At 44.2% G+C, this 72,089-nt stretch overlaps 2 protein-coding genes and 1 long non-coding RNA gene across 10 annotated transcripts; all 3 read left to right on the top strand.

Annotated features, from left to right (window-relative positions):
- Positions 1 to 42,230: 42,230 nt before the first annotated feature.
- Positions 42,231 to 44,410, top strand: LOC123073952 (putative FBD-associated F-box protein At5g56440). Its single transcript, XM_044496936.1, has 3 exons — positions 42,231 to 43,388; positions 43,531 to 43,674; positions 43,783 to 44,410. Exons 1-3 carry the CDS (start codon positions 42,309 to 42,311, stop codon positions 44,215 to 44,217), a joined length of 1,659 nt encoding a protein of 552 aa, XP_044352871.1. The 5' UTR covers positions 42,231 to 42,308; the 3' UTR covers positions 44,218 to 44,410.
- Positions 44,411 to 48,243: 3,833 nt separating this feature from the next.
- LOC123076101 (uncharacterized) lies at positions 48,244 to 52,456 on the top strand. The gene is made up of 4 exons (XM_044498521.1): positions 48,244 to 48,322; positions 49,084 to 49,501; positions 49,596 to 49,843; positions 49,984 to 52,456. Exons 1-4 carry the CDS (start codon positions 48,244 to 48,246, stop codon positions 50,010 to 50,012), a joined length of 774 nt encoding a protein of 257 aa, XP_044354456.1. The 3' UTR covers positions 50,013 to 52,456.
- A 13,158-nt stretch (positions 52,457 to 65,614) lies between these two features.
- On the top strand, positions 65,615 to 69,841 carry LOC123077130 (uncharacterized). 8 transcript variants are annotated; one of them, XR_006436435.1, is made up of 8 exons: positions 65,615 to 66,034; positions 66,284 to 66,393; positions 66,481 to 66,852; positions 67,015 to 67,109; positions 67,199 to 67,222; positions 67,355 to 67,633; positions 68,097 to 68,296; positions 69,517 to 69,840. It is a non-coding gene; the product is annotated as an uncharacterized lncRNA (long non-coding RNA). The 8 variants fall into 8 exon arrangements; XR_006436432.1 differs by having other exon boundaries at positions 66,481 to 67,109; positions 69,517 to 69,841; XR_006436431.1 differs by having other exon boundaries at positions 66,481 to 67,109; positions 67,199 to 67,633; positions 69,517 to 69,841.
- The last annotated feature ends 2,248 nt before the right edge of the window (positions 69,842 to 72,089 follow it).

A 72,089-nucleotide genomic window follows, 5' to 3' on the forward strand; every position in this document is an offset into this window, starting at 1 on the left:
GCTGTGGAATTGAAGGATGCCGCCGGCCGTTACGAGCTTCTCAAAAAGGAAGATCGAGTGAAGATGACGGACCTGGAGAAGGCCACGGTGGCGGCCAAGGACGCCCGCTCTACAATTAGAGCGATGAAGGAGGAGCTGCGTCACGCCGGGGATATCGCGGCTGGGAAGCCCTTTATGCTGCGGATGAAGTTCGTAGATCCTCAGGACGCTCCGCTGGATCGGCTGTGGAGTTCTGCAGACGCTTATCTGGATTTGGCAGCAAGTGCCGCTGATGCGGCCGAATACTTCAAAGATCAAAAAGATCGCGAAGTGGAGAAGTTGTTCTGGTCACAATTTAATGTTCCAGCGCGTCTGCTTCCTTTGAATGAGGGGATGGCCGAATGGGCCGAGCTCCATAGGTTGTCCGGGCTCGCCATGAGGTCTGTTGTGGATTATCTATGGCCGGAAGGGCCAAGGCCGAGCAGTTATTTTAATTTGGTGCGGCAATTCCTTGGTGTTGTGCCGCGCATCGACGCTATGAAGAGGTCGGCGTGCATCGAGGGTGCGCGGATGGCGCTTGCCCGTGTCAAGACATACTGGGCGGAGATGGAAGCCACCGCAATTGCAACCCCGAGTTCGGCCGTTAGCCGAGTAACTGCCGAGCACTACTTTGACGAAGTCCTTGAAGGCGCTCGTTCAATAGAAGCTCAGTGCTCGAAGAATATTATGTTCTAGTGACATGTATTCCCATTGAAAAACAATGTTTTACTGAATTGTAAAGGCTATTTTTATACTTTTCCTGAAAGTATGATGATGCCTCCTGTGCGGCCGTTTATGTATATATGTATATAACCTGAAAGTTTGCAGTCGTCGGCTTCAGCCCCCACGCGTATAATGCGGGGGTGTTCGCAGAAGACGCGTGTTCACACTTGATCCAACGTCTTGGTCCATTAAGGAGGTGATTAGCGCAGCGAACGAGGCAACCAGACTATATTGCTTTAACACTTCCACTTAGCCATAGGAGTTTGACAGTGGGACTACTATATAGCCCCTGGTGGCTCCGCGCTCATTCGAATACGGGGCGCGTACATGCCTGGCCGGGAAACGGCCCTTCGTTAATGCGGAGGAATCCCAAAGATTCCGTTAGATCATCGAGTGGTTGACCAGTCTCGCGCTTTATCATGACAGTCAGTTTTCGGCTTTCTCTACTGAGGTGCTCATCCGGCCGAACCAGGGCACAATCACAGTAGTTCTCCTGGTGCCGCCTTAGCCAATAGAGCGGAACGTAAGGTAGCAAAACACAGGAGCCGGGCAAACCCAACATTTGACCAAAGACATGACTTGGAGCTGATGCATATAAGGCCAAACTCGCGACGCCGAACAATCCCTAAGGTATTCGGTCTTTGAGATATATACCGGGCTAAATGATGCCCTTGGATAATGAGCCCCTAGTGTCCGGGTACGAGCAATATTCTGACGTGGCCACATGCCAAGAACTTCAGCATCCTTCTCGGTTGTATTGAGAATCCGGAGGATGTGAACAACAAAAGACAGTAAAAGAGGTTTACGCAGGGTCTTAATCTAAAGAGAAACCTTTGAACGGGTCCCTGCTGCACGTCTGCGCCTGTGTCTCCGTTGTGCCGTATCCTGGACGGGTGTAGTACGATTGTCATCTGTAAAAGATAGGAACTTAGTTGACAGTTGTCGTGCAAAAAATTGGCTATTATAAATAAACCATTTAAAAGTTAAAAAGGGTAAAGTTGAGCCGAACTATCGCTGAGAAGCCCCTGGTACCGTCTACAAGGGTATAACCATCAAACCAATCTCTATCCAATGATTAGCCGGACTCGTTTAACCGTGTCCGTGGTCTTAACGACCAGTCATCTTTTCTGGTGGTGAGGCCGTCTAGTGTTCGGCTGTTAAAGCAGCCGTACGTTCTTCTGCTCGTAAGGAGCACTCAACATTTCCATGTACTGTGATGATGCCACACGGACCGGGCATTTTAAGCTTAAGAAAAGCGTAATGCAGTATTGCATTAAAACGAGCGAAAGCCGCTCGTCCGAGTAGTGCTTGATAGCCACTTCGGAATGGAGCAATGTCGAAGGTTAAATTTTCGCTTCGGAAGTTGTCGGGCGAGCCGAACACAACCTCTAGTACTAGAGAGCCCGTGCAGCGAGCCTCTGTGCCTGGTATTACTCCCTTGAAGGTATTATTACTGTGGCTGATTTTTGTTGGGTTTATCCCCATTTTGCGGATGGTGTCCTGATATATCAGATTTAGACTACTGCCGCCGTCCATAAGGACTCGTGTGAGATGGTATCCGTTTATTATTGGGTCCAGCACCAAGGCGGCTGATCCTTCATGCCGGATGCTTATTAGGTGATCCCTGCGGTCAAAAGTGACCGGGCAGGCCGGCCAGGGGTAGAACTCAGGGGTGGCGGGCTCTATGGCTTGTGTATTTCGGAGTGCATATTTGTTTCTCCTCTTTGTCACGTGGATCATGTTTACTGTCCTAACTTCTGGTGGGAATTTTTTCTGTCCCCCAGTGCCTTGCTGGCGAGGCTCATCCTCGTCTTCGCTCGGTGTGTCCTCCCCCTTGTGTTCGGCATTTAGCTTGCCGGCCTGCTTGAAGACCCAGCATTCTCTGTGGGTATGATTTGCAGGTTTATCGGGGGTGCCGTGGATCTGACATAGTTTGTCTAGAATCTTGTTTAGGCTGGTCGGTCCATCTCTGTTGCCTTTAAAGGGCTTTTTCCGCTGACCCGGTCGAGAGCCCTTGAATCGGCGTTTACCGTCGTGTTATCTGGGCTGTCTTCTTTGTTCCGGCGCTTGTTTTTACTGCGTCATGGTTTTCCATTGCCATCCCTGACTTCGGATGTGCTTGGGTCGCTGGTGCTGCTTCGGGCTAACCAGCTGTCCTCGCCCGCGCAAAAGCGGGTCATAAGGCTTGTTAGGGCTGCCATTGTTCTTGGTTTTTCTTGGCCGAGGTGTCTGGCAAGCCATTCGTCTCGGACGTTGTGCTTGAAAGCTACTAAGGCTTCGGCGTCCGGACAGTCGACAATTTGGTTCTTCTTAGTGAGAAACCTGTTCCAAAGCTTTCGTGCTGACTCTCCGGGCTGTTGAATTATATGACTCAAATCGTCTGCGTCCGGAGATCGGGCATAAGTCCCTTGAAAATTAGCCCAAAAAGCATCCTCGAGCTCCTCCCAACTTCCGATGGAGTTTTCGGGGAGGCTTTTTAGCCAGTGCTGAGCTGGTCCTTTGAGCTTGAGGGGCAAGTATTTGATGGCATGGAGATCGTCTCCACGAGCCATATGAATATGGAGGATAAAGTCCTCAATCCAGACCCCCGGGTTTGTTGTCCCGTCGTACGCCTCTATGTTCACTGGTTTGAATCCTTCTGGAAATTCATGGTCTAGTACCTCGTCGGTGAAACATAGGGGGTGTGTGGCACCCCTGTATTTAGCTGCACCATGGCGTTCTGACGGTTGTGATATTTGGTTTTGGTTGATTGCTGGAGCGCGTTTCCTTGATCCATAGATGGATCTGGTTGCGCCGGTCCTTTGATGCGAGTCCCCGCGTGGGTCATGTACTGACTTATGTGCGGCCTCGTTGGCTGCTCTATCGCGGCCACGAGGTCGTCGACCCGACCGGTCGGCAGTTTTTATTTTCTTGGCTGTGGGGGCTCTAAGGCCTCATTGTCGAATTCAGGCGGCAGCTTTCGCTTTGGGTAGCTCTTCGTGTGGCAACTGCCACCATACTTTTCTGCCGTATCGAGCACTTTGTTCCATCTATTGTTGAGTGTGTTTTGTGCGGCCTTGAGCCTTTGCTTCTGCTTCTCCAGACTCCTCGCAGTGGCGATAAGCCTTCTATGGAGGTTCTCTTGCTCCAGCTGCCTTTTCGGGATGATGTGTTCATCGTCATCCGGACTGTTCTGCTCTCCGAAGACGGGTTGATTAGCTTGACGCTCGGCGTCGCCGTGCTCGGTCAGCGGCTCCGTACTTTGCTCGTCGTCCGCTGGCTCACCCTGCTCTATCGCTGGGTCTATTTGGTCGTCGTTTCCTCCGGAGTCGACCGGGGTATTTTTTTCTTGCGCTGTTATCGCTGTTTTTGCCGAGGCGGGATTTGGAGCGGCGCCTACGGCGCCGCTTTCATTGCTTCTCGAGGGAGCTATCTTTCGCTGCATCCTTCCGTCCCTCATCATCATTTTCTTTGGGTGTATCCACCATGTATGTGTCATGTCATGAAGTGGCGGTCCAGCGCCCTGTTAGCGGTGGTTCCTGTTCGTCTCTTGCATCGTTGTCCATACCATCGATGTCTTCCGAATCGAAGTCGAGCACGTCGGTTAAATCATCGACAGTGGCTACTAAGTGGGTGGTGGGTGGGGAGTGAATTTCGTCATCCGCATCCCATTCTAGCCGGACATAGTTCGGCCAAGGTTCTCCTGACAGGGAGAGAGACTTTAACGAGTTTAGTACATCGCCGAAGGGCGAGTGCTGAAAGATATCCGCAGAGGAGAACTCCATAATCGGCACCCAATCGGATTCGATAGGCATGGGCGCAGGCGGTTCGGAGTCCGTGGCCGGAGACGAGTCCAGCGGTTCGGCGTCACAGTTCTCGTGAGGGGTAAGGTCAGTATTCGGCTCTATCGCCACTGAGGGTGCGGCCTCCAAGGCGGGGTCTATCCGCCCGTCCTCGGATGGCGCAGCCTGTTCCGGATTGAAGGCCGGAGTGGTTGCTGGCGTGATTTCCCAAACACTATCCGACGGCAGAGCTACATCATGCTCGTCGTGATCGTGCGACACACCTGGCATGGGCTCGAATCCGTCGAAGATTGAGTCTCCGCGGATATCGGCAGTGTAATTCAAGTTTCCAAACCTGACCTGGTGGCCAGGGGCGTAGCTCTCGATCTGCTCCAGATGGCCAAGCGAGTTGGCCCGCAGTGCGAAGCCGCCGAATACGAAGATCTGTCCGGGGAGGAAAACCTCACCCTGGACCACATCGTTATCGATGATCGGAGGAGCCATCCAGCTTTACGGCGACGGCAAAGTGGAACTCTCAATGAAAGCACCAATGTCGGTGTCAAAACCGGCGGATCTCGGGTAGGGGGTCCCGAACTGTGCGTCTAAGGCGGATGGTAACAGGAGGCAGGGGACACGATGTTTACCCAGGTTCGGGCCCTCTCAATGGAGGTAATACCCTACTTCCTGCTTGATTGATCTTGATGATATGAGTAGTACAAGAATTGATCTACCACGAGATCGTAGAGGCTAAACCCTAGAAGCTAGCCTATGATATGATTGTTGTTGTCCTACGGACTAAACCCTCCGGTTTATATAGACACCGGAGGGGGCTAGGGTTACACAGAGCCGGTTACAAGGGAGGAGATCTACATATCCGTATCGCCAAGCTTGCCTTCCACGCCAAGGAGAGTCCCATCCGAACGCGAGACGAAGGTTCAATCTTGTATCTTCATAGTCTAATAGTCCGGCCCAAGGATATAGTCCGGCTGTCCGGATACCCCCTAATCCAGGACTCCCTCAATCCTCTTTGTGTTATTATTTACCTTTACGATAATTTAGTGATTGGAGATGTCTGATTTATTGGCGTATTTAGAGACATCTAACTCCCCAGTCCACACATGGAGTTGATAGGTAGTTGTGCGATCCGATAGACCTCCAGGTGACAGGTGTTGGATCTTAAGGGGTACATCTCTTACCTAGCAGTAAACGGTTATCTATTGAAGTTATTGCCTTTGGTTCGGTCTTTGTGACCTTAATGTCTTCTGTTAGCTGTCGCGTGTATGTTACGACAAGTAGAACAATTGAGTTGTGTCAATATGACACGGCTTTAGTGTTGGAAATATTCCCTAGAGGCAATAATATTGTATTATTATATTTTCATTTTCATAATTAATAGTTTATATTTCATGCTATAACTGCTATGATCCTGGAATATGTGATTCAGTGGAAAACTCATATGCACTTGTGGAGATAAACGGTAAAGAATAGGTTCTAAGTCTTGCCTCTGAGACTAGCCAAGTATTGTAGATGATCATGTTGTCCAGATCTTAGGATATCGTTAAGTGTAACGATAGTAAAACAATCTTGAGAATATGACGTTAAAAGAACGATCATATATAATCGATCCAAAACTTGTTTGTTATATTTTGAGATAATATCGTCTGAAATCAATTGTTATAACACAAAGTGTTAGCATATGGTTTAGTTTCTCAGACCATGAGAGTATCACAGTCACTTCCTACCATACGTTGGACTTTGGGGTTGCTCAAACATCATCTGTAACACAGTGATCATAACGACAACTTACCGGTCCATCGGAAAGTTTGACAAGGGACTGGATAGCTCGAGTGGGATTTGCTCCTCCGGCGATGAAAAGATATTCTTAGGGCCCTCTCGGTGTGACGACATCCATCATCATGTGGCCATACATAGGTGCCTACATCACGGGGATGCCAGAACACTTCAACGAGAAAGAAGAACAAAACCGGTAACAAGGGCAATGGTATAGTGAGCATGGTGATGACTCAGGAGGATACCGATGCACCCCGGGTTTTGTAAACTATCGCGAAGCAAAGGGAACATCACATGATAACCAAAGGATCACTTGAATGTCATTCGTGTAATCATAGGGGTCGATATGTCTTGATAACCCACAAGTATAGGGGATCGCAACAGTTTTCGAGGGTAGAGTATTTAGCCCAAATTTATTGATTCGACACAAGGGGAGCCAAAGAATATTTGCAAGTATTAGCAGTTGAGTTGTCAATTCAACAACACCTGGAAACTTAATATATGCAACAGAGTGATCAGTAGCACAGTAATATGATGGTTTCATAGCAGTAGTAACAGTGACAGCAGTGATTTTGTAGCAATTGTAACGGCAACACCAACAGTAGTAACTTAGCAGAGATCAATATAGGAAAAACTCGTAGGCATTGGATCGGTGACATATGGTGGATGACATTTATCATGTAACAGTTATAACCTAGGGCGACACAGAACTAGCTCCAATTCATCAATGTAATATAGGCACGTATTCTGTGTATAGTCATACGTGCTTGCGATAAGAACTTGCATGACATCTTTTGTCCTACCCTCCCGTGGTAGCGGGGTCCATATGGAAACTCTTTTGTTCTTGTTTCTATATGTATGCTTAAATAGCAACCATGATTTCAACAATGATCATAACTAACCACACTCATGATAACTCTTAGAAACTCCATTCACTCATATCAATGGCATAATCAACTAGCGAGCAATAATAAGATATCTCCAATGCCAACAATTTGTCAAAACAATCATGATACAATATGACAATAGTGGTATCTCGCTAGCCCTTTCTGAGACCGCAAAACATAAATGCATAGCACCTTCAAGGTTCAAGGAGCGACTAAACATTATAATTCATGGTAGAAGAGATCCAGTCATGCTAACACACAACATCGACTATTTACAATGCATGGGAATGACAATAGTACTCTCAGGTCTGGTGCTTATATGAGAAGGTGATGACTCAACATAAAAATAAATAGATAGGCCATTCATAGAGGGGAGCATTGATTTGCAGAGGTGCCAGAGCTCATAGTTTAAAACAAAGATAAATTTAATTTTGGGAGGCATGCTTTTCCTGTCAATGTCACGACCAAGAGTATTCAATATCTTTCATACTAAACACATTATAGGTGGTTCCCAAACAGAAAATAAATTATACTCCCCTTCATTAAGATAGTGCTTCTTCCGTTGAAGTACTCCCCTTCATTAGGATTTTGTCCTTCCGTGAGAGATTTGCTTTTTCATTATTCTTGCATTTCTGTAGTTTTGATGTTTTAGCATTTTAATAGTTCGGGACTGGGCATCCCTATTACCACCATTCTCTCGTGCAATGACAAGTGAATAAACACTCATTGTGAGAATAACACACTTAGCATGGAAGATATTGACCACCCCCTGTCGCTCCATGAGCGGTACGGGCACACAAAACAGATGTTCATTTGAATTTATAGTTGGCACATGCAAATTTACTTGGAACGGCAGGGTAATACCGTGTATAGGTAGATATAGTGGACTCATCTGGAATAACTGGTTTAAGGGTTTCGGATGTACAAGCAATATTCCCGCTTAGTACAGGTGAAGGCTAGCAAATTTTAGATTGGGAAGCGACCAGCTAGAGAGCGAATCCGGTCATAAACATGCACCATAAATAATCATCATTGTATACTAGCATGAGTTCGATATAGACACCACGAACATAAATATCATCGAGGCTATGTTGGTTTTGAATCAACTACATGCGTGAACATGTGCCATGTTAAGCCACTTGAAACATTCAGAGGAGGATACCATATCATCATACTACATCACAGTCATTTTAATGCATGTTGACACTCAAGATAAATCATTATCCAATCCTAACTACTTAAGCATGGCATGAGCAATTATAATCTCTAAGGGTCATCACAAACATGTTTAATCATGACATGCTGAATCATGGATACTGAGTTAAACATATTTACAAAGACAAAAACAGTTAAGTTCCTACCCACTTTTCGTTGCCATAGTCAATTCATCAAATTATCGTCATTATTGCATTTCACTTGCACAACCGAATGATATGAAAATAATAATAGTGCAAGAGTGTTGTGGACTAAGCTGGAATATGCAAGCATTTTATTCAAAGGAGAAGACAAGGCAAAATGGGCTCTTTGTTAGATAAACAATAATTCATATGAGAGCCACTCAACATTTTCATCGTGATCTTCTCCTTGCAACGACTCAACAAAAGAAAAGAATTTCAGAGAAACACACTAAAATATTTTTGGAGTTTTCGTTTTTCTGAAGAAAACAAAAATAACAAGGAAGAAAAACAAAAAACAAGAAAACTATTTATACGGGAAAGCTCCCAACAAGCAAACGAAGAAACGAGAAATCTTTTTGGGTTTTCTTTAAATACTACAAAGGAATGACAATTTAAGCTAGAAAGAAAAACCAAAAAAAGCGAGAAATATTTTTGGGTTTTCTAAAGTTTTTCAGACACGGAAGAAGAAAGCGAGAAAAATAAAACTAGCATGGATGGTATAACGAAAAAGTGTGAACACCGACAACTGGAATGAAATGTGTGAACATGAATATAATGTCGGTGAGGAACACGTACTCCCCCAAGCTTAGGCTTTTGCCTAGCTTGGTCTATGGCCATGGATGTGATGGATAATGATCGAAATGATAGCTCGTAGAGGCATTCCAAGCCGCCTCCTCGGACTGTCATGTGGCCTCGACAGCTGCATTATACTCGTTCACCTCGCTCTCTGTTGGAAAATATCTTTCTTTCTGCTGAAAATCAAAAAGAACAGGAGCAGGCAGAACAACATACAAGGGGTTCCGTTTGTTAAAAATTATTTTATACTCATAAGGTGGCTCAGCACTTGTCAAAAACTTATGTTCCTTCATTGCTTTGGCATTCAAATATTTGTAAGGTATGAGGGGGTCGTTGAATTTGTGCACTACCCCGAACCGTGCAGCCAAGCGTGAGGCATAAATTCCTCCATATAAATCACCACCACTCGCATTACGCTGAAGCCTACGTGCAACAATAGCCCCAAGATTATAATTTTGAGCACCAGTTATAGCTGTATGAATAAGACTAGGATCAGGGGCACAAAGAGCACTACACTCTTGCTTGCCAACTATGCATTTCCCATTGAAAAGTGCAAAGTGCCGGATAGAGGGAAAATGAATACTACTAATCCTAGCTTGCGTAACTCTCCTATCTTCGCCATTGCAAAGACTAGTGAGGAAAAATGCATACTCAGCTGGTTGTGGTACCTCTACCGAGCCCCAACGTGGAATTTTGCATGCATCACAAAATTCATCTAGAGACATGGTATAGGAGCTCTCATAGAGGCGAAATGAAACTCTAAATGTGTGCGGGTGGTACATAAAATTCCGAGTGAATGTACGAGTAAGGTTGTAGAACTGTTGTGGCTTATCTGCGACAAAGGCGGAGAGGCCGGCATTGTGAATATATTGGTAAAATTCTTCCTTAATGCCTATCTCTGTCATGAACTCATTGCACGGCCACCGACACGATTCCATATCGGCCTATCGCACTGAACTTACCCTTGGTTCCTCGTATGATTGGCGTGTTGAGCTTTCACCCAGGGAGGTTTCAGAGGACCTCTGCCTCGAGGAACTTCTCCTAAAGAAATTCATGTCTGCGTACAATTTTCTGATATTTTTGGTACACCAAATGACATCAACAAAACTTAACAAGATTGATAGCAACTACTCATATGGAGGTCTAGAGGCTATAACAAGCATTCAGACTACTTGAAACTCAAAGAATTCAATATGCAAGCTCATTTGTTGTAGCACCAAGAGCAACTAATTATGCAAAATATAAACCATTAGAACAAAAACTAATTGGAGGAATGGGGGAGTCACATACCAAGGAGCAATTCCCCAAAATAGCTTTGGAAACGGAGCTCCGAACAAAAAGATCAAAAAATCGAGTGTATGAGCAAGAACATGGGGTGAGAGCTGCTGGAGATTTTTTTCTGGAGGAGGAAGAAGAAGTGGGTGCGAAGGGATAAGTGAGAGGGGCCCCGTGGGGCCCACATGTCACCAGGGCGCGCCTGGGGTGTGAGGCGCGCCCTCGTGTCATGTGGACATCTGGGGCACTCCCCGGGGTGATTTCAGTGCCAAATATTTTTAAATATCCCACAAAAATTTGTGTAAATTTTTATTGCATTTTGAGTACTTTTATTTCTAGGCACTTTTTATTGCATGGATAAATTAGAAAGCAGGATAATCATGGCATTATATTTTATTTAACCAAGAAAAACAGAAAATGAAAAGTAGGTACAGAAGGTTGTGCCTACTAAATTCATCGACAACATGCCCATCAAAAGAATCCATCAATAAGGTTGATCAAGTCTTATTAACGAACCTCTTCCGAGTAACATGAAACCGAAGAACTTTCGTAAAACACTAAGTTACCTCAACGGGGATATGCACACATCCCCGACAATGAGAATATCACATTTCTTATTGACAGTGGGAATAGGGAATTGAAAACTTCCGAAAGTAATTGTCAGAGATTTTTCAATAATATTGATACCATTGACTTGAAATTGTTTCTTCGGGAAATGAACCGTATGCTTAGTACCATTGATATGAAAAGTGACCTTGCTTTTGTTGCAATCAATAACAGCCCCTGTAGTATTCAAGAAGGGTCTGCCAAGGATAATTGACATGTTGTCATCCTCGGGCATATCAAGTATAACAAAGTCTGTCAGAATAGTAACATTTGCACCTACAACAGGCACATCCTTACAAACACCGATAGGTATGCCTGTTGACTTGTCAGCCATTTGCAATGATATTTTAGTGGGAGTGAGTTTGTCCAAATCAAGTCTTTTATATAAAGAGAAAGGCATAACACTAACATCAGCTCCTAAATTACACAAAGCAGTTTTAACATAATTTTTCTTAATGGAACAAGGTATAGTTTTCCGGGATCTCTCAATTTCTTTGGTATTCCACCCTTGAAAGAATAGTTTGCAAGCATGGTGGAGATTTCAGTTTCAGGTATCTTTTTTTTGTTTGTGACTATGTCTCTTTCATTTATTTAGCATAAGGAGGCATCTTGATCATATCAGTCAAGCGAGTACGCAAGAAGACTGGCCTCAACATTTCAGCAAAGCGTTCAAAATCTTCATTATCCTTTTTCTTGGATGGTTTAGGGGGATAGGGCATGGTTTTCTGAACCCATGGTTCTGTTTCTTTACCATGTTTTCTAGCAATAAAATCTCTTTTATCATAGCGTTTGTTCTTAGAAGGTGGGTTATCAAGATCAATAGCTGGTTCTATTTCAACATCATTGTCTATTTCTTTATCATTATCTGACTGGGTATCCTCATGAACATCTTCATTATTATCATCATCAAGTGGTTGTTCATTACCAGATTGTGTTTCAACATCAGAGATAGAAACATCATTACTCTCTTCCAAAGGTTTTTCTACTTCAGCCTTCAGGTTCACTAGAAGTATGCAGAGTCCTATCATTTTTCTTTTTATTTTTCTTTCTAGAAGAGCTAGGTGCATCTACATTACTTCTTTGAGAGTCTTGTTCAATTCTTTTTGGGTGACTTTCAGGAAACAATGGCTCCTGAGTCACTCTACCTCCTCTAGTCATTACTCTAACAACATGATCATGCATATTGTTGTTCATTTCATCAAGCAATTCACTTTGAGATTTAGTGACTTGTTCTAATTGCGTTTGAACCATAGAAGCATTCTTACTAACACACTTAACATCATTAGCAATTCTAAACAACAAGCCACTCAAGCGATCAATCATAATAGAGTTTCGTTTCAACTGGTTCATAACATTGGCATTGAAATGTTCTTGCTTGATAATATAGTTGTCAAATTCATTCAAGCATTGTTCAGGAGATTTATTATAAGGAATATCACCTTTATCAAACTTTAAGAGAGAATTTACCTCTACTACCTGTGTCGGTTTATCGAGACCATGTATTTCTTCAATAGGTGATAAATTCTTAACATCTTCAGCTTTAATATTTTTTCCTTCATACTCTTCTTTGCTTCTTGCCTATCCTCGGGACTTAGATGTAAAATACCCCACTTCTTCGGAGTGGGTTTAGGCGGTGGTTCGGGAAGTGTCCATTCATTATCATTTTTCAACATATTATTCAATAATCCCTCAGCTTGTTTAATAGTTATTTCCCTAAAAACACAACCAACACAACTATCTAGGTAGTCCCTAGAAGCATCGGTTAGTCCATTATAGAAGATATCAAGTATTTCATTTGTCTTAAAAGGATGATCAGGCAAAGCATTAAGTAATTGGCGAAGCCTCCCCCAAGATTGTGGGAGACTCTCTTCTTTAATTTGCACAAAGTTAAATATTTCATGTAAAGCAGCTTGTTTCTTATGAGCGGGAAAATATTTTGCAGAGAATAATTAAATCATATCCTGGGGACTACTCACACAACCAGGAGCAAGAGTATTATACCAATCTTTAGCATCACCCTTTAGCGAGAAAGGAAACAACTTAAGAACATAGTAATAGCGAATTTTGTCCTCATGAGCAAATAGCGTGGCTATATCATTTAATTTAGCGAGGTGTGCCACAACGATTTCAGTTTCATAACCGTGAAAAGGATCATATTCAACCAAAATGATTAACTCAGGATCAACAGAAATTCATAATCTTTATCAGTAACAAATATGGGAGAGGTAGCAAACTTAGGATCATATTTCATTCTCTCCCTCGTAGATTTGTCTCTTTCAGCAAGCATAGCAATAAGTTCATGTCTATCATTACAAGAAAGAATAGCTAGAGCGGTATCTTTATCAAAGCACTCTTCATCTATACCTACTAATAAAGCAATGCGCGTTTCTCCGATTTTTTCATCCGTTCACCGTCGAAAAGATTTTTTTCTATCCGAGGTGGTACTAAAATTTTGTGCGTTCGTCTATTAGAAAAAGAAAACGTCAGAATTTGGTAGGTGGCCGCCCTCATTGTGGCCCAGCACAGCCAGCCCATTCTTTTTCTGCCCACGCAGCTGAGGAAAATCCTATTTGCCGCACTGGGCGGCAAATAGTGGAAATTCGCTCACTGTTTTCTTTTTTGTGTTGTGTTTCTATTTTCCTTTTTTGCTCCTTTCTCTTTTTTCTGTTTCTTTTTTCTTTTATCCCTTTCAAGTTTATTATCTTTTCCCCTTTTTGCGTAAATTGAAACTGTTCAAAAATATCATAATTCAAAAAAATCAAATAATTGAAAAAAGTACAGAATAAAAAAACATTTTAAAAAATGTTCAAAACTTTAAATATTTGTTTTCGTTCCAAAATTGGTTCAACTTTTAAGAAATTGTTCCATTTTCTTTGTGCTTTCCAAAGCTATTCGAGATTTTCCAAAAAAATGCATTTAAAAAATGTTCCAAGTACGAAACACGTTCTTATTTCAGTGAAATGTTCACAAATTTAACATAAAGTCTGAGTTTAAAGAAACACATTTTCTAAAATTGTTCTGAATTTTAAAATATTATTCCTATTTTAAAAAAATTTAACAAATTTAAAAAAACTCATGTTTTTCGTACGTGGGCCGCCCTCATTGTGGCCCAGCAAAGCCAGCCCATTTTTTTTCCTGCCCACGCTGCTGGAAAAAAAACCTATTTGTCACATCGGCCGAAAAATAGTTGCAAATTTGCTGGGTTTTTTTTGTGTTGTGTTCCCATTTTTCTTTTTCTGTTTATTTCTCTTTTTTCCGGTTTCTTTTTTCCTTTCAAGTTTTTTTCTTTTCCTCTTTTTGCGTAAATTAAAAATGTTAAAAAAGTTCATAATTGGAGAATATCAAATAATTGAAAAAAGTACATAATTCCAAAAAAATCCCGTTACCCAAAATATTGAAACTTTAAATCTTTGTTTTCGTTCCAAAATCGGTCCAATTTTTTAAAAAATTGTTCCATTTTCTTTATTTTTTCCAAGTTGTTTGAGATTTTTCAAAAAAATTATGTCTAAAAAAAGTTCGATGTACGAAAAATGTTCTTATTACAGTGTAATGTTCGCGAATTCAACATAATGTCCGAGTTAAAGTGACATATTTTCTATAATTGTTCTGAATGTTCAAAACATTATTCCATTTTCAAAAATTGTTTGCAAATTTGAAAAAAAATCAAGTTTTTATAGAGGTTCATGTTTTCAAATAAAACTGTGAATTTTAAATGTTTCAAATTTTGTTGTGTATTTCCAAAATGTACATAATTTCAAAAAAAATCAGGATTTCCAAAATTATTCATGTTGCCACGAATATTTAGCAATTTATATATTTTAAAAATATTCAACAAAATCTGAAATTGTTTCCAATTTGAAATTGTAGTATGTTTTCTAAATATTCGAGCTCACCATTGGTTAGTACGACTCCGTAGAAGTTCAAAGGGACAAAGAATTAACCTGTCAATTTATTTTTAGAATCATAACTCAGTTGTATCTAACGGAATAACTGTAAACTAGCTACAATTTCTAAATGTGGTGTCATCTTAAGATAGAGGAGATGGACCGGAGAGGGGGCCTGAGAAATGCTTATTAGGCTAGAGGCGTATAGTTTTTGTTCTCTCGTTGCAACGCACAAGCATATTTGCTAGTTAGGTTTTCCAACTCTAGTAGGAGGGATAGGCATATCAGGTGAATCACAATTTTCAGTAGTTTCAGCATGTTCAATTTCATTGACTCTATCAAGTTGTTCAGTAAGAAATTCACCAAGTGGCATATCAGGCAAAGTACTAGCATCATCATGAGTATCATGCATAGCAGAAGTAGCATCATCAATAACTTGAGATATCTCAGAATTAATAGCAGATGGTGGTGTTGCAAATTTACTCATAACAGAAGGTGAATCAAGTGCAGAGCTAAATGGCATTTCCTTACCTCCCCTCATTTTAGAGGGAAAGATTTCAGTCTTTTTGTCTTTCAGATTTTTCATAGTGATCAGCAGATATAAATCCCAAGTGACTTAGCAAATAAAGCTATGCTCCCCGGCAACGGCGCCAGAAAAAGGTCTTGATAACCCACAAGTATAGGGGATCGCAACAGTTTTCGAGGGTAGAGTATTCAACCCTAATTTATTGATTCGACACAGGGGATCCAAAGAATATTTGCAAGTATTAGCAGTTGAGTTGTCAATTCAACCACACCTGGAAACTTAATATCTGCAGCAGAGTGATCAATGGCACAGTAATATGATGGTTTGATAGCAGTAGCAAACAGTAGCATCAGTAGTAACAGTGACAATAGTGATTTTGTAGCAGTTGTAACGGCAGCAGCAACAGTAGTAACTTAGCAGAGATCAATATAGGAAAAACTCGTTGGCATTGGATCGGTGACATATGGTGGATGACAGTTATCATGTAACGGTTATAACCTAGGGCGACACAGAACTAGCTCCAATTCATCAATGTAATGTAGGCATGTATTCCATATATAGTCATACGTGCTTGCGATAAGAACTTGCATGACATCTTTTGTCCTACCCCCTCATGGCAGCGGGGTCCATATGGAAACTAAGGGATATTAAGGCCTCCTTTTAATAGAGAACTGGAACAAAGCATTAACACATAGTGAATACATGAACTCCTCAAACTACGGTAATCACCGGAAAGAATGCCCATTATTGTCACTTCAGGGTATGTGGATCATAACACGTAGTAGGTGACTATAACTTGCAAGATCGGATTGAAATAATCATGAAAACATAATAGGTTCAGATCTGAAATCATGGCACTCGGGCCCTAGTGACAAGCATTAAGCATAGCAAAGTCATAGCAATATCAATCTCCGAACATAGTGGATACTAGGGATCAAGCCCTAACAAAACTAACTCGATTACATGATAAATATCATCCAACCCATCACTGTCCAACAAGCCTACGAAGGAATTACTCACGCCCGGTGGTGAGCATCATGAGATTGGCGATGAAGAAGGGTGATGATGATGATGATGGCGACGAATCCCCCTCTCCAGAGTCCCGAACGGACTCCAGATCAAACCTCCTTATGAAGAATAGGAGGTGGCGGCGGCTCCGTCTCGTGAAAAGCGATGAAACTTTTTTCTTATTTTTCTCTCCGGAAATGTGAATTTGTAGTCTAAGAATTAGGGTCGGCGGAGCCACGAGGGCCCCACATGCCACCAGGGCACGCCTGGGGTCTGGGGCGCGCCCTGGTGTCATGTGGACCCAGGGTGGCCCCCCTCCGGTGGTTCTTCGCTCCAATAATTTATTAATTTTTATATATCATATAAAAAATTCGCAGAAAGTTTCGTCCAATTCTGAGAACTTTTATTTCTGCACAAAAACAACTCCATTGCAATTCTGCTGAAAACAGCGTTAGTCCAGGTTAGTTCCATTCAAATCATGCAAATCAGGGGCCAAAACAAGGGCAAAAGTGTTTGGAAAAGTAGATACGTTGGAGACGTATCAATATGGACGTCCACGGTTCCGCTATCGGTCATTGAACGAAGGAGTTTCATTCATGTCTATGTTTTACAGAACCTATGGGGTCACAAGCTTAAGGTAATCATGATCTGCTGAGTGGTAGTAGGACGAGAGTATCGAGGATTTATTTGTGGATTTTTTCATTAATATTCAGAATAGTTTCGAGAGAAACCGGAAGCGTTTCAGGGACACCGGAAGGGTTTCAGAGTTTATCGGGCAATATCGAGTGTTAAATGCTCCTGGAGGTGTTAAATTATATATAATATGCTCTAGTAATTTTTAGAGGGATTTTATATTTATTGGTGGAAGGAATATTGGGCCACCTTGGCCCAAAGGAAGTGGCGCCTCCTCCCTTCTCCTTGTGGTGGGGGGGGGGGAATTGGAGAGGGGGAGGAGTCCAACTACTCCTCCCTTGGCCGGCGCCCTGAGGGCCTTTCCCTCCTGGGTGGTTGCCTCCCCCTTCCCCTCCCCCTCTAACCTATATATAGTGGAGGATTTTTCCCTTTGGGACATACAAGTTTTGAGCCTCCTCTTGTTCCTCTGGTTCTAATCTAGTTGATCCTAGTTGATCAATTATAGCTTGACCTAGATCCTCTAATCCTCATAATCAGAAGCCCAGTGTAGTTCTAATCTCCTTCTTCTAATTCTCCGGCTACGATTAGCTCTGGACGGCGAAGCGTTGCCGGATCATGAAGACCGTAAGCTTGCAACCAAGTAGAGAGGTCATGCTTTCGGTCTTCCGTTCGAGGGATCGTTCGAGGACGGTTCGCGGGATCGTCATCAACGATTCAAGGGACTCCAAGTACGATCTACACTGACTCGCCTACTTATGTTCAACTCTGGAGTCGGTAACGATCGTTGATCCAAACCCCGTAGATGCAAGTTTCAATCTAGATCACATGTCGATGTAAGGGTTGATGTTCTTGCTATGCTTCCCTCGAGTGTTTCTTCGGTTCAGTTCATTGACGACATGCTGTCTCTTTTCGTAAGGTTCTGACAAGCGATTGACTCTGGCTGTCAACGATCTGCTAACAGGTCCTTGGGCTTCATGATAGTCAAGAATAGGGAACCGTCGCGTACGCAAGAGGGCGATTAAGATGAACGGTATTCTAGGGGGTGACGCGTATTGGACGAAGTTTAGTGTGGGGGACAAGATTTTAATTAAGTCTCTTCTTTCACACACCCCAAAAGTTAAAAGAATTATCACATTGATGGTGTGCACGTAGGTAGCTAGTGTTATCTGGTAACCCTTGAAGCCACGTAATTAAAAAATTCAATCCGATTAGAGGACATCTAACTTGGTTTTACAGGGTTGCATATGATATGGTATAGCATTCGTCATGATAATGAGCTTATGTATGAGACGGTTATATGTTGTAATGTTAAGTGGCCTGCGCATCACGGCATGATGGCTGGAGCCACGGGATTGCCACCTTAATGTAATAGATGTAGTCATAGCCTACAAGTTACACGGAGTACCCGGAGCTTCATCAGGTGTGGGAGAACAAAATTGGTGCCACGACGATAGCTTTCAGAATTGTTGCCACGGTAACAATTCCGAAGAAAACTTCATGAAGACCATGAAGGACCATGCATGGAGACATTCCCGGCGCCCAGGGCTATACCATATCATGTTATTATGAATTGCCTAAGATGTTGATTTCTTTTATTGTTTGCACCCCTTGATTGCGCAGTAGTCAATTATCAGGGTGATCTCTCACAATAAATATCAAGTTAAAAGGTGATCTTCCCAATGTTGCTACCATCTATAACACGTAACATTCTAAAGTGTGTCATGTCCACATGAGTACAAATGGGTTGTGAAGTGTAGGATGGATAAACGGTCAGACCATGTGAGCAGATAACACTCGGTTGTATTAAAGTTCTGGCAGAATCATCCTGAGCACGGAGCACGCGTCGAAAGATGAACAAGAGTCATATGGAGACATGATTGACAAAAGTTTGCCTACCGGTCAAAATTCTCGTCATTAGTGATGTCCACATCAGTGGCTGAGAATAAGATTAGGATCTTCAGTCACTTACTATCAATTATGAGAGATATTGAGTTGAGTGAGAGTGCATTTTAAATTAAAATTTGTTTTAAACTAGTGCAAACATTAATTATGAAATTGTGTCTAAAATATATTTGTGTTTATCGTTGTAGATCAAATGGCTCGCAATATGTTCAACTTAGCCCCTATGTTAGACAAAGAAAAATTGGTTTCTAATGGTGGAAACTATGCAGATTGGATCCGGAACCTGAGATTTGTTCTCAGAAGTGCAAAGAAGGAGTATATGCTCGATCATCCCCTAGGTGATCCTCCTGCAAAGGATGAACCAAAAAAATTGTGGATGCTTTCACACCTCGTAGTTATGACTATGAGTCAGTCAAGTGCCTCATGTTGACTTGCATGGATCCTGAACTACAGAAATGTTTTGAACATTCTACTACTCAATTCATAATTGGGTCTCTGAAAGTTCTGTAGAAGAAGCAAGCAAGGACCAAACGTTTTGAGATATAAGGCCTTTATTGAATGCAAGATGGCAGAGGGTTCCTCAATGATTGAGCACATAGTGAAGTTCGCTGGCTATGTTGATAGACTGGCTTCTCTAGAATTTGGAATTCCTCCGACACTCGATACAAATATTGTGCTTTCTTCACTCCCCCATCTTACAATGGTTTTATCATCAATAGTTTCATTCATATCAGAAGTAGCATCATCAATTTCTTGCGACATATCAGATTGAATAACAGGTGGTGGTGTCGCAAGCTAAATTAAACAGAAGGTGAATCAAGTGCAGAGCTAGATGGCAGTTCCTTACCTCCCCTCGTCTTAGAGGGAACGATCTTCATTCTAGTGTCTTTCAGATTCTACATAGTGATAATTGTATAATTCCTCAAGTGAACTCAATAAGAAAAGCTATGCTCCTCGGCAACGACGCCAGAAAAAAGGTCTTGATAACCCACAAGTATAGGGGATCGCGACAGCCTTCACGGGTAGTATTCACCCAATTTATTGATTCGACACAAGGAGAGCCGAAGAATACTTATGAGCCTTAGCAGTTGAGTTGTCAATTCAACCACACATGGGAATTAATATTTCTGCAGCAAAGAATTTAGTAGCATAGTAGTTTGATAGTTTTGATAGTAGCGGTAACGGTAACAAGAGTAGCAGAACAGTAACAATAGTAGTTTTGTAGTAATTGTAACAGCAGCGGCAGGAATAGTAACTTAGTAAGAATCAATTTGAGCAAAGCATAGGCATTGGATCAGTGATGGATATTTGTGTTGGATGGCATCTAGCATGTAACAGTTACAACGTAGAGCGATCAACAATAGCTCTAGTTCATCAATTTAATGTAGGCATGTATTCCGTATATAGTCACGCGTGCTTATAATAGGAACTTGCATGACATCTTTTGTCCTACCCTCCCGTGGTAGCAGGGTTCATTAGGAAACTAAGGGATATTAAGGCTTCCTTTTAATAGAGAGCCGGAACAAAACATTAACACATAGTGAATACATGAACACCTCATACTACGATCATCACCGGAAAGAATCCCAGTTTTTGTCACCCTGGAGTATGCGGATCATAACATGTAGTAGGTGACTATAACTTGCAAGATCAGATCAAAGACTCAATCATATTCATGAAAACGTAATAGGTTCAGATTTGAAATCATGGCACTCGAGCCCTAGTGACAAGCACTAAGCATAACAAAGTCATAGCAACATCAATCTCCGAACATAATGGATACTTGGAAACAAGCCCTAACAAATTGACTCGATTACATGATAAATCTCATCCAACTCCATCACCGTCCAGCAAGCCTATGAAGGGATTACTTACTCCCGGTGGTGAGCATCATAGAATTGTCAATGGAGGATAGTTGATGATGACGACGGCGAGCCGCTTCAATGCCGGCGCTAGTGAGCAGTCGCGTCCGCTCTGTCCGGGCATGAATGCGGGCACTGACGCTGAAGAGCGGTGCTGACCGTTTCGGGTGGGAAGCCCACACGGGAGGGAAAGGGGTTTTTGGTGGGCCAGGTCGGTCAGAAGCGGGCTTGACAGCGGTATGGACTCCCGCAAAGGTTCCCCACGTTTTTCTCCGGTTTACGGGAGAAAACGAGTTCGGGCCATGTTGAATTGTTTTCGCGGTCCAGACAATGCGGTCTGGACGGTTGCGGGGGTTTGTGGATCTGCGTTGGTGCCCTAAGCTCAAACCCACAACTTCATTTTGCAGATCTACGTACTTCCCTCATTTGACAAACTAAAATTGAGCTTGCCTTCAATTTCAATTTTTTTGGGAGCAAAGATAGCTAGTCTTTATTGTAAGTCTGCAATGTTTACAGGAATGACTGCAGTATCAAAAGGAGTACCCAACCAAATGCGCCTTCCCAAAGGAAATAGAACTCCATATCTAGCTATCTTACGGGCTTCAAAGTTTAAAGCTCTAGATTCAAAATTAATAACACAGGAAGTAAAAACTCTTGAGGTTTCCTGAAGTTCTCCGATGATGCCACCATAGTCCCCCCCCCCCGTGCCTTGATGAATGTGATTAATAACCTGTTTGCAATCTGATGCCACCACAATGTTTTGCATCACCAAGCCTTGCGCCAGTGCCAGGGCTTCTCTGCATGCTACAGCCTCCACCGTTGCCGGGTTTAGCAACCCATGCATCACAAGTACTGATGATCCCAAGTTGTTTCCATCCCTATCTCTGCAAATAGCAGCTGCTGAGCCAACATTGCGATCAACCGAAACCCCCGCATCCACATTGATTTTGACAGTTCCTTCAGGAGGCGACACCCATCTAGCATTATGTTGCGTTCGCGTGACCGCATGCTGGGCAGCCCCATGGCCTGCTACCGGACTCTGAAGTTAATCAAGCTCAGAGATGAATCTCGTGACAAAGAGATGAGTAGATAGCGGGCTCTGGTTTATTCCTTCATGTATTAATTTCCTCCGTGCATACCATATCGCCCAGAGTGTAACCGTCATACATGTGAGTTCTTCATGAGAGAGTACATCCATCATCGAGAGCAACCAGCTCCGTGCGGACGGCTCGGTTGTGGCCACCATGTGTTCCAGTAAGCCCTCATCCACCAATGCCCACACACACCTAGCCATCGTGTATTCAATCAAACTATGCTTACAAGAATATGGATGTCTGCATACTGCACACACATCTGTATCACTCATGTTTCTGTCCTTCCTCACATCCTCAGTCGGGATGGAGTTATACGATAATCTCCACAGAAAATTCTTGATCTTCGCTGGCACTGCTACCTTCCACAACTGAGCCCAAGATTTTTCATTTGCAGTAGTATCAGATGTACCAGCTCTTTCTTCTAGCCAGTCCTCATGTCTCTTCTTTGTAGCCACAATCATCTTGTAAGCTGACCTGACCGAGAAGACACCATTCTTCTCAAAGTTCCATGACCAGAAATCATCCATATTACGAGCGCATAAAGGTATTTGGAGTATAGCCCGAGCATCATATGGCAAGAAGACCTGCTCAATTAACTGTCTACTCCACTGAAGATTTCCTTGGTCTATCAACTCGGCAACCACCTGGGGAGAATGGTTAACCAAAGATACTATTGGCCTCATGTTCTCCGCCCTCGAAATCCAATTTGTACTCTAGATGTTTGTAGAAGCACCGTTGCATATCCTCCTAATCAGCCCCTGCATAAGGATATCTCAACCCTCAATTACCGCCCTCTAGATTTGGGACGGGTGCTTCCCAAGCTCTGCCGACAAGAAATCTGATGTTGGGAAATAAACTGCTTTTAGAATTCTCGCGCTCAACGATTGAGGGTTTTCCAACATTCTTCATGCCTGCCTTGCAACCAAAGCTAGGTTAAAAATTTCAAAATCTCAAAAGCCAAGCCTGCCCATATACTTTGGCATGCACATTGTATCCCATGATACCCAGTAGGGTTTTCTCTTACCCATCTTACTTCCCAACCAGAAAGCCTTGATCATCGATGTGAGGTGCTGACACAATCCTCTGGGCAAATTAAAGCATGACATTGATGGAAATATGCCCTAGAGGCAATAATAAATAGTTATTATCATATTTCCTCATTCATGATAAATTTCTATTATTCATGCTAGAATTGTATTGACCAGAAACCTGAATACATGTGTGAATACATAGACCACAATGTGTCCCTAGTGAGCCTCTACTAGACTAGCTCGTTGATCAAAGATGGTTAAGGTTTCCTAACCATAGACATGAGTTGTCATTTGATAACGGGATCACCTCATTAGGAAATGATGTGATGGACAAGACCCAATCGTAAGCTTAGCACAAGATCGTCTAGTTCATCTGCTACAACTTTCATCATGCCAAGTATATGTTCCTTAGACCATGAGATTGTGCAACTCCCTGACACCGGAGGAATACTTAGTGTGTATCCAAGCGTCACTTCATAACTGGGTGATCATAAAGGTGCTCTACAGGTATCTCCGAAAGTGTTTGTTGGGTTGGCACGAATCGAGACTAGGATTTGTCACTCCGTATGACGGAGAGGTATCTCTGGGCCCTCTCGGTAATACAACATCGTAATGAGCTTGCAAGCAATGTGACTAAGGAGTTAGTCACAGGATCTTGTATTACGGAACGAGTAAAGAGACATGCCGGTAACGAGATTCAACTATGTATGGAGATACCGACGATCGAGTCTCGGGCAAGTAACATACCGCCGGACAAAGGGAATTGCATACGGGATTAACCAAATCCTTGACATCGTGGTTCATCCAATAAGATCATCGTGGAATATGTAGGAACCAACATGGGCATCCAGGTCCCGCTATTGGTTATTGACCGGAGAGGTGTCTCGGTCATGTCTACATGATTCCCGAACCCGCAGGGTCTGCACACTTAACGTTTGGTGACGCTACAGTAGTATTGGGATATGCACGTTCATGACCAAAGGTTGTTCGGAGTCCCGGATGAGATCCCGGACGTCACGAGGAGTTCCGGAATGGTCCAGAGGTAAAGAATTATATATGGGAAGTCATGTTTGAGTCATCGGAAAAGTTTCGGGGCTTATCGGTATTGTACCGGGACCACCGAAAAGGTTCCGGGGGTCCATCGGGGAGGTCCACCTGCCCCGGAGGGCCACATGGGCTGTGAAGGGAGGCGCACCAGCCCCTAGTGGGCTGGGCGTCTCAACCCCCGTGGGGCCCATGCGCCAAGGGTGGGAGGGGAAACCCTAGAGGGGGAGCCCCCCTTGCTTGGGGGGCACTCCACCCCCTAGGGGCCGCCGCCCCCTCCTTGGAGGAGGGGCTAGGGATGGCGCCCCCTCCCCCCTTGCCCCTATATATAGTGGGGGGAAGGGAGGGCAGCCGCACCCCATGCCTTGGCGCAGCCCTCCCCCTCTCATACTCCCTCCTCCTCCCGGTAGCGCTTGGCGAAGCCCTGCCGGATCACCGAGTGCTCCATCAACACCACGCCGTCGTGATGTCGGAGATCCCATCTACTTCTCCTTCCCCCTTGCTGGATCAAGAAGGAGGAGACGTCCCCGAGCCGCACGTGTGCTGAACGCGGAGGTGTCGTACGTTCAGTGCTTCGTCGGATCGGATCGCGATTTGGATCGCTGACGTGTACGACTACATCAACTGCGTTCTCTAACGCTTCCGCTTAGCGATCTACAAAGGTATGTAGATGCTCTCCCCTCTCGTAGCATACATCTCCATGGATAGATCTTGGGTGATTCATAGGAAAAAAATTGTTTTCATGCAACGATCCCCAACAGTGGCATCATGAGCTAGGTCTATGCGTAGATGTATTTGCACAAGTAGAACACAAAGAGTTGTGGACGTTGATATTCAATTTGCTTGCCACCACTAGTCTTTTCTTGATTCGGAGGTATTGTGGGATGAAGCGGCCGGGACCAACTTTACATGTCCACGCACATGAGACCGGTTCCACCGACTGACATGCAACTTGTTGCATAAAGGTGGCTGGCGGGTGTCTGTCTCTCCCACTTTGGTCGGATCGGATTCGACGAAAATGGTCCTTATGAAGGGTAAATAGAAATTGGCATATCACCGTTGTGGCTTTGCGTAGGTAAGAACCTTTCTTGCTAGTCACCCATAGCAGCCACGTAAAACATGCAACAACAAATTAGAGGGCGTCTAACTTGTTTTTGCAGGGTATGTTGTGATGTGATATGGCCAAGAACATGATGTGATATATGTGATGTATGAGATGATCATGTTTTGTAATAGGTTCATGACTTGCATGTCGTTGAGTACGGCAACCAGCAGGAGCCATAGGGTTGTCTTAATTCATTGTATGACCTACGTGTCAATCATTAACACCATGTAATTACTTTACTTTATCGCTAAACATTAGCAATAGTTGTAGAAGTAATAGTTGGCGGAGACAACTTCATGACGACACAATGATGGAGATCATGGTGTCATGCCAGTGACGATGGAGATCACGTCGGTGCCTTGGAGATGGAGATCAAAGGCACGAGATGATAATGGCCATATCATGTCACATATTGATTGCATGTGATGTTTATCATGTTTATGCATCTTATTTTCCTTAGAATGACAGTAGCATAATAAGATGACCCCTTGACTTAATTTCAAGAAATAGTGTTCTCCCTAAATGTGCACCGTTGCAAAGGTTCGTCGTTTCGAAGCACCTCGTGATGATCGGGTGTGATAGACTCTACGTTTGCATACAACGGGTGTAAGCCAGTTTTACACATGTAGAACACTTAGGTTAAACTTGATGAGCCTAGCATGTACAGACATGGCTTCGGAACACAGGAGACCGAAAGGTCGAACATGAGTAATATAGTAGATAATATCAACATGGAGATGTTCACCATTGATGACTAATCCATCTCACGTGATGATCAGACATGGATTAGTTGATTTGGATCATGTGTCACTTAAACAACTTGAGGGATGTTGTTTTAAGTGGGAGTTCATTAGTAATTTGATTAAATGAACTAATTATCATGAACATAGTCTAAGTGTCTTAGCAATTTATGTCATAGATCAATGGCCCGTGTTGTAGCTCCCCTGAAGTTTAATACGTTCCTAGAGAAAGAAAAGTTGAAAGATGATGAAAGCAACTATGCAGACTAGGTCCGTAATCTGAGGATTGTCCTCATTGCTGCACAGAAGGCTTATGTCTTTGATGCACCGCTAGATGAGCCACCCCCTACGGTTTCGCCTGAGGACGTTATGAACATCTGGCAGACAAGAAAAGATGACTACTCGATAGTTCAGTGCGCCATGCTTTTCGGTTTAGAACCGGGGCTCCAAAGACGTTTTGAGCACCACGGAGCATATGAGATGTTCCAAGAGATGAAGTTGGTTTTCCAGGCTCACGCCCGGGTTGAAAGGTATGACACCTTCGACAAGTTCTATAGCTGCAAGATGGAGGAGAACAGCTCCGTTAGCGAGCATGTACTCAGAATGTCTGAGTACTACAATCACTTGAATCAAGTGGGAGTTAGACTTCAGAATAAAGTGGTGATTGATAGAGTTCTCTAGTCACTATCACCAAGCTACTAGATCTTTGTGATGAACTATAACATGCAAGGGATGGAGACGATCCCTGAGCTATTCGCAATGCTTTAGGCCGTGGATGTAAAAATCAAGAAGGAGCATCAAGTGTTGATGGTTAATAAGACCACTAGTTTCAAGAAGGGCAAGGGAAGGAAGGGAAACTTCAAGAATGGCAAGCCAGTTGCCGCTCCAGTGAAGAAACCCAAAGGTTGAACCCAAACCCGAGACTTAGTGCTTCCATTGTAAGAGGAATGGTCACTGGAAACGGAATTACCCCAAGTACTTGGTAAATAAAGAAGGCTGGCAACGTTGACTGGAGTATATTTGATTGATGTGTAACTTACTAGTACTCGTAGTAGCACCTGGGTATTTGATATCGGTTCAGTTGCTATTGTTTGCAACTCGAAACAGGAGCTTCGAAATAAATAAGGACTAGCTAAGAACGTGGTGATGATGTGCGTTGGAAGTGTCTCCAAGGTTGATGTGATCGCCATCAGCACGCCCCCTTTACCTTTGGGATTACAAACCTAAATAATTGTTATTTGGTGCATGCGTTGAGCATGAACATCATATCTGATCGTGTTCATTGCAAGACAATTATTCATCGGAGAACAATGGTTGTTCTATTTATTTGGATAAAATCTTTGATGATCATGCACCCAATGAATGGTTTATTGAATCTCGATCGTAGTGATACACATGTTCATAATAGAGATGCCAAAAGATGCAAAGTTAATGATGATATTACCACATACTTGTGGCACTGCCGCTTATGTCATATTGGTGTAAAGCGCGTGAAGAAGCTCCATACCGATGGACTCTTGGAATCACTTGATTTTGAATCATGTGATACGTGCGAACCATGCCTCATGGGAAAGATGACTAAAACCCCATTTTTCGGCTCGATGGAGCGGGCAAGTGACTTATTGGAAATAATACATACCGATGTATGCGGTCCAATGAGTGTTGAGGCGCGCGTTGGATATCGTTATGTTCTCACCTTCACGGATGACTTGAGTAGATATGGGAATATCTACTCAATGAAACATAAGTCTGAAACACTTGAAAAGTTCAAGAAGTTTCAGAGTGAAGTGGAGAATCATCGTAACAAGAAAATAAAGTTCTTACGATCTGATCGTGGAGGAGAATATTTGAGTTACGAGTTTGGCACACTCTTAAGACAATGTGGAATCGTTTCACAACTCACGCCACCTAGAACACCACAGCGTAATGGTGTGTCTGAACATCGTGATCGTACTTTATTGGATATGGTACGTTCTATGATGTTTCTTACCGATATGCCACTATCGTTTTTGGGGTTATGCATTAGAGACAGCCGCATTCACTTTAAATAGGGCACCATCTAAATCCGTTGAGACGACACCGTATGAATTATGGTTTGGCAAGAAACCTAAGCTGTTGTTTCTTAAAGTTTGGGGATGCGACGCTTATGCTTGATAAGCTCGAACCCAAAGCGGGAAAGTGCGTCTTCATAGGATACCCTAAAAAGACTATTGGGTATACCTTCTACCACAGATCCGAGGGCAAGATCTTTTGTTGCTGAGAATGGATCCTTTCTAGAGAAGGAGTTTCTCTTGAAAGAAGTGAGTGGGAGGAAAGTGGAACTTGATGAGGTAATTGTACCTTCTCTCGAACTGGAAAGTAGCACATCACAGAAAGAAGTTCTGTGGTGCCTGCACCGACCTGAGAGGAAGTTAATGATGATGATCATGAAACATCGGATCAAGTTACTACTGAACTTCGTAGGTCGACCAGGACACGTTCCGCACCAGAGTGGTGCGGCAATCCTATCTTGAAAGTCATGTTGTTGGACAACGGCGAACCTACGAACTATGAAGAAATGATGACGAGCCCGGATTCCGACAAGTGGCTTGAAGACATGAAATCCGAGATAGGATCCATGTATGAGAACAAAGTATGGACTTTGGTGGACTTGCCCGATGATCGGCAAGCCATTGAGAATAAATGGATCTTCAAGAAGAAGACAGACGCTGATGGTAATGTGATCGTCTATAAAGCTCAACTTGTCGCAAAGGGTTTTCGACAAGTTCAAGGAGTTGACTACGATGAGACTTTCTCACCCATAGCGATGCTGAAGTCTGTTAGAATTATGTTAGCAATTGCCGTGTTTTATGAAATCTGGCAAATGGATGTCAAAAAAGCATTCCTTAATGGTTTCCTTAAGGAAGAGTTGTATATGATGCAATCGGAAAGTTTTTGTCGATCCTAAGGGTGCTAACCAGGTATGCAAGCTCCAGCGATCCATTTATGGACTGGTGCGAGCATCTCGGAGTTGGAATATATGGTTTGATAAGGTGATCAAAGTTTTTGGGTTTATACAAGTTTATGGAGAAACTTGTATTTACAAGAAAGTGAGTGGGAGCTCTATAACATTTCTAATAGTATATGTGGATGACATATTGTTGATTAGAAATGATGTAGAATTTCTGGAAAGCATAAAGAATTAATTGAAAGGAGTTTTTCAATGAAACCTGGGTTGAGTTGTCCACAGATTAGGCATCAAGATCTATAGAGATAGATCAAGACGCCTGATAAGACCTTCACACACCTTGACGAGATTTTGAAGGTGTTCACAATGGATCAAGCAAAGAAAGAGTTATTGCTTGTGTTGCAAGGTGTGGAGTGGAGTAAGACTTAAAGACCTAGGTAAAAGCTGCTTACATATTAGGCATCAAGATCTATAGAGATAGATCGAGACGCCTCATTGGACTTTCACAAAGCACATACCTTAACAAGATTTTGAAGAAATTCAAAATGGATCAGTCAAAGAAGGGGTTCTTGCCTGTATTGCAAGGTGTGAAGTTGAGTGTGACTCAATGCCCGACCACGGCAGAAGATAGAGAAAGGATGAGTGTCATCCCCTATGCCTCAGCCATAGGCTCTATAAAGTATGCCATGCTGTGTGCCTTGCCATGTGTCTGGCATAGAGGTACCAAAGTGACGTAGGAGTAGATCACTTGACATCGGTCAAAATATCCTTAATATGACTAAGGAAGTATTTCTAGGTGATGGAGGTGATAAAGAGTTCATCGTAAAGGGTTACGTTGATGCAAGCTTTAACACTAATCCGGATGACTATGAGTCTCAGACCGGATACGTATAGTGGGGCAATAGTTTTGGAGTAGCTCCAAACAGAGTGTGGTAGCCGCATCTACATATGACATAGAGATTGGCAAAGTACACACGGATCTGAATGTTGCAGACCCATTGACTAAAACCTCTCTCACAAGCAAAACATGATCAAACCCAGAACTTATTGGGTGTTAAATACATGGAGATGTAAACTAGATTATTGACTCTAGTGCAAGTGGGAGACTGTTGGAAATATGCCCTAGAGGCAATAATAAATAGTTATTATCATACTTCCTCATTCATGATAAATGTCTATTATTCATGCTAGAATTGTATTGACTGGAAACCTCAATACATGTGTGAATACATAGACCACAATGTGTCCCTAGTGAGCCTCTACTAGACTAGCTCGTTGATCAAACATGGTTAAGGTTTCCTAACCATAGACATGAGTTGTCATTTGATAACGGGATCACATCATTAGGAGAATGATGTGATGGACAAGACCCAACCGTAAGCTTACCACAAGATCGTCTAGTTCATCTGCTACAGCTTTCATCATGTCAAGTATTTCTTCCTTAGACCATACGATTGTGCAACTCCCTGACACCGGAGGAATACTTAGTGTGTATCCAAGCATCACTTCGTAACTGGGTGATCATAAAGGTGCTCTACAGGTATCTCTGAAAGTGTTTGTTGGGTTGGCACGAATCGAGACTGGGATTTGTCACTCCGTATGACGAAGAGGTATCTCTGGGCCCTCTCGGTAATACAACATTGTAATGAGCTTGCAAGCAATGTGACTAAGGAGTTAGTCATGGGATCTTGTATTACGGAACGAGTAAAGAGACTTGCCGGTAACGAGATTGAACTAGGTAGGGAGATACCGACGATCGAATCTCGGGCAAGTAACATACCGCCGGACAAAGAGAATTGCATATGGGATTAACCGAATCCTTGACATCGTGGTTCATCCGATAAGATCATCATGGAATATGTAGGAACCAATATGGGCGTCCAGGTCCCGCTATTGGTTATTGACCGGAGAGGTGTCTCGGTCATGTCTACATGATTCCCGAACCTGCAGGGTCTGCACACTTAACGTTCGGTGACGCTAGAGTAGTATTGGGATATGCATGTTGGTGACCGAAGTTTGTTTGGAGTCCCAGATGAGATCCCGGGCGTCACGAGGAATTCTGGAATGGTCCGGAGGTAAAGAATTATATATGGGAAGTCCTGTTTAAGTCACTGGGAAAGTTTTGACGTTTACCGGTATTATACTAAGACCACCGAAAGGGTTTCGGGGATCCACCGGGGAGGTCCACCTGCCCCGGAGGGCCACATGGGCTGAGAAGGGAGGCGCACCAGCCCCTAGTGGGCTGGGCGCCTCAACCCCCCTAGGGCCCATGCGCCAAGGGTGGGAAGGGAAACCCTAGAGGGGGAGCCCCCCATGCTTGGGGGGCACTCCACCCCCCAGGGGCCGCCGCCCTCTCCTTGGAGGAGGGGCTAGGGCCAGTGCCCCCCTTGCCCCTATATATAGTGGGGGGAGGGGAGGGCAGTCGCACCCCATGCCTTAGCGCAACCCTCCCCCTCTCATACTCCCCCTCCTCCCGGTAGCGCTTGGCGAAGCCCTGCCGGATTACCGAGTGCTCCATCAATACCACGCCGTCGTGCTGCCGGAGATCCCATCTACTTCTCCTCCCCCCTTGCTGGATCAAGAAGGAGGAGACATCCTCGAGCCGCACGTGTGATGAACGCGGAGGTGCCGTACGTTCGGTGCTTCGTCGGATCGGGTCGCGATTTGGATTGCTGACGTGTACGACTACATCAACCGCGTTCTCCAACGCTTCCGCTTAGCGATCTACAAAGGTATGTATATGCTCTCCCCTCTCGTAGCATACATCTCCATGGATAGATCTTGGGTGATTCGTAGGATTTTTGTTTTTGTTTTCATGCAACGATCCCCTACATACATAGAATACACTCGAATGGCTTGGGCTATGGATTTTATCAATACCTCCTTCCCTGCAGATGAGAGGAGTTTCTCCATCCAACCTTGTATCTTTGCCCATAGACGATCCTTCACGTATTTAAACGCCCCATTCTTTGAAGAACCCACATCAGAAGGCATTCCCAGGTACTTCTCATTCAATTGTTCATTTGGGATATTTAACACATTTTTCACCGCAGTTCTCACCACTTCCGGACACCCTTTACTAAAAAACATGGAGGACTTGTCCTTATTAACTCTCTGCCCAGAAGCTTTTGCATATGTTTCCAAGAGAAGAGAAACTTCCTCAGCTCCCTCTGTGTTTGCTTTAAAAAACAGCAGGCTGTCACCAACAAATAACAAGTGGTTCACCGGCAGAGCCGATGTAGCAACCTGTATTCCACCAAGGCTGGATGGCTGAACTCTAGATTTTAAGAGGCACGAAAGGCCCTCTGCTGCCAGCAAAAAGAGGTATGGCGAGATAGGATCTCCGTGTCGAATACCATGTAATGGTGTAAACTTTTCCAACTTCTGCCCATTAAGTAAAACTGAGAAAGAGACTGATGTCACCATGCCCATGATGATGTTGAGCCATCTCTCCTGAAAACCCAGCTTTAACATTATAGCTCGCAGATAGTTCCATTCAACCCTGTCATATGCCTTCATCATATCCAATTTTCAAGCACAATGCCTATGCTTCTGTGATTTGTTCCTCTTCATGAAATGCAAACATTCATAGGCGGCAATGATATTATCCGTAATTAAATGCCCTGGGACAAAGGCTGACTGCTCCTCAGAGATAATATCAGGAAGGACTAATTTCAACTGATTGGCAATTACCTTAGATGCAAGCTTGTAGAGGACATTACATAAGCTTATTGGTCAAAATTGAGACAGGAGCATTGGGTTTTTTACCTTCGGGATAAGAACAAGGATGGTGTTGTTAATTTCCTTTGCACTCTCTGTGCCCTCTACAATTCTCAGCACCATCTTAGTCACTGTTTCTCCACAAATGTCCCAGTGTTTTTGAAAAAATTGTGCTGGAAAACCATCCGGTCCGGGGGCTTTAGTTGGGGCCATTTGAAACAGTGTAGTCTTTACTTCCTCTGCTTTATAAGGAGCACATAATAGCTCGTTCATATCATTGGTTACCTTGCACGGTACCGTATCCAAAACTTCATTCGTGTCCTCTACCCCTTCTGGCGTGTACAACACTCCATAGAAAGAGTTAGTCATGTCCTTTATTTCTTCTATATCCTCCGTGGTAGTACCTGTTGAGTAAATAGGCAATTTCTCGACTAAATTAATCCATGAGTAAATCACTAGCATGGCATTGATGTTGGGGAACGTAGAAGAAATTCAAAATTTTCTACGCATCACCAAGATCAATCTATGGAGTAATCTAGCAACGAGGGGAAGGGGAGTGCATCTACATACCCTTGTAGATCGCGATGCGGAAGCGTTGCAAGAACGCGGATGAAGGAGTCGTACTCGTAGCGATTCAGATCGCGGTTGATTGCGATCTAAGCGCCGAACCACGGCGCCTCCGCGTTCAACACACATGCAGCCCGGTGACGTCTCCCACGCCTTGATCCAGCAAGGAGAGAGGGAGAGGTTGGGGAAGACTCCGTCCAGCAGCAGCACGACGGCGTGGTGGTGATGGAGGAGCGTGGCAATCCCGCAGGGCTTCGCCAAGCACCGCGGGAGAGGAGGAGGGAGAGAGGTAGGGCTGCGCCAAGAGAGACAGGAAAACTCATGTGTTGGGCAGCCCTAGACCTCAACTATATATAGGGGGGAGGGGGTTGCGCCCCCTCTAGGCTTCCCACCCCAAGGGGTGGCGGCCAGCCCTAGATCCCATCTAGGGGGGCGGCCAAGGGGAGGAGAGGGGGGGCACCACTAGGGTGGGCCTTAAGGCCCATCTGGACCTAGGGTTTGCCCCCTCCCACTCTCCCATGCGCCTTGGGCCTTGGTGGGGGGCGCACCAGCCCACCTGGGGCTGGTACCCTCCCACACTTGGCCCACGCAGCCTTCTGGGGCGGGTGGCCCCACTTGGTGGACCCCCGGGACCCTCCCGGTGGTCCCGGTACATTACCGATAACACCCGAAACTTTTCCGGTGACCAAAACAGGACTTCCCATATATAAATCTTTACCTCCGGACCATTCCGGAACTCCTCGTGACGTCCGGGATCTCATCCGGGACTCCGAACAACATTCGGTAACCACGTACATACTTTCCCTATAACCCTAGCGTCATCGAACCTTAAGTGTGTAGACCCTACGGGTTCGGGAACCATGCAGACATGACCGAGACGTTCTCCGGTCAATAACCAACAGCGGGATCTGGATACCCATGTTGGCTCCCACATGTTCCACGATGATCTCATCGGATGAACCACGATGTCGGGGATTCAATCAATCCCGTATACAATTCCCTTTGTCTATCGGTATGTTACTTGCCCGAGATTCGATCGTCGGTATCCCTATACCTTGTTCAATCTCGTTACCGGCAAGTCTCTTTACTCGTTCCGTAACTCACATCATCCCATGATCAACTCCTTGGTCACATTGTGCACATTATGATGATGTCCTACCGAGTGGGCCCAGAGATACCTCTCCGTTTACACGGAGTGACAAATCCCAGTCTCGATTCGTGCCAACCCAACAGACACTTTCGGAGATACCTGTAGTGCACCTTTATAGCCACCCAGTTACGTTGTGACGTTTGGTACACCCAAAGCATTCCTACGGTATCCGGGAGTTGCACAATCTCATGGTCTAAGGAACTGATACTTGACATTAGAAAAGCTCTGAGCAAACGAACTACACGATCTTGTGCTAGGCTTAGGATTGGGTCTCGTCCATCACATCATTCTCCTAATGATGTGATCCCGTTATCAACGACATCCAATGTCCATGGTCAGGAAACCGTAACCATCCATTGATCAACGAGCTGGTCAACTAGAGGCTTACTAGGGACATGGTGTTGTCTATGTGTCCACACATGTATCTGAGTTTCCTATCAATACAATTCTAGCATGGATAATAAACGATTATCGTGAACAAGGAAATATAATAATAACCAATTTATTATTGCCTCTAGGGCATATTTCCAACAATTGACACAAATAAACGCATACTGATATTCAGTCAAGCAAGCACATACTACGCTAATTGCAGAAAGATCTACGTATAACGCTAGCATGGCTAAAACAGAAAACAGTAGGAGCGGGATAAACGAGTTATACCCTCCAGTAGGCCATGCAGAGGCCGCAGCGTTGGTGGCGGCAGCGGTGTCCTCGGCAGCCTTCTTGTCGGCTTCAGCTTTCTCGGCGGCGGCACGTTCGGCGTCGGTGGACATGGTGATGATGAAGGCGACGCGGACGTAGAGAAGTAGACGATCGGAAGCGAGCAGTCGCGTAATCGCTGCCCAAAAACCTATTCGCCCCTCACCCCGTACAGGAACCAGAAGGGCGTGGTTTCGGAGACCCGCTCTCCTGTCGACCGTGTACGCGGCGGACGGGGTGGAGTCACCGGCGGCGGCAGCAGCAAGGGAACGACGGTGGGCGTGCGCGTGGAGCAGATGTGATCTGTTCGTGGTGGCTAGGGTTAGGAGACACCGCACACTTATATAGACGCAGCCGCATGGAGAGACGTGGGCTCGACCCATGTCCGAGTCCATGACAGCCCATGATCCGACGTCTCAGATCGTGGCCCAGCTGTTAGAGAACTCTCCGTTAGTGACTGGCAAAAATAAGCGCGTAGGTGTGAGCTCGGCTTGGCTCAATCCCGCAACCCGCGGCGCGGCGCGTCGTGACGAGGCGTGGCGTGGCGAGGCGGGCGGCGGAGGAGGAGTGCGCGAGGGCCTCTTCTCTTCTCAAGCTCCAATAGCATGTAGAAGAGAAACCCTTACAAGGAGGTCCAACTCCTCTTCCACTTCCGGGGTGGGACTAAACTTCCCACTACACCTAGTGCCATATAACCCACATGGGCCCTTAGAGATTTTTCAGAAATTGCTATATGGGCCTAGAGCCCATCTCAAATTTCAGCAATCCCCCACCGGATCTCGAGGGGCCATTGTGTCCTCTGTTCCAATTACTGTTTCGATATACCAGTGTTTCAGTGAAGACCTGTTAAGGTTGAACTTCACCTAGAGCAAGTAGCTACACTCCTTCACAACTGAACAATGGACTATGCCTTGAATTGTCAGTTTGGCGTAAAGAAGTTTCACCACATGTCTTACTAGTACTAGGCTGCCGAAGGCTGACCCCTTGGGTGGAGCATATAAGTCACACTCCTGGCCTATTCATGAGCTTACTAGAGATCACCCCAATCTCATAGACTGTGACCAGCAGTCAGGCTCACATAGGTGTGTTCCTCCAAAGATCGCTCTGTAGGATAGCATCGTGCTCACTTAAGCTTTGGAACACATTAAGACAGTAGTCACCCTACCATACAGTATTGAGAGTATTGCATCTCCAACGGAGTGGGTTAGTATAGTTACTCTCCTCAGTTCACCACTGGCTTGTTTTCCCAGGTCCTACTTCACGGGATCTCCGATCACATAGGTTGGGTTATCACCATGGCAACTCATGTGGGTCTCATACCCATCTCCCTCGATGCATTATCTATCACAACACGTGATAGCCCTTTCGTAAAGGGATCTGCCAGATTCTTAGCCGCATGGACATAGTCCAGCGCCATCACTCCGGAGTTTCTTAATTTTCTGACAGCTTTTAATCTCATTCTTATGTGTTTGTTGGACTTCATGTTGTCCTTTGAACTCTTCACCTTGGTGATGACAGTCTGATTGTCACAGTTCATAAGGATAGCCGGAACCGGTTTATCAACCAATGGCAACTCCATCAAAAGATCTCGAAGCCATCTTGCTTCAACACCAGATGTGTCTAATGCTGTTAACTCTGCTTCCATTGTCGATCTCGTTAAGATCGTTTGCTTGCAAGACTTCCAGGAAACAGCGCCACCTCCAAGAGTAAACATATACCCAGTTGTGGCCTTCATCTCATCAGCATCAGAGATCCAATTCACATCACTATACCCTTCAAGTACCGACGGGTATCCGGTATAGTGAAGTCCATAGTTCATAGTACCTTTCAGATAACGCATAACTCTCTCAACAGCATGCCAATGTACATCACCCGGTTTGGAAACAAACCGGCTCAGTTTGCTCACAGCAAACGCGATGTCAGGCCTCGTTGCGCTCGCTAGGTACATCAGTGAACCAATGATTTGAGAGTATCTCAATTGATCTTTAGCCATGCCTTTGGACTTTCGAATCAACACGCTAGGACATATGGTGTTTGAGATGGTGTGCAGTCCGAATATCCAAAACGACTCAACACCTTCTCAACATAGTGGGATTGCAGAAGTGTAATACCACCCTCATTATCTCTCAGTAGCTTGATGTTCAAGATAACATCAGCCACACCAAGGTCTTTCATCTCAAAGTTCTGAGATAGAAACGATCTGACCTCCTCAATGACTTTGAGGTTTGTTCCGAATATCAGTATGTCATCAACATACAAGCACAGTATAACTCCTTCGCCCCCACCATGGCGATAGTATACACATTTGTCAGCCTCATTAACAACGAAACCAACAGATGTCAGAGTTGTATTAAACTTATCATGCCATTGCTTAGGTGCTTGTTTCAGGCCATATAAAGATTTTATCAACCTACACACCTTTCTTTCCTGACCATCTATCACAAAGCCATCAGGCTGTTGCATGTAGATTTCCTCGTTTAGCTCTCCATTTAGAAAAGCCGTCTTAACATCCATCTGATGGACGAGAAGACCATGCGAGGCCGCCAACGAGAGTAATACTCGAATGGTGGTCAGTCTAGCCACAGGTGAATAAGTATCGAAGAAATCTTCCTCTTCTTGCTGGTCATAGCCCTTGGCCACAAGCCTAGCCTTGTACTTTTCAATCGTACCATCGGGCCTAAGCTTCTTTTTGAACACCCACTTACATCCCAGTGGTTTGCAACCATAGGGACGGTCAGTGATCTCCCATGTTCCGTTAGCCATGATGGAATCCATCTCGCTACGGACCGCATCCTTCCAGTAGTCAGCTTCTGGAGAGGCATATGCTTCTGAAATAGAAGTGGGAGTATCATCCACGAGGTACACGAAGAAATCATCACCAAAGGTCTTTGCAGTCCTTTGTCTCTTGCCCCTACCAAGGGTTTCCTCGTCATCCTCCTCAGGATTTTCATCATGTGTTTGTTCATAATATTCCATAGGGATGGCAGGTTCAGGAGTCTCCTCAGATTCCTGTCTAGAAGTGCTTTGCATATCTCTCATAGGAAAAATATCCTCAAAGAATGTAGCATCCTTAGACTCCCATAATTGTACCGACCTTCTGGTCAGGTACCTCAGATTTCACTACTAGAAATCTATAGCCAACGCTGTTCTTAGCGTAGCCCAAATTAACGCAGTCCACAGTCTTTGGTCTAAGCTTACGCTTTTTGGGGATTGGCACATTGACTTTCGCCAAACATCCCCAAGTACGCAAGTACGGGAGTGTTGTCCTTCTCTTTGCCCATTTCTCATAGGGAGTGATCTCATTATCCTTTGTCGAAACTTTATTCAGGACATGACATGCCGTCAATATAGCCTCCCCCACCATGCCTTGGATAAACCCGATGTATCTAACATGTCGTTAACCAAATCAGTTAGAGTACGGTTTTTTCGCTCGGCAACCCCGTTTGACTGGGGTGAATAGGGAGGCGTCCTCTCATGAATAATGTTGTGTTCCGAACAGAAGGAATCAAACTCACTCGAGAAGTACTCTCCACCACGATCGGACCGGACTCGTTCAATTTTCTTTTCAAGTTGATTCTCAACTTCTGCCTTATAGATTTTAAAGTAGTGTAGAGCCTCATCTTTAGTATTTAACAGATACACATAGCAATATCTAGTGGAATCATCTATCAATGTGATGAAGTATTTCTTTCCACCTTTAGTCAACACACCATTCATCTCACAGAGATCAGAATGTATGAGTTCTAATGGTGCCAAGTGTCTCTCCTCCGCGGCCTTGTGAGGCTTGCGAGGTTGCTTAGCTTGCACACATGAAAGGCACTTAGAGCCTTTGGCTAAAGTGAAACTCGGGATTAAATCCAACTTGGCTAGCCGCGTCATAACACCGAAACTGATGTGACAAAGACGTGAGTGCCAAACTTCAGATTCATTAACATTCGAATGAATATGGTTCACGACTTTATTACAAAAATCTGCGAGGGAAAGGCGGAACATCCCTCCGCTCTCATAACCTTTTCCAACAAAGAGTCCATATTTCGTAACAACTAATTTATTAGACTCAAAAACCAACTTAAACCCTTCTCTACATAGAAGGGAGCCACTAACGAGGTTCTTCTTGATGGCGGGGACATGCTACACGTTCTTCAGCTGCACGATTCTTCCCAAAGTAAACTTCAGATTGACCGTGCCAACACCATGAACAGAAGCACTCGCTCCATTCCCCATCAATACGGACCCGTGTCCTGTGACCTGGTAAGAAGTGAACAATGAAATGTCAGCACACACATGAACACCTGCACCTGTGTCCACCCACCAATCGTTGGGCTGAAACACTGAAAAAACAGTAAACAGATTACCGTACCCAGATGCACCATTCTCATTGTTGCCCACAATCATGTTGACAGACTTGGAGTCCTGTCCTGGCTTCTTGTACTTGTTTGGGCACTTGTTGGCCCAATATTCAACCGAACCACAAGTAAAGCAGCCCTCATCCTTCTTGTTCTTCTTGAAGGTCTTCTTACCCTTCTTCTTAAAGTCGGTATTGTGTTGGACACCGTTCTTTCCCTTGGGCTTGTGGGAGTTGAAGTTCTTCTGGTTCACCATGTTGGCGACAGAAGTCCCTTCGGCCCCTTTTCCATGCGAGTTTTTTGCCCTCGAATTCTGCTCAACACTCAGATGACCAATGACATCCTTCACAGAGAATTCACGCCTCTGATGTTTCAGAGTGGTGGCAAAGTTCCTCCAGGAATTAGGGAGCTTAGCGATTATGCAGCCCGCGACAAACTTGCCTGGTAACTCGCACTTAAGAAGCTCAAGCTCCTTAACAATGCATATTATCTCATGAGCCTGCTCCAATACAGGACGATTTTCAACCATCTTGTAATCATGGAACTGCTCTATAATTTACATCTCGCTCCCAGCATCGGCGGCCCCGAACTTAGATTCGAGCGCCTCCCACAAGTCCTTGGCGACATGCACATGTAAATATGCGTCGACCAGTTTATCTCCGATCACGCTAAGAACTGCTCCGAGGAACACAACAGTGGCCTCCTTGAATGCCTTCTCCTGTTTAGGAGCAATCGTTCCCGTGGAGACACCGGTGACCCATAACACGTTCATAGCTGTGAGTCATAAAGTGGTCTTAGTCTGCCAACGCTTAAAATACGTACCGGTAAACTTATCCGGTTTCAGTGCAGCGGCAAAGCCACTTGCCGAAAAATTCCTACACATAATAGGTTTTTGGATTGTTGAGTAAATAGGCAATTTCTCGACTAAATTAATCCACGAGTAAATCACTAGCATGGCATTAACACAAATAAACGCATACTGATATTCAGTCAAGCAAGCACATACTACGCTAATTGCAGAAAGATCTACGTATAACGTTAGCATGGCTAAAACAGAAAACAGTAGGAGCGGGATAAACGAGTTATACCCTCCAGTAGGCCATGCAGAGGCCGCAGCATTGGTGGCGGCAGCGGCGTCCTCGGCGGCCTTCTTGTCGGCTTTAGCTTTCTTGGCGGCGGCACGTTCGGCGGCGGTGGACATGGTGATGATGAAGGCGACGCGGACGTAGAGGAAGTAGACGATCGGAAGCGAGCAGTCGCGTAATCGCTGCCTAAAAACCTATTCCCCCTCACCCCGTACAGGAACCAGAAGGGCGTGGTTTCGGAGACCTGCTCTCCCGTCGACCGTGTACGCGGCGGACGGGGTGGAGTCACCGGCGGCAGCAGCAGCAGGGAACGACGATGGGCGTGCGCGTGGAGCAGATGTGATCTGTTCGTGGCGGCTAGGGTTAGGAGACACCGCACACTTATATAGACGCAGCCGCGTGGCTCGACCCACGTCCGAGTCCGTGACAGCCCACGATCCGACGTCTCAAATCGTGGCCCAGCTGTTAGAGAACTCTCCGTTAGTGACTGGCAAAAATAAGCGCGTAGGTGTGAGCTCGGCTCGGCTCAATCCCGCAACCCGCGGCACGGCGCGGCGGGCGGCGGAGGAGTGCGCGAGGGCCTCTTCTCTTCTCAAGCTCCAATAACATGTACTCCCTCCGTTCCACAATACATGCCTTTCATTTGTCAAAATATAGATGTATCTAGACATGTTTTAGTATATAGGTACATCCATTTTTGGACAAATGAAAGTCAAGTATTTTGGAACGGAGGGAGTAGAAGAGAAACCCTTATAAGGAGGTCCAACTCCTCTTCCACTTCCGAGGTGGGACTAAACTTCCCACTACACCTAGTGCCATATAACCCACATGGGCCCTTAGAGATTTTTCAGAAATTGCTATATGGGCCTAGAGCCCATCTCAAATTTCAGCAGTACCATCTGCCCCAAGTAACACTTTAATTTTATTCTTAACTCTTCGCATGTTGGCCCTCATCTGGAAATAACGAGTATTTTTGTCACCAGCCCGCAGCCATTCTACCGAGCTCTCTGCTTCCACATGAGCTCCTCACGCTTGTATAGCTCCAGCAGCTCATCTTTGATTTTAATTTCTCTTACCGGGGGGGCAACTCTCCCAGGAACAGCACGTAAAATTTCCAACTCTTTCTTTAGTCTTTTATTAATATTCATCCCAAGCGGCCAACAATCCCGATAAAGATTTTAACTGCTCTGCTACTTCCGTTGCTGCACCTGTCGGGACTGATTCCCACGCCTCTTGTACAGTTGTCCGAAGGGAAGGGTCAGATTCCCACATCACCTCATATTTAAGGTAAGGGATAATTGGTTTTACGCCCCTAGTTTGGTCACACTCGACTGGTTTATCCCTAATTTCCAAAAACACGCGTTCATGCCCAAACCGCTTTGCTCATCTTATGCTTTTGCCCTTTGACCGTTTGATTGTCACTTTAAAAACTTCATAAAAATTCATACTAACTCAGAAAAATACAAATAAGATATCAAAATGTTTCGAGAAACATCACCTACATGTGCATGTCATTTGCATCCATGATAAAAGTATTGGAAAGTCCCAATCTCAGGTTTAAGCTAAAACATCCATGATATAAAAAAATGATCTCGAACCCACAGCTTCATTTTCATTAAACTTGGTAACAGATGGAGTACGTGCTTCCCTCATTTGACAAACTAAAGAGGCATTGAGCTTGCCTTCAATTTCAAATTAAATGCACCAAGTAGGAGCGTGTGATGGGCCCTGGAACAACAATACAGCTTGGGACATTTGGCCCAGCTACACAAGCCAGCCCACAAGGAAGGAACCAAAACCCTAGCTCAATCATTCACAAAGACCAAAGCAGCCGCCTCGCCTCCACTCCACTTTCCCCATTCCCACCAGCTCCACCGCCGCGCCCTCAATTCCGCCTCCGCCTCCGGCGTCCGTCCTTTGGCCTCACCATGGAGGACGTAGCCGGGATGATTTTCTCTGGCCCCGAGTTCAAGAAGATGGACGAGAACATGCGAATGCTGACGGTGGACGTCTTCAAGGCCATCCCCAGGCCGACCGTCTCCACGGCCGCGCCCCTCGCCAGCGCCGCCGCCGCGGCCGCGCGGGACGGCGTCGACCGCATCAGCCGCCTCCCCGTCGGGATCCTCCGCAACATCGTCTCCCGCCTCCCCGCCAAGGACGCCGCGCGCACCACCGCGCTGGCCAAGCGCTGGCGCCGCGTCTGGCACTCGGTGCCGCTCGTCCTCGTCGACGCGCACCTCCTCTCCGACCGCAGCGTCGTGGGGCGCGGCCGCGGGTCCACCCAGTTCCGCGAGATGGGCCTCGAGTCCTGGTACGCCGGCCTGTTTCGCATCCTGGACGCCATGGGCTCCCTCGCAGACAACGTGTCCCACGTCCTCGCCGCGCACCCGGGCCCCTTCGCCTTCGTCTACCTCGCCGGCAACAACATGTTGTATCACCCGGACAAGTTGGAGCTCTGGCTCAAACTCCTCGCCGCCAAGGGCGTCAAAGAACTCGTCTTTGTGAACCTCGCATCCAAGTTCGACGACGAGCTGCCCATACCCGCCGAGCTCTTCAAGTGCACCGCCCTCACCAAGCTCTACATCGGCACCTGGTGCTTCCCGGACACAAGCACATCCGACCTCCCGCCTACTGCTGCGTTCCCCTACCTCCGGGAGCTTGGCCTCTGCAACCTCGTCATCAAGGACGAGGACCTCGCCTTCGTGCTGGACAGATGCCCCGTCCTGGAGAAGCTCATGATCGCCAGAGGTCGGTGGCCAGTGTGCCTCCGCATCCACAGCCGCAGTCTACGAAGCGTTCAGGTGTGCATGGCTATCGTGCCAGAAATCAATGTGGTGCGCGCTACACGCCTGGAGAGGCTCTTTCTGTGGGAAGCTTGGGGTTGGGGCGACCGTGATCTCACCAACATGTCCTCCAAAGTCAAGATCGGCCATGCACCCAAGCTGCGCTTCCTGGGATTCTTGGTGCCTGGAATGCACCAACTTGAGATTGGCAACACAGCCATCATGGTCCGTGCTTTAATTTCTTAATAACTATGAATCTTCTTTCATTCCGAATCACCATGTTTTAATAGTAATTTCTAAGTTCCATCCTTTAATTTGTAGTATATATAGCAGTATTACCACAAAATGCATCATAATTAATTTGCAGGTTAACACCAAGGCAAGTCCAAACACCACTGTCCCAAGCGTTCAGATGCTGGGAGTTCAAGTGAAACTTGGAACCCACTTTGAAGCCAGGATGCTGCCTAGTTTCCTCAGATGCTTTCCTAACATCGAGACGCTCTATGTCCAGGTATAATTTGACCTGAGTGACTACTCATGTTTGTGTCTGCCTGCACCAAATGAGACTGCTACTCATGACGTGCCATCTATGTCCTCTATTTGATTTATTAATTTGCAGTCCGAGAATGATGACTTCAAGTTCTGGGGACCTAAAACTGGTGGCACAAGCAAAGCCATCAACCTCAAGTTCTGGAAGGATGCTGGTCCTATTGAATGCATCCAGAGGCACATCAAGAAGTTGGTTCTCCGTGAGTTCCGGGGGAGGAAAAGCGAGCTTGACTTCCTCAAGTACATTGCCGAGCATGCGCAAGTTCTGGAGGAGATGGTGATTGTGATGACCCATGGGCATTTGCCGTCAGATAATTTGGGTGCCAAGCTGAGGATCTTCATGGCTTCTGCAAAATGGGCTAATGGATGCTGCAAGATGATGGTCTTCAAGAGTCCATTTGAGCAAGAAGGTACAGCGTGGTGCTACCTAAGAGGATTTGATTTTTCTATTGAGGATCCTTTTGATGTCTCAAAATGCCGCGAAGACAAATGTGCTGCCCATTAGTTTTCTGTTTAAGCATCTATAACGTACTGCCTTAGACTGTTGGTAATGTGTTTTCTCTGGTCTGGGATTTGGGAAGGATCCTACTTGCTTGGCTTCAGTGACTATTAAGTGCCCAAGTTATTTAGCACTATCATTTCTCTTGCAGAAGACTATTGTTAGTTAAATAGAAATGCTGTTTCCAGGATTCAGTTTACATTGCAGGAGTTTGTCTAAATGTATGGCTGAATATTGATGGGAAAGTTTTATCCATCGCTTACTATCTAAGAATGTTCCTCAAGAATTGCTCCTTTTGGCATCGTGCTTCAATTTTTGCAAATTCTCTATGGTGCTTGGTTGCTTATTTACATATTTACACCAAATTACCTCCGTAGCTATTTACGGTGTTTCTAATTTTTGTTCTGCCTATCCATTTTACCATGCACTTATGGAATATGGGGCTAAATTTACTATTGATTGTTGCTTCAACTGGGTCTGGGTGACACTTATTTATACATAATTACATTTATGATAGGGACATAAGTCTAGGCTTCATTTTACCTTAAACAAATATATATCTTGGTCAGTCTGGTTCTACCATGTGCTCTGGCATTTTGTTTTGAAATGATGGACCATATTTTTTTTAGGCGCCGTTAAGTCCAATTTATCACTATGCCACATGCACTGCACTGTCTGAAGATGAAATAGGTATCTTGCACAAAGGTAAGTAACAGCTTAAGCAACTCAGAGGGAAACAAATGCTAAAATAAAATAGTTCTTTTGGTGATTTCAAATGCTAGGTTTGAATTCTTGGTGCCATGCTTTCCTTTAAATTGTGAATTAAGGTCCTTTCTACCCAGAAGAATGGACTTTAGGTGTGCCATTATCAGTTTATTACTCCCTCCGTTTGGAATTACTTGACTTCATTTGTATACAAATTTGTACTAGCTTAGCTCTCTCTCCAAGTCATCTAATTCCGAACGGAGGGAGTATAACAGAAAATCCTATGTGCAGGGAATTTGGGCAGATACAAACAATTTAGAGAGCAATAAATAATTCATTTCTGTTATTTCATAACCCATGACAGCGATATACATCTACATGCATGCTTGCTGTGTTTCCGGATTTTTGTCCACAACGTACTGTTCCTAATGTTGTTCATGATCCATGTTAGGAGTATGCAAGCTTGGATAGGCACGATTTAAATACAAAGTCCATGATTTAAATTGCACTGTCTATTCATTTTGCTGAAATAAAGAGAGCCGACGACTCATTTGTATGGTCTGATTGTATAACTTCACTGTTGATTTATGGTGCATTTATTTGCTTGATCAGATATTGTCCATGATTGTTATAAGTTATATGTTGCTATTAGCATACTACAAATATACTTTTAACCACTGAGGATAGGAGTGTGTTTGTTGCTTGCATCAGTATTATGCTTATGTCTGAATGACAATTGAACTTGATGAGAAAACAACAGAAAGAATCTGATATCACTCTGGCTAAGCTTTGGGTTAGATGAAACAGTATGTGTGCCTAGCTTTGACTTGTATTAGTGCATATATATTTGGTAGCAGCAATGACGTGGTATTGTGCTTGGCTGCTTAGTTCTGCTGCTTCTTCCAAATGAAATGTTGTTATGCGATACGCTATGGATGTTACGGTTGCTCTTGAATCTTGTGCACTGCAATCAGCAGATACACTATTTGATTCCATGAAAATATTCACCTATTGTCCTTGTTCTAGCACACCCGGTTTTGGTAAAAGGTGATTTACTTTAGGGAAGATTGCCCCATTGGGTGACTGGACTGCCAAGCTGGACGCCTTGAGCTCGCATAATTGTCCTCGTTTTGAAATTTGCATCATCGTCATAACCCGTCAAGTTCGAGGCTAAATTTTTAAATATTTTTTAGAAAAATTGAGAAATAATACGACATTTCGAAAATTTATGAAAAACAATACAACATCAAGCGTCGCTAAGCCCATTGGATCCAGTCGGCCACGCCTAGGCTAATTAGGACCCAGTCGACCTGGCCTAAGCCGATAGGCCGGTCGACCAGCGGCATTAGCATCAGTCAGCTGAAGCTGGTTAGTACTAATCGGTTTAGCCGAAACCAATTAGTAGTAATCAGCTTCGCCGAAACCGATTAGTTCAAATCGGCTTAGGCAAACTCGACAGCTGCATGAGACCAAAATTTTCAACCGACGGCTGCATGGAACCATATTTTCGACCGTAATTTTATCCGCCACCCTCTCCCTAGTTAGCCGCAATTTCCCGCAACCTTTCCCTCCATATGTTCCGGCATTATCCTTCCCGCCAACCCTTTGTCGTGATTCTTTCCCGCCAACCCTTTCCCTCCATTCTCTGTGAACATCACCTTCCCGAGAAGTGATACTCCAACGTATCTACTTTTCCAAACACTTTTGCCATTGTTTTGGCCCCTAATTTGCATGATTTGAATGGAACTAGCCCGGACTGACGCTGTTTTCATCAGAATTGCGATGATGTTGTTTTTGTGCAGAAATAAAAATTCTCAGAATTGGACGAAACTTTCGGGAGAATTTTTATATAATATATAAAAATACTGGAGCGAAGAACCACCGGAGAGGGGCCACCCTGGGTCCACAAGACACCAGGGCGCGCCCTGGTGGCTTGTGGGGCCCTCGTGGCTCCGCCGACCCTAATTCCTGGACTATAAATTCCTATTTCTGGAGAAAAAAATAAGAGAGAAAGTTTCATCACGTTTCACGAGACAGAGCCGCCGCCACCTCCTGTTCTTCATTGGGAGGCCTGATCTGGAGTCCGTTCGAGGCTCCGGAGAGGGGGATTCGTAGCCGTCGTCATCATCAACCCTCCTTCATCGCCAATCTCATGATGCTCACGATCGGGCGTGAGTAAATTCCTTCGTAGGTTTGCTGGACGGTGATGGGTTGGATGATATCTATCATGTAATCAAGTTAGTTTTGTTAGGGTTTGATCCCTAGTATCCACTATGTTCTGAGATTGATGTTGCTATGACTTTGCTATGCTTAATGCTTGTCACTAGGGCCCGAGTGCCATGATTTCAGATCTGAACCGTTTATGTTTTCATGATTATATCTATGTTCTTGATCCGATCTTGCAAGTTATAGTCACCTATTACGTGTTATGATCCGCATACCCCAAAGTGACAATAATCGGGATTCTTTCCGGTGATTACCGTAGATTGAGGAGTTCATGTATTCACTATGTGTTAATGCTTTGTTCCGGTTCTCTATTAAAAGGAGGCCTTAATATCCCTTAGTTTCCGTATGGACCCGCTGCCACGGGAGGGTAGGACAAAAGATGTCATGCAAGTTCTTATCGCAAGCATGTATGACTATATACGTAATACATGCCTACATTACATCGATGAACTGGAGCTAGTTTTGTGTCGCCCTAGGTTATAACTGTTACATGATAAATATCATCAACCATATGTCACCGATCCAATGCGTACGAGTTTTTTTTCCTATATTGATCTCTGCTAAGTTACTACTGTTGCTGCCGTTACATCTGCTACAAAATCACTGTTGTCATTGTTACTACTGATGCTCTTGTTTGCTACTGCTATCAGACCATCATATTACCGTGCCACTGATCACTCTGATGCAGATATTAAGTTTCCAGGTGTGGTTGAATTGACAACTCAACTGCTAATACTCACAAATATTCTTTGGCTCCTCATGTGTCGAATCAATAAATTAGGGTTGAATACTCTACCCTCGAAAACGGTTGCGATCCCCTATACTTGTGGGTTATCAAGAAGCCACAGTAGGTATGCCTCCAGGCTCCGAGTAATCTGTGTCGCAGTCAAGGGGACTTGTGGATACCCCGGGAACTTCTAGATCTGTAGTCAGTAAGTAAATAGAGACAGTTAGTAAATAGAGAAGGTATATGTAGAACCAGATGCATGACAAATAAAAATATGAGGCTGGTGAACTAACCTAGAAATGGAGCAACCAGTCAAACTTAGGTCCGTAAGGCTCCGAGACTAAGGCCGGAGTATCAGGGTAAACATCTCGGAAATGTTGTGCAATTTCCTGCTCTCGCCAGTGGGATACGAAACGCACTCTTCCATCCAGTTCCTCCACCCGGTCAACCCAAGTACATTGCAAACGTTGTTTGTTTGTAGGGAAGCATCATTGAATTAAATGTATTTACGAGTCATAAATGTGAAGTACGTGGATACTTTTTCCCCATTGCAACGCACAGGCATTTTGTATCGGGCTGTCCTGGTGTTGCAACCTAGGAAGTACAAACAGGGTCCGTCGTCACCACAGATGAAAAACCTTGTCGAGCCTTACTTTTTGCAGGTTGCCTTATTTCTGTTTCTTTTAGAGGAAAGATAGCAATTTCATTCATTACAATCCTGTTGCACGGACCCTGCTAGATCGCGGTGCGTCGAAATCATAATTGCTACACTCAAAGGTTACATTGACCTTATTGCTGACATTTGCAAAAATTATATTAAAAAATGTTGCATAATAGCACGTGGAGCAATTTATATTTAATATTTCGCCCGGTGCAACGCACGGGCATTTGTACTAGTAATAATAATAATATAATAATAATAATAATATAATAATAAATAAATATATATATATCTCCCTAATAATAAAGCACGGATCGACTTTGTCGGGTTCACCGTCACAATGCGCTTTTTCCCGTGATTTTACGCTTTCAGTTTGAATTTTAAAACATATTCGAGGTGGTACTAAATTTTGTCTCTGCAACTCGATTGACCGGTACGTTCTCGTTTAGCTGGGCTGCGATCCAGTTGGCCCTTGGCCCGTCTCTCTATTCTGACCGCTACGTCTCTACGTTTCTTTAAAAAAAAGTATGTTTTATCCAAACGCTTTGCGGAGGGCGGAGCTGGGCGGAGCTGTGGCAGAAGAGGCGGCGCGACGGAGCAGAAGGGGCGGCACGACGGAGCAGGAGAAGATGGCCGAGAAGATGTTCAGGCACGGCGCGACGGGCGAAGAAGAGTTTTGGTGATGAGCTTGTGGCCACGCTGGACCAGCTGCTGCAGCCCCCCTGCGCCGTCGCCGTGGGTCGCCTGTGTTCTGCTGCTCCGGTGCCGGCACCTGTCCCTGTGCGGTGCCGTGCTCAGGAATTTGGCGAAGAAGACGACTGTCGTGCTTGCACGCGAGAAGGGCGCTGGACCTCGTTGGCGCTGCAAAGGGGGCACAGCTCAGGTTGGGTACGCCGTCGGCCAGCGCCGGCGGCGAGCACGCTCCGCTGTGACCTGTCCGCCACAGCCAGTCCTCTCCCGCCTCCCCCGACGTAACCTTCTCAACCTATGCATCTGCTCCCGTGTATGATTTGGATGGAATTGCAGTCTCCTTGTCCAACACAAATCGATTTGGACGGATTGCAGTCGTGTCCTTGTCCAACGCAAATCAATGGAGCTGCTGACCAGGATTGTTGTTGGCTTCTATAAGAAGGGAGGGTCCTCGGCTCGAATCTCCATCAGGTCAATTTTGGACGAAGCATCCAATGTCGACACCGAGTTCGCCGCAGGAAGAAGCGCTGAGTTCGCCGGAGGTAGAAGAAGCGCCGAGTTCGTCGGAGGTAGAAGAACAGCCGTCGAGCTGTCCAATCTCGCCTGCATTGGCTACAGCAGAGGTATGTATCCCCTTGACCCCTGTTTTGAGTTATTTTTCTGTCCCCTGTTTCTCTGTGTACCTTCTAATATGGAGTTCAGAGGTGAAGATATTGTTGCGAAGTACGTCAGTTTAGATATTGTTGCCTTCTTGTGATTGTAGACACCCATGTTGTGTTGTTGGTCTGTTGAACGAAGCGCTAGAACTGTCAGCAATTCCTTCAGATAGTGTTGTTCTCTGAACAGAGAAAACAAAATTGGAACAGCTGCTGCGGTGGTTCTCATCTGGCCTTAGTTCCAGGTACAACAATAACAAGCTTTGCTTCCTAACTACCTCTGCTCCTATAGCTAGCTAAAATTACAGCTGATACATGTATAGGTATATTAGCATATGTTGTGTCAGGTTAAAAGTCCCGAGAGATTTTGAACTACTTGTGGAGTGGAGATGGTAATTTGTAGTTCCACATTCTGTGCTAATACTTCGATGGATTGTCTGGTGATAAGCTAAGTGTGTCTGAAAATCTTTTCCGTCTGTACAATTCTCTGTCTACACTCCTCCTTACGGATCTAAGGTGAAAACAAAGCTGCAGGTAGAGAAAGCAAAGCATAATGATAGGTAGCTTCATGGTGTTTGTCTTATATTCAAACTGCATTTAGCTTCTAAGAATATGATATAATACATCAGAAAATAGTACAACGTGCAGGCATCTCAAAATTCCACTCCAAATGAAACACTTATTCCACTGAAAGAACACTCGCTCCAAATAACTTTACGAATTGTTTGATCTATCCTGTGATGCGTCGGTTCTGATTCTGTTGCAATTGAATTTATGTTGAGATCGCGGAAGAATATTGTTCTACTTACGGTGATTAGATTATGCAAGTATAATGTTCTTTGCACGTCAGATTTTCCATGCTGTGATGATAACAAAGTAAATTATAGGTGCCTTACAATGAGAATCCTCTTATATTCAGGCAAGTACTATTCCTACTCGACTGACGCACATCATATCTGTAGTATATCTCTTTGTGCACTGTTGGTTATGTCGTATTACTTCTGTGTTTTTTTTACATATTTTACCGATGGTTGTTTCTGTTAGGAACTGAGATTCGCTAGCTTTCATATTCTGCTTTAGTTTTTTAATACTGAAAGTGCATGCCCAATTTTAGTAAAGACTGGATTTGGTATCTCCTCCTTCGGTCTACAAAAATGATGCTCTGTCTCCCATGCAATCAAATTATCTCACGGGTGACTGATATTGATTTTCTAACACAACATTTTCTTGACGACACAACTTTAGTTAGTAGGTTTTGGAAAGGTCACGAAGTATCAGTTATCTACCATTTAAACCTCCGACTGTATGAATCTCTACATAACCTCCGTGTTCTCCATCGTCGAGCGGACGTCTCCATATGGTATGCGTTAATGGCTGGTGTGGCAATGACGCCGGTCTTACAGATGGTGCCAGAGGCGGAGGGGCAGCTGCGCGGCTGTACGAGCTACAACAGCAGACTGACATTTGGCCTGCTGGGAGAACCCAATTGTAGAGGAGTAGTGCCGTGAAAAAGATGAAGACGGTGCGAGGCACGAGCTGTGGGCATGGTAGGCAGGTAGAATTTAATTACCAATTACCAACTATGACGGCGGGAGGCACGGGCTGAATTTAATTACAGCTGAAAATTATGCTATCATGAATGCCATTATTATCTGATGAATTTAACTACAGTTGCAACTCTTTAGTTACTTACCACAACAATTAGTTTTTAATGGTCCTTCAAATATGAAACTTACTCTGAAGATTAACCAACTATGTTCTCCTTGATCCTACAAAAAAAATTATTCATTTGAAATTATATGCAGTGTTTATGCAAGCCTATTAGGTTAAACCAAAATGTAACCTACTTATTCCAGCACTCTCTTTATTTGGATACACATAGCTCTGTTTTAACAAATCCCCAGTTGATCCTATGATATGCAGATCCCCTTCAAGGCCACTGACTACATGAGGGAGAGGTTGTCAGTTGGACAGATTTGTCCTTCATTTCATTACTCAGTGCTGACCTCTTTCTTTATTTTATCTCATTTTTTCATTAGACTTTTTTAAGGATGATAATAATCTATAAACATTGTAGAATGGTCATGCTTCTCTTTGCAAGCTTATAGCTTGATTTACATCTGAATGACTTCGGCTTTAGTGTTTATAGACTGGTTTCTTGAATTGATCAATATGGTCATTCCAAAATGTTACCCATAGAATTTCCAAGCATAACCACATACTGTTGTACCAGAATTTAATTAGTGCAATGTTATTTCTCTAGAAACCCAACCAATGCAATCATCGTAATATTTTATGCGTGCGTTAAAACACAATCACTTATGGTCTTGCAAGTTGGTGGCAATGTCCACAACCATCCTAGAACTCGCGAATGGCGTCAATACAGTCCTGGAAGTTGAAAATAGAACGGCAATACGATCCTCAAACTTGGGCAATAGGTCCTTGGATACGTCTCCGTGTACAAATTGCATACACAAACTTGGGCAATAGGTCCTTGGATACGTCTCCGTGTACAAATTGTATACACCAGGACCGCCACGCCAACAAAGGAAAAAACAAAAGATTCGAGGGCAACTGGTGTGGATCGTGCGACTGGATTGTCCTTTTTCGTTCGCCCCCTGGCATTTCTAAAGAGCTGTCTCATGCGCCCTCCGCCCCACTGTTCGTGGAGTTTTTGTGTGCGTGCTTGGAGCGGAGCCGCTACACTATGGAGGCGGTGGTGTGATCATCGCCGGCAGGCGAGGTTACCGGGTGCCCCAGGGATGGCGAAGGAAGGAATCGGCTTCAGATGCAACCGCGGGTGGCGGTTTGTGGTGCGGATGGGTGCCCCGATACAACGGCCAGATGAAGTGGCTGCACCAACGTAGAATATGTACTTCTGTTGATATATGATGTGTTTCATGAATTGTCAGTTGATATGTGTTGTGTTTCATGCAGATCCAGTCATACATATATGTTGTTCAGTCAAACAAAATTCAGTTAAATGTGTTTTCTTTTATCTTCCATTAAACAATGTTATCTTTAAAGCATTTTCAATTATATGTTGTCTCAGTTCTGAGAATTCAGAGAAGTGCTGTCAAAATGTGCCCATATTTAGTCAGATGTGTGCCGGAGTTGCAGCTATATGTTCCTCTCTATCAAAATGTTGTCAATATATGCCCAAATTTTGTCAGATGTGTGGCCAATTTTAGTTAGAATAGCAGTTTATATGTTCCTCTCTGAGAATTCAATCTATTGTCAAAATATTGTTCATTCAACCAGCCGGACGGAGAGAGCAGGGGACGGGGAGGCGTCCAGGGGATCCATGGCCTCTCTGGTGGCGCTGTGTGTGCACGTGTGAGAGGCGGCGGTGAGAGGGGATCGAGCGTGGGAAGGGAGAGACGAGACGAGGGGTCGATTGGAGTTGCTCAACCGGTTAGGGTTAGGGGAGGATTTTTGCTCGGGCTGCTCAGTGGAGGTGGGCAGGCTGTTGGGCCTGGAGGCTGCTGTGGAAAAAAAGAGAAAGAGGAGAGTTGGGCCGGCCTGGCTGCAGAAAAATGACTTTTAGGCAGTGAGATCCATCTACCTGCTTTTCTTCTAATACAACACTTTAAAAAGGGTATGTGTATGTTTTTATTATCTTGGAACCTTGTGATTCACGCATGTTTTAACCTTTCAATGGAACATCAGCTAAATTACTTGGCCTGCATTCGCAAATAAAAATTAGAAAAAATTACTTGGCCTACAGTGTCATCCTTTTTCAGGAATGTCGGCTTCATAGCGAAGCATGGCTGCATGTATGATGCTTTAACAAAAAGTGGATTAAGCTTAATGAACTTTTTAGCTATGACAAATCTTGATAATATCACTTGACTATATGATCCATGCACATATGAGTGCTTTGAGCTAAGGATATGAAAATAATATATTTTTGTCCCGTAGCAAAGTTGATGTTTTGGATCGAATAGACAAAACTAAAATAAAAAAACACCTTCTCAAACAAAAACAATAGTAATTCTTGTTTTTCTGGACAACAAAAAATAAAAATGGCTTGAAAGACTATTCCATACACAACTACTCTATCATCGGATGAAATGAAAGTGCGGAGCTGAAATAGGTCAGGACGAGCATTGTTAGGATACGTCCAAATTTCATTGTCCAAAAAGAAATACTCAGCGTAACCTTATTTCTGACGTTTGCGAAAAATTAGATTAAAAAAGTGTTGCATAATGACACGTAGAACAGGTTATATTTAATTTTTCGCCCGGTGCAACGCACGGGCATTTGTACTATATAATATATATCTATATCTATACGTACTAATAAAACAAATAGATATTCTTAGTCCGTCATGCTATTTTATAGAAAACCCCCTGATGTTTCTAACATTAAACCCGCAGTACATATCAATTGTTTTTTAAAATACACATATCTTCTAAACCATAACTCCAAATTCAACATGTTATATATAGAATTTGATTAGAAAAATATATAAAATCTGAATATGATGTTATTTTACCTGTTAACCATTTAAAAAACACTATCTAGGGTGCAATCTTAATCAATAGTGCATTATCCGTCTTTCTTTCGTATCGTTACAGATCCAGATTGTGGATGAACATCTCAGCAAAATCAGGATTGGAGACGAATTGAAGATCACTTGCCCGTTTCTTAGTACGTATTAAATCTACATACAAGTCGTGTTTAAATAGAAGACATGTGGAATCTTGAACTTGCGCTTTTGTAGGCAAAGACCATCTTTGTTTGAGCCATAGCTACAAATACTCAGATTATATACCATTTTTTGTAAATTAAGAGTATGTGGTATTCTTTTCTCCCGTTGCAACGCATGGGCCCTTTTGCTAGTACTAGCAAAAATGCCCGTGCGTTGCAACGGAAGAAAAAAATATGCCTCAATCTTAAAAGATGGTTCAAGTCCCCACACAGATACACGCCCACCATTTGGACACAGCGGAGAGGCACTAATAGCATAGACTGTGAATATGAAATATTAATAAAGCTTAATTTCCCTGTTCAAGTTTAATAGTGCCAAAAAAGTTACAAAGGCATGCATTGTTTTGTACATGGATTGATAGCTACAGAGTATCTACTGCTAGTGTAGATTTTCTAGCTTGAATTGTACCCTTCATGCATAGAATAAGAGATTTTTAATATGCCAAATCTCATTTCCTGACATTAATTTTAAAACATTATCCTACTGTAACAATTTTAAATTAAATTGATGAAATCTAACAGGCTAATATTTCTTTTAGGTGAGATCCTATATTCATTTTTTTTAGGAATATTCAAAATCTCATTGTTAGTTTATTTAATTTTCTAAAATGAAGTTTTATTTTTTATATGATCTTCCTTGGTCATTGTACCTGAAATATGACTATGTTTGTCGGAAAAATAAAACAAAAACTTAAATGTGTAGTTAATTTTATTTTATTTAGAAATATGAGCATACATGTTTTGATTGTTTGCACCTGGTTATATTTTTTGGAAAGATGTTTTGATTGTTTGCACATAATATTATTATTTGGTAACAAAAAAAGCCTCAAATGTGTAGTTAATTTTGTCATCCGCATGAGGCATTTTTTTGAGCGTTTGTGAGTTTTATACAGTTTTTTTGTGTGTGTTTTCCTCGGCTTCCATCGCCATCAGCATATGTCCATGTCCCTGCGCACACTCGTAGTAGTTGGCAATTGCTGACGCAAATGATGGTATGTGTGCATGGCGTGGTAGTCATTTTTTGATTGATCATGGGGTATCCTTATTCCTATCCTCTTGAAGCCAATGTTCATTTTTTGATAAATGTAAATCCAACTCCTATTTCTAACCCATTTGAGTTAAATTCTAATGAGTTTGAATTTAAATTCTTCCATCAGGAACAAACCTTATGTACCTGGATTAAGCACATTTAAATTAATCCAAGGGAATTTTCGTCGCTTCAAAACTGTTTTCAAACTCCCTGTTTGTATTTCCAAATGGAAAAGATAAGTAAAAGTTAGCACAGAGAACACCCAACTGAGGCCCACTTGCCTAGCCGGCCTAGTAAAAAAAGCCCATCTTCTTTTTCCCCTTAACCCTAGCGATCTCATCATATGCCCGATCCCAAATCCCTTTTGCGCCGCCACCCACATGCCCGATCCCAAATCCCTCTCTCTCTCCTCGAGATATCCTCGCCCCCTGCTCCCCGCGCCTCCCAGCAAGGCGAGGTTTAGCCAGCCGGCGAGATCCTCCTCCTCCAGGCCTCCCTTTCCTTTTCTTCTCTCCCCTGAGCGAGCCCCGCCATGGCAAGGAGCTCGGCACGCCCCGTGTGTCTGCCTGGGCGCGAGCAGCAGCAGCTCATCCAGCTCGTTAACGGCCCCGAGCAGCAGCAGCACGTCCAGCTTCGTTACCGGCCCATGCAACCTTGGCCACCTGATGATCTACGCCGCGCCCTTCGGTCTTCGGGCGGGCGTCGTGGCACGCCGCCGCGGCCATGTCCAGCCTCGGACTCCACTTGATCTCTCAAATCTGTCCTCTCAGACGCGTTTCAGTGGACGTGCTGTGCCTCCGCAACGGCGGCGACCGCCTCTCGTCGTCTCCCTTTCTTCGATCTTGGGTTTCTGTCTAAAGAATTCTTTCTTTGACCCCCTCGGCCGCTTGTTGTCTTTGACCCGCAAAGATATTTGAACTGGTTAGATTGTATCGAAGAAAACGATGTGGGGTTATCTATTCAATTGTTTTTACCAGATGTTTGGGATGGATGAGGCCCACGCTGGCTGACGATTGACGTACGAAAAAGTAGGACGGAATTACGGACAAATCACATGAATAATAGTACCACCTCAGATAGAAAATAATATAGGTGGAAACAAATAGAAAGCGTATTATAACATGAGAAGAAAGCGTATTGTGACGGTGAACCCGACAAAGTCAATCCATGCTTTATTATTAGGGAGATTAGGGAAAGATAGCACATATGCCCGTGCGTTGCAATGGGTGCAACATAATGTTTAGAAAACAAAAAAGTAATTTATTACCACTCAAATGTTACAACAGGTGTTCCCGTGCGTTGCAACGGGAAGAAAGAGAAACGTCACATGACTGACCCCCTCCTGCCACAAAGATAGGTACATGGCATCTATTTCAAAACAACACCCCATGTTACCGCTTATCCCCCCTCCCCCCTCATTTGAAATGAATGACAACAGGAGATGTGCCCGTGCGTTGCAACGGAAGAAACAAATCCTCATATGCACTTAGCAACTTATTCTATTATGATACCATTTCTCCTCCATGTCACCATCGCCAATGATGCTTATATTGTCCATCTATTCACGACTAACATGATCAATCTAAAGTGATGTGCTTGTGATCATACTATGGCATAACGCTCGTGCGTCGCTATAGAGTAAACACTGAACAATGGGTCCTCTTCCTCGTGCGATGGTGAAGGGTGCCACTGTGCCAGCGGGTCTAGCGTGGCCAACTTTTGCTAGGCGGCACATGCTTTGTCGAGCACCTTAAAATCGTGAGGCCCTCCTCCTTGATTTGGCCTATATAGTAAAACATGTCATTGATGCAACTGGGGCACCACCGATCCGCCGGTCACCTCGGCACAGGAAACATATTGTTGACTGGGAGCAAATAATAACAAGAAACATATAAATCAGAATAGCCTTTTTACTTACTTTTTTTGCGAAAAGAGAATTTTACTTACCTTTGCTTTTCTAGGCAGGTCTACCAATTAATGCACGGCCGTTGTACGTTTTACATGAGTCCATAGTATTGGATCGATTTTCTTTAATTTGCATGCAGGTGTACCAACTATGAACGGCTGTTGTGCATATGTTTGACAGTCCCTAGACGCACGCAATATGATCTCGCGCAGCTCATCAGTTGCCGCCGCCGCCCGTTGCCTGCCTTGCGTCGCCGGAGCTACAGCGGCGCCATGGCCACGGCCACGCGACTGGCCGACCTGGAACGCAATTCATGTATAGCCCACTGTGTGTTCCTCGCCTCATTGGTCCTTGAGATATTAATTTCCATCTCCTTCCTTGTGTGACACATTCTAAGATTTTTGTTTCCATGTCTCTCCCATTAGCCCATATTATATTTCCATATCCTTCCTTCCTTTTTTCTCATAGAAGAGAATTTATGCCCTCTTTATTCCTTTCCTTCCTGGACCATATCGAAATTGATTCCCTCTTTTATGACTTTTCTTTCTGTCAATTGATTCTTCAGGAGGCTAATTGACATCAAATTATAAACGTATATAAGTTGTTCTGATGCAGTATAAGCAAGCGAGGTGGGACTATTTAATAAGTTAACAAATAATCTTTTCTATTAACAACAATGATGTAACTCAGATGGACTTGGGCTTTGTGTTAGTATCTCAGGTCGGGAGTTTGATCCACCACGCCAGCTCCTATTTTTTGCCTCCTCAGATCGGACGGGTCTGATGGGCTGAGGCCTAGGCGCGCCGAGGCCCAATGAAGCAACCAAGTGTAAGTTCTTAAATAGATTTTTGGACCATTAGAAATTTAGTACCACCTCGAATATGGGTTTTTTTCGAAACTGAAAACGTAAATTCACAGGAAGAAGCGCATTGTGATGGTGAACCCGACAAAGTCAATCCGTGCTTTATTATTAGAGAGAGAATAATAAAGCACGGATTGACTCCGTGGGTTCACCGTCACAATACGCTTCTTCTCGTAAGTTTACGCTTTCAGGTCGAATTTAAAACATATACCTGAGGTGGTACTAAAGCATTGGTCGCTTCTGGTCATACGTCAATTTTCGTTCAGATTGTTGGGCACCGAGAAAGGGAACGAAACAGCCCATCCAGAAAAGGCCAAGCGAACGAAACAGCCCATGAGCCGTCCCTTACACCCACGTAAAAACGTTTCGTAACCCTCAAAAAGAAAACGTAAAAACGTTTCGTTTTGTATAAGAACCGGAAACACCTACGGTCCACGCACCGGTTGGATCCTGCCTTTTCGATTGGCTTGATTCACATAACATTGGATCGATTGTGATCTCTCGTCTTAGGTCCACTGCAACCGAGGTGAGAGCGCTCGCAATCGTCGGCAAGACTGGCAGCGGCGGACAAGGAGCTATTTAATGGATTCATCACCTGCCGCAGCACGGCCGTACGTGGAGACGGACATGGAGCAGGACGAGGACCATCGAGATTGAGGCGTCGGCTAGCACAGCCACCATGGTTGAAGTTGACGATGATAATGGCAAGGATGTAGATGCAGGTGGGACTGGACGCGGAGAACGAGCTCTGTGCAAGCTGCCCGCATGGATTAGCATCTAGCATGACGATGACCTGCCGCTGGGACCAGTCGGGACCGGACCGAAGTGCCCAGCGGGCCTGTCCCCCTGAACCGGACCGGCGAGGCGAAAGCTCGGTCAGGGTGAGGGATCTAGCGACGGCGAGGGAGCGCTAGCTGCGTGTGTGTAGCTCGGTCAGGGTGAGGGATCTAGCGGTGGCGAGGGAGCGGTAGCTGCGTGCGTGTGTGTGCGCCTTTGTGCGTGCTTGCGTGCGTTTGTGCCATGCCCTGTCCTAAAGAGCAACTCCTCCGGATGCTTGCTGCAGACAAAGAGGCAGTCCATCTATGGTAGCGTCTCATCCTGTGGAACTCCGCCGCCCGGCGGCACCGTCACCACATACTATGTACGTACATCATTGCTTCAAATTTCAGATTACTAATCAGCTTGTACTGCAATACCAACTGTACGTACATCATTGCAAATTTAGACATCATCTGTGGGGGACGACCATGACGAGATCAACTTATTGTTCCTGCAGGAACAAGACGGGGCACACCAACGTATATGTGCTCACCGATGTGTTTGTCGGCACCCGAGATGCCCTTGGAACGAACACATGTGAACTGAGAGGTTGCTTTAGGAAGAAGGAAGAAGCAGTTGTTTTGCCTGCACAAACTTCACAACTTTTCTCTTCTATTTCTCTGCTATTTATTCAGACTCGCAGAACAGGAACCGAGCTTCATGGCTTCTGACTCTGCGTCGTCGTGATCAACAACGCTGATGGCTTCTGACGGTGCTCGGGTATGCGGTGGTTCACTCAGGGGGTTGCCGATGGTCGCAACGACGAGGAACGGCAGCTGCGGCGACTGTGCTTTGTCGGACCTGCTTGGAGACTCGGTCAAAAACCGGATCGGACCGAGAGTTTGTCGGGCCTAATTTTCATAACCAGACCGACCAGTTTTCTCATCAGTCAAGGATGCCATCGAGTGCATGCCATCGACGGCTAGCTGTGGACGACCGCCTCACCGCCTCCAGAAAATATGGATGCAAGGGATTCCGCTACAAACATTGCGGAGTCTGTGCGGTTGCGGTGCTGTGACATCTACAATACGTGGAAGAAGCTCTCGGTGTTATTTACAGATGATGTTAGGGGTTTACAGACCGAAAGTTTCAACCTCCTTTTTAAAAAAGAAAAAAAAAGAAAAAAATCTACTTTTGACTGGTCAATCTGGTTTGTTGACCACTAGGCGGCTTCATGTTGTGCTACAGTGCACTACAGAGAGGTACATAGGTTCATCTTTATATTTTGAAGTTCAATATTGACTCCTTGATCCCGTTCTTAGGGTTCACGATTGACAATTGATTTTGGGCTATGGAACTAAAACGCCTACTCTGTGACTGAATATTTATGAATATCTTAAAAAGAGAACAATTCGGAACTTAGATTTACAATATATTTGATGAATCTGTCTAATCTATACTTGAAATTACAGTGTATAATTCGTTTGGATACTATATATTTGATGGAGCCGTCTAAGTTGGATCGTTGGATTTGAAATACAGTGTATGGTTTCCTTCCAACTTGCTAATTCAAATTTACTTATTTTAAACTCTATAATAATAACAATTATAAACATCATAATAATCTAGACAATATCTTCCAAGGTATGTTTTTTTACATCTTCTTATGTTAGTTTGATGTGAGATGGGATGTAAATACAGGCCTCTAAATAATTTAGCAGAGTTGTTATTTACACATCCGTAGGGTATCATTGTCAAGGGTGAGATGAAGTATAAGCGGTGCCAATGTAGGATCCATTTTCAAATTGAGGACGTGGACCGATGGAGAGGGTTCTTCAGGGTAAGGGTGCTCGATATTTTTTCGGAAAAAGATATGGTGTCGGCAATCGGCGCATTGTGCAACCACACAAGTGTCATCTATTCTCGTCAAGGAGTGAAGATGTACAACCCACTGCTTATGTGGTGATGACATCATAAATGTGCCGTATGCTCGTCTTGTTGTAGAGTTGTCCTATTTTTTTTCTCCGTTGCAACGCACGGGCATTTGTGCTAGTCTTTCCCTAATAATAAAGCACGGATTGACTTTGTCGGGTTCACCATCACAATACGCTTCTTCCCGTAATTTTACGCTTTCAGTTTGAATTTAAAATATATTCGAGGTGGTACTAAATTTTATAATTTCCGTCCGTCTTGACTTGTCCGTACGTCAGCTTTCATCTCGCGTCCTCAAATATTAGATTCAACCTAGGCAGCCCATTATTCTGGTCCACGACCCATTATTCTGGTCCACCTAGCCCAACAAACAAATAGAAATCAGAGAGCTAAGATGAGGGCGGACTCTCGATCAGTTTGGAGTTTTCCCTTGACCCTCCCATAAATATGGGCTCAAGATTCAGGAAAGAGAGAAGGGGAGGAGGTGGATCCCCTGGAGGCGGAATATATTCGAGGTGGTACTAAATTTTATAATTTCCGTCCGTCTTGACTTGTCCGTACGTCAGCTTTCATCTCGCGTCCTCAAATATTAGATTCAACCTAGGCAGCCCATTATTCTTGTCCACGACCCATTATTCTGGTCCACCTAGCCCAACAAACAAATAGAAATCAGAGAGCTAAGACGAGGGCGGACTCTCGATCAGTTTGGAGTTTTCCCTTGACCCTCCCATAAATATGGGCTCAAGATTCAGGAAAGTGAGAAGGGGAGGAGGTGGATCCCCTGGAGGCGGAATATATTCGAGGTGGTACTAAATTTTATAATTTCCGTCCGTCTTGACTTGTCCGTACGTCAGCTTTCATCTCGCGTCCTCAAATATTAGATTCAACCTAGGCAGCCCATTATTCTGGTCCACGACCCATTATTCTGGTCCACCTAGCCCAACAAACAAATAGAAATCAGAGAGCTAAGACGAGGGCGGACTCTCGATCACTTTGGAGTTTTCCCTTGACCCTCCCATAAATATGGGCTCAAGATTCAGGAAAGTGAGAAGGGGAGGAGGTGGATCCCCTGGAGGCGGAAGGAGCCGGTTGACGGCCGATCTGACGGGGCACTTCATCTCGACCATGAGACCGCGGTAGTATACGGTCACACACATCAGCCATCTCATCAAGCGAGGACGCGGGGGGGGGGGGGGGGGGGGGCGCTACCATCGCTGCTTTTGAGAACCCACCGGTCCAGCGGACAGCCATGGTCGATTGGAGCTGCTAAGACAGCGGCGGCGCAGGCGCGCAACCCCACTTTAAGGTGTGGTGGCTCGTGTCAAGGAGCCAACCATGATTCAGAAGGAACGATTTGATTATCTTCTCATGTACGTGAATAATACAGTCTGATCAGCACACAATTGAGACTTTGAGATCGATCAAACGCCATTGGCCGAAGTTGCTCGTTCAGCTGGTTCGTCAATTGGTCCTTCTGACCGCCAACAATACGGCCATATGGGAACTAGAAAACCAATGCATACAACCACGAGATCATGATCCAGAAAAACCTGATCCACCACTGATCCGCTGCTCTGGCTACCGTTCGTCGTTGAGCGCCTGGACCGTTCCCGCGCCGCCCTCTGCCCATACTGTACTCACAAATCACCATGTCGTCTTCCTTGACTGGAAACTCCAGGAAAGATGGCTTTATCACATTGAAGCACCGCGGCCGCCGCCGCTATAACCAATGCCACAAGTAATATCTGGGTGATCAGGGCACCGGATGACGATTAGCTGGATGCATGCTTATTAACTGAGGGCAAGCAGTTAGATGCATGTACGGATGATTACTGCAGGCGGACCGAGATAAAAATACTAACAACTTCGAGCACGTCACGTCCTCAGGTGCGTTCCTATGCATATGTCATTATGTGCATGAAGCAAATAGCTAGATGCAGTATTGACATTAACTAAACTGAATTAGACTTCAAGATACTTTTTATTTTCTATTAGTGCCACATCTGTCACAATTTATATCCACAATTACTCACGCTTGTCGTCGTCTCCATAAAAAACTCAAGGTCTATCCGAAGTAAATATATTTGTCGCTGCATTACTTAGAGCCAATAATATATGTACATGTGTTTTTCAACTATTTAGAGATCTAGATAGAGATACTATGTGATAGTATATCATTATTGCTAAAAGGTTTGCTTCCACTGAGCATGTATGAGTATGCGCAGATAATTTCACACTTTGAAGGAAGTTTGTTCAGTTTTCAGACCTAAGTTAAGTTTATTTCAATCCAAATCCAACAATAAAATTTGGATAATTTCTCAATGTTATCTACAATGAGTGGCATGTATTTATACCATGACTAATCAGCTTGATCAACAATGTATTTTTGTATTTTTGCAGTTCCTTTTTTTGCGGAAGAAGGAACTTTCATTAATCAAACGAGATGATTACATTTAGACTTAACTATGCTACTATCTCTTCGGGGAAGTTTCAAAGCCAACACACAGTTCGCTATTGCGCCCGTCCCATACAAGCAAGGGTGTGGCTAGCAGCAATAGCATGTCGAGTGATCTTAAGTAGACTAATGTTCCTCCTGCATATGTATTTTTGTGGTTCATATATGGTGAAAATTTTATATGTCAGCTTTCACATACACATATCTGAGTAATACCACCTCCGATCCATAATAAGTATCGCAGTCTTGAACTAAACCCAATTTAAAACTGCGACACTTATTTTATTTTAGATAGGAGGGGGTATCATTTTTATTTGCTTTTCAAGGATGAGTGTTGCATCTCAATAGTAGCATGGCTGCCGAATGCCCAGCAATTTTACACCAAACGAAAGATAAGTCGAGGCAGAAGCCGACTGATTGGGTGCTATAGTTCATCACGGGAGGTAAACAGTCAAATACCATATGAATTGTCAAATTCATTTTGTACCCGTTGCAACGCACGGGCTCTTTTGCTTTTTTTTAATAATAAAGCACGGATTGACTCCTTGGGTTCATCGTCACAATACGCTTCTTTCTGTGATTTTACGCTTTCAATTTGAATTTAATAAGAAGATATATATATATATATACATACGAGGTGGTACTAATTTGAGGACATATGCCGCTTTAATTTGCCACCTTAAGTCCGAAAACTGTTGGGCCACACGGCCGCCGTGCTGGGCCTGGTCCACTTTTATTTTCCTTCAACTCAGGGGGCAAACAAATAATGCCGGCGGCGTGGGGGATCAAACCTTCCATCGCAAAGGCTGCATCCAGCTGCTCTACTCCACAATTGCATGCTGATTTAGGATTAGGTACATAAGGAAATAGTCCGACATCGTCTGTCCCCGGCTGGGCCTATCTGGCGCCCCTGGTGGGCCTATGCGTGCACATAAAATCAGCCCACCAATCCGTTAATTTGCCTATTTATAAATAGTCCCACCTTGCTATCTTAAATTAAATTGTCTCAAAAAAAAAATTAAATTCTTCTAATTTATATATGTCTTTTAGGTTTCAGGGTCTCAAGGAGCGACTCGGGAATCAAACTATTTCAAACGATCTAACGGATTAGATCTCAGAGAGAGATAACGAGGGACAACGATGAAGCCAAGGAAGAGAGTCCTAATAACTGCTTGACACGTTTGGGAGTATGGAGACATGCTACAAGGATAGCTACAAGATGAATCGTTCTTGGCTCCCAGCTCAAACCTGTACTGCCACATGACAGCTATGTTTTTTTACTTCTCCATCTATTTCTGCATATTAAGTCATAAAATCCCTCCATAATTGGTAAAGAGTAGAAGATATGTGCCAGATTGAACAATTCAACACATATAGTTACAAAATAAAAAAAATATTATACTGATAAACAACACATCATAATCGACCAAACTTGCATGCAGAAGCGTTTTCAGAATAAAAGAAAATTAATACAAAGTAATATACCCTACTTAAATTAAATAGTATTTTAAGTAAAAACTGATTTGTATCCTTATCGATGGATTCCACTAAAATGCATAATCAATCACTATATAATCAGATTGACATAATATGACATTTTTATTTCGTCGGAGTTGTACGGTTGCAATTTAAATCAAAATAACTGAAAGTTGTAAGAAAAGAAAATACATCAAAATCGCAGCTGGAATAGTGCATTAAAGAGAATGGACCACAACCGGTCATAAAAGAAAATTACATGACTCGGTCACATAATCTAGGATGTATCATACATTGTGTAATAGTGTAAGCTACAAAATACATCCATATGAGAATGTTCTGCTAATATTTAGAATGTTAGAGATTTGCACCAAGTTTATGAGCCATGATGAGCCGTTTCTACTCGATATCATGATGTTGAAAGAGAGATGGACCCGTTGCAACGCACGGGCCTTTTGCTAGTAATAGTAAAGCATGGTTTGAGCTGTTGGGTTCACTGTCGCGGCATTTTTACACAAAGGTCCCTATATTTTCTGGCAATTAAACCCGCAGTCCAATATTAATCTGCCGACAGAAGAAAAAACGGTTCGCTGAAAAAAGGAACCCGTACGCATCTGCCTCCTCAACTCGAACCCTCGCCTTTGCCCATGCCGAGCCCTCGCCGCCGCCACACCTCAGCCCCCTCGCCGCCACTGCAGCACCTCAGCCCGCTCGCCGCCCCGGTCGCCGCGGTCGCACCTCAGCCCGCTGGCCGTCCCCGCCTCCGCGGTCGCACCTCTGCCCGCTCGCCGCCCCCGTCGCAACCCAACGCCCCCCTCCCCCACCCCCCTCCAATGGATGCCGCCCCAACTACCTCATCCAATAGGACGCCGGCCGCGGCGTCACAGCTTCTTCAACGTATGCCTCACAATGGGGCTCGCTGTGCTGCTGGCGGACAGCCGCGGCCTCGCTGGTGTGGTGCGGGATTTCCAGATCACCCGGCGGCTGGGGTTGGAGGATGGCGTTCCCACAACTCCTCATCGGGGGTGAGCGCGGCATGGAGCAGCAAGCCCATAGCTCCCTCAACCATCATGCTATTCTCTTCTTGTTATTCATCCTGAATCTATCGTGCACATACAGTACATGCTTATGTACTGTCTCAATGATTATCCTTTTTTTTTAGGATTCAACTTGCGTTTTGTGCAATGTCATATACTCAATCAACAAATTCTCAGTTTTTTTCTGCGGGATTTGTGTTTGTTCGGATGCTTAGGTCGATTGCGTGTTTTATGCAGTTCCATAGGGGCTGCAGGTGCAGCTGCATCAAGCGAATTGGCCGACGGCGTGCAATGCATAGACAAAGCAGAAGTCAGTATGGAGCAAATACGAGTTCGGTTGCTCTTCTGTACGACTACTACATTTAAATTTGGATAGCTATTTCTCTAAATGTAGCCAGGGCACTGGATTCATTTTCTTTTCTTTCTTTTTTCAGGACAATTTCACTTTGATTTTGTTGTTAGTGACTGATTGAGGCGTCACTCCCACCACGGCGGTGACGGCAACCTTCCCCCTCCAGCCACTGTGGCCGCAGCGTACCGCTCCAACGCCATCTGACACAACCGTCTTGTGGTGGAGGAGGGCCACCTCGAGCACATCGGGAAGCGGTGAGCGTGTTCGCCACATGTTCTGCCGAGTCATCGATGTCATTTTCTAGGTTTGTGAGTGCACTGTCTGGTGCTTCTTTTTACGGTGTCCGTCAACACAAGCACAGCGTGTTCCAAGTATTAACTGAGAGAGTGTGCTCCCATTGGGTTCTGTGGCCGGTGAGGCATAACTGGAAGTTTCTCTGATGGTCGACAACAAGGTACCCCACTGCTTGAATATTTACATGGTTAATGTGAGTTGAATCATCAAAGGTCTGCGCGTTGGTAATGGTTGAAAAATTCATTGCATTAGAGAAAACTGAACGGTCTATCAGTTCTCTAATAATACATATTACAGAATGTACCTTTCTATTCGATCGTAGGATCACTGCACAACAGGCTTTGGAGCAGGCTCTGATTCACGGAGAACTCCCCAGCAACCTCACCTTTTGTGGATTTTAGATGGATATTGAATCCAGTAAGCCTCCAATAGATAAACAAAGTCAATTTTCTGTTGGTAGTTTGCATGAAAGGGTTCTAGCTAATTTATGATTGTGCCTACAACAGACTACATCTGCCTGAAGATTTGAGGTGTGACTCAAATTTCGTGCTGTTAGAAATCAACAATGGAGATTTCAGTTTTTTTCATGTATATTCGTATGGATTTCAAGTTTAACGAATCATAAAATTTTATTCTATAATCAGATCTTGGTATGTTTTCAGATTTTTCAGAGAAGAAAGAAGTCTAGAGGCGTGGACGTATATTTTTAGGGGGGAATCAAGTCTGCAGAATATACACTAATTTGAGGAATTCAGATGTTACCCATGGTCATACAGGGAAAGTGTGAAGCACTCTAGACAATTTTCCGCATTTCTCATCCAAGAAACCGTTACATTTATGATCTTTTCTATAGAAGAAGGAAGGATATATCTAAGGAGCTATATGAATTTTGCCTGGACCAGGATTATGCAGACCGTAATCTGATTACTAAGTGGAAAAAGGTTAGTTGCCTCAGCTTCATATCATTTGAGCTAGGGACCAAGACGGATGAGGTTGATTTGGCTTGATCATGCCAAAGAAATTTACTTCTTTTTCGGAAAATGAAAGCATGTTTTAGAAGTTCAGGGTTAAGTTACCAAATCTGAGCTTTATAGCAAAGCAAAGAGAATCAAGAGAACCAGAGTAGGATAATAAAGGTTCACATGGATGTAGTAATATGTCACTATCAGCTAGCTCAAGTATGTATGACTTGTAGGATAATACAGGTTCACATATATGTAGTAATCTGTCACTATCAACTAGCTCTAATTGAAATTCTTGGAGCAGTTTCATTTGCAAATAGACCAGCTACACGGGCACACACATACACCCTAATTGAGATATCATATTACTTACATGATGTGGGTTATTCAGGTTATTATGATAAATTTTTTGACTGATCATTGTACACTGACAAATGGCTAGGCTTCCTTTAGATCCAATGTACTCCAAGGCATTGATAGTGTCTACCGAATTCAAGTGCTTGGAAGGAATGTTGATTGATGTTCGTAGCTACACTTGTCTGCAATGAGACGACGTACAGGAGCAATAAGAAGGATCTGATGATGTACTTATGGGCTGCCGAGCAGAACCACAAATAGCCGTGTCTCCTTTGCTGCATCAAGGTCAGGAACCTCCAGATTCATTGCTTCTTGGTCTTTATTTTGTTGGTAAATAAATCGTAGTGCAGTGAATAACATAGAATGGATCAGAGGGACTTGAGATTTTTTTATGTTAGGTGAATAACAGAATTTTTTCTTTCACATAGCATTCTGTTTTTCTATTCCAAACGTGCTTGCCAATGTGCTCTTTATCGAACAATCTTTTGGCCTTCAAAGTTTAGAACCACTGTTTGTCACAGTTTTTTAGATCGGTTGTAGATTTTATTGACCCCCTCACCTAAACGTGGAATTGAGTGATTTTTTTTACTTTCAAAAGCTTAAGTCAAAACCATATGGAGAAAAAATTATTAAAAATTTGGTAAAAAATTCAGAGGATAAATTGAAGAGAGAAGTTTCATTGTCCCTGTTTTGGAGCTTATATTTTTGTTATCGAGAGCTAGGTTTGTTGTTCCTTTTGTGCAATTAAGCTCGTGCCGCTGGAACCATGTGTACATTTAATCAAGGCATCGGGGTCTACAGATCTTGTTACGACACGAAAAATGTTTGATGATTATCATTGCAGACGCCCTCAAGCTCAGGAATACTCTTACTATGTCTTTGATTCTGTTAAAGACCCAATATATGAGGTGCTGCCTCTCTTGATGCTGAGCTATTTAGAATTTGGTATTTCACATATTTTTTTGTCTGGCCAGTAAATTGAACAAACATAACTGCAGGCCATCTGCTCCTGCGCAATGAAACTATTTCAAAATTCATATTGTGTTTGACACCCTGAACCACTTTATTAGATAACAGATTATAACTTCCACTTCTTTTTTATGCTGGACCATGATGAATCAACAATTCATTAGATAAAAAATTTAATCCCTGGAGAAAATCAGAGTATTTATCGACTATATATGCTCTATGGATGTCGACAAATTTGATTGCAGGGGCTAGCTATGCTTCATTTCAAGCTACTGTAATAACACTTGCTGGTTAGTTACCTCTGATCCTAGCAAGTGAAATTAGAACTGATACATCTACAGGATTGTTGTTTGAGTCGCACAGATTGACACATGTATGAATAAGTTTCAGTTTTAGATTGGTGTACTGATCATGGCTATGTTGTGGAAGAGTTTTTGCAGGCAGTGTTCGAAAGTAGCATACTTCCGTTCTCTGTAAATTGGTACTAGATAAAAAGGATGTTCCATTTTCTGTAAATTGATAGAAAATGGATGCAGGTGTGACCTTGGGGAAGAAAGAGCCGGACAGCAAATGAAAGACTGAGAGGACCAGGGATTCTTCTTTGCCGGTGGTAAGGTGGAGACCCCTGCTTAGGGAACATGTTGCGTACATCCTCGCTGCTTTTCTTCTTTCAGTTTTAGATACTTTCCAGCAGGCGTGTACCTATCTTGCTATGTACTGAATTCTTTGCAACTATATTGCAAACTGTATTAGGAGACAGATAATCAGGAAGATATATAATGTGTGTGTGTATTAATTAATTATTACCATCTCCTAGCTAGCTTGACGTGAAAGATCGAGGCAATTTTTTACTGTATGGATGTTGTGTCGCTGGTTTGTTGTCATGTTTCACGGACACTTTGTTTTTCATTTTCGGGACTTCATGTGAGTTTGGGCCGTGGCTCCCTCAAATCAAGTGGGATCAACACTCCCTAAGGCCTTGTTTGACAGGAAGGGATTGTGGAGGTTTGGAGAGGAGAGGATTCCAGGGGATTTGGTGAATCCCCCTCTTCCACCCAACCCCTTTGAAACCTCAAATCCCCCTGCAACCACACATCCCTCAAATCCCCCTCCATACAGAACACTGTTTGACAGGGAGGGATTTTCATATTGAACTAAAATGGTGTAGAACTGTTAAAAATCTAATCTTGCAACAGTTCTTCACATGAACAACATAATTTGCTTGACTTGGAACCAATATATCATCACATAATTGCAATGTCACATAACAGCAACATAATCGCTCACATCAGCATGAGTTGGAACCAAAAATATCTCGTACGTTTTTGGCATTCACAAGTCCGAGGAAAGACATGCGTACATTTAAGCATGCTGAGAATACATAAGACATGCGTACATTTAAGCATGCTGACAACAATAGCGCCGACACAAAAGCAACTGACGAGACTCTCAAACAGAGACGAACAAGGTAATGTTGCTACTGTTGACAAAAATATATCTCATTTCAATTCAATGCAGATATTTCTCATTCAATTTCAATTCCAAGACCCACAAACAGAGGAGCCAGTTGACAGAGGGAGTACTTATGTACAAGTAAATGATCAGGTATATTTCAAGTAAATGATATTAAGAGCACAACAACAATCAGGTATATTTCAAGGAATTATATCATGGCCTTGTTAGAGCTACATCAAGACCAATGGAGGCTGTAGACTGTTTGCAAAGGGAAAAGTACAATGAAGAAATAGTATGAATTATTGCATGGCCTTGTTAGAGCTACATCAAGACCAACAGAATACAGAAACTTCCAGACCGAACAGATTTTTCGTGGAAGAGAAAAACTCACAACAAAGTCTGATGAGCAAACAATTTATTTGCAGTTTGAAACAGTCACAAGGCAAGACAAACACAAGAGTAGTCTCAAGTAATTTCTTAAAAAAAATGTTGAGTAATTTCTTTAAAAAACTGTGCAGTAATTTCTTTAAAAAAATGTGCAGTCACAAACCAAATTGCCTCCCTTCTGAAACTCCAAACACTACTACTACACTGTCTTATTTTAAAAAGAATGTGCAATAATTTCTTTAAAAAACTGTGCAGTAATTTCGTTTGCTACATCCTCTGTCAGCCTAATAATCTACAGTACAAGAATAGAGGAAAACAAGAAATCTCCACCAACCAAATAAGAAGTCAACAATGCTTCTTGCTGTTGATGCTAAATAAACAAGCAAGCAGGTGCACAGCATTGTAGAACAAGACGGAGCGCTGCTCCAATATCCATTACAGAGTTGCAGAAAAGATGCACAAATGGAGACCAACTTTGTCCCCAGCAAAACAACACAATGCATCAAATACACATCTGTTCCTAAATCACAAACCCATCATAGATGGGCAAAACATCTCTTGATAAATAAAGATACATGTTGAACTCCACTCCACTCGTCTCAGTCGGATTTCACAGGCTCGTCCTCCTCCTCCCACACCAAGTTGATGCAGCCAACGAACCAACAAAGCATTGGCACCGATTCGGCAGTTCACATCAAGCATTACCACTACTACTTGCAGATAACCACATCAAGCATTACCACTACTTGCAGTTCACATCAAGATTCAGAGTCGACAGTGAATCACTAAACCAACGGTAACCTGCTACTAGATACAGGGGACACAATCTAAGAGGAGGTGAACTTGGTGATGGCTTTGGTGCCCTCGGAGACGTCATGCTTGGCGAGCTCGCCGGGGAAGATGAGGCGGCAACCATGGCCGGGCGGATTGAAGAACCCTAGACGACGAGGGGAAAGGAGGGGAGGCGAGGCGAGGGCTTACCACCGAGGAGAAGGCCAGTATGGCGGAGGAGGTACGCCGGCATAGAGATGTCGTTCGACGGCGTGTTGTGGAGGAATCGAGCGGCGGCGCGGTGAGTAGGCGGCGGCGGCGTGGTGTCGTTCCTCCCAAATCCGCGAGGCCCCCCTCGAGGGTTCTGTACCGCGTGGAAAGGAGGGTGTAGGGGGGGGGGGGGCGGAGGGGGTTGGGCCGTCGAATACCCGCGTACCAAATGGGCCCTCGCGGTTCTGCGGGGTTTCTGGGCCACGCGAGGAAATTGCCTTCAAAA

The sequence above is a fragment of the Triticum aestivum genome, chromosome 3D (assembly GCF_018294505.1).
Source record: "Triticum aestivum cultivar Chinese Spring chromosome 3D, IWGSC CS RefSeq v2.1, whole genome shotgun sequence".
NCBI lineage: Eukaryota > Viridiplantae > Streptophyta > Magnoliopsida > Poales > Poaceae > Triticum > Triticum aestivum.

Excerpts from the sequence above, each read along its gene's own strand:
- LOC123073952 (XM_044496936.1), top strand. The coding sequence starts at position 42,309 with ATGGAGGACGTAGCCGGGATGATTTTCTCTGGCCCCGAGTTCAAGAAG. Across the intron at positions 43,389-43,530 it reads TTGGCAACACAGCCATCATG|GTTAACACCAAGGCAAGTCC; the intron begins GTCCGTGCTTTA and ends ATTAATTTGCAG. Across the intron at positions 43,675-43,782 it reads TCGAGACGCTCTATGTCCAG|TCCGAGAATGATGACTTCAA; the intron begins GTATAATTTGAC and ends ATTAATTTGCAG.
- LOC123076101 (XM_044498521.1), top strand. The coding sequence starts at position 48,244 with ATGTTGTGCAATTTCCTGCTCTCGCCAGTGGGATACGAAACGCACTCT. Across the intron at positions 49,502-49,595 it reads CCTCTCCCGCCTCCCCCGAC|TCGTGTCCTTGTCCAACGCA; the intron begins GTAACCTTCTCA and ends GACGGATTGCAG. Across the intron at positions 49,844-49,983 it reads CTGCATTGGCTACAGCAGAG|ACACCCATGTTGTGTTGTTG; the intron begins GTATGTATCCCC and ends TTGTGATTGTAG.